Below are 72,089 nucleotides of genomic sequence, written 5' to 3' on the forward strand. Positions count from 1 at the left end.
AGTAATTTTAATGAAGAATTTGTCCTAGGATCAGACTCCTCAGGTTGGAAGGGCCTCAGAGTCCCTAGTCTAGCATCCCCTGACTTAGTCCTGCCATTCACTAAGGGGTTAAATGAGTTAAATCTGCACTTAGATCCCTGTAGAAACACTTACAATTACATTTGACACGATTTTCAGAATGTCCTGTTGGTAGTGTTAGCAGTTATGTTGGAGGAGCAGATGTTTGGCTTGTTAGATCCCTACCTAACAGGTAGCTTGAGACAATGGCAGGTGTCCTCGCAGAAGCAGTGTGGTGCTATAGAATGATGTTGCCTTCCATCCTGAAACACAGCCATATCACAGGCTGAGTTTAATTTTTAAATGCTTACAACACGGTTCCTTGATCTCCTCCCTGACAATAGTCTTCAGCCTCCTGGCTCTACCTCCAACAGGTTAACCTCAGAAAGGTTATAAATTGACATCACTGAGACCCAAAGGCATGGCAAGGAAAACCCTCCCTGGAATACTCCGTTAATAATACCGAACTCTTGCTTAAGGGTTGGATTTCTCTCAAAAACGCTCATTCCAGGAGACTTTACATCACGGAAGGAATTTATTCACCAGCAGTCCTCCTTGCAGGGAGACAGGACAGATGAACGTTGACCGCTCCGCATTCTTGAAATGCGTTCTTCCCTCTTGGTTTTCCTCCTACCTCCCAGGCCTCTTCTGTCCCTTCATTGGTACCTGCCCCTTTGCTTGCCATCTCAGTATTGGCCAGCTCAGATCTCAGCCTGGGGGTCTTTTCTCATCTCCATTTATACTCTTTGGATGAGTTTATTCAGACCCAAATCTTTAACTATTTCCAGTGCACCTATGACTGCCAGGCATGTGTCTTCAGGCCCCTGAGGAGAGACTCATGCATCCTCTGGCTCCCTAACATGTGCACCTGCTGTTGGCAGCACCTGGGGCAAACCCCAGCTAATATCACTTCCCAGCTTCTTTAGATTAAAAGCAATGTCCTGAAGCTGCCCTTCAATGCTGTATATGAGCTGGCCCTTTTCTATGTCTCCAATGTCACCTCCAGCCACCCCCTCTCTCACTTCTGTTGTGTTAACTCTCCAGCTCTTTCCTCCATAGGGCCTTGGTGCTCATTACCACCACTGCTGGAATGTTCTACCCCAGGACTTCAAATGCCAGGCTCCTTCTTATCATTCTGACTCACCTAAATGTCACCTTGCTAAGAAGTCTTCCCTGCCCTTCCCATCTCCACTCACCGACTTCCTATCTCACGGCCCTGTTCAGTATCTTCACAGCATTCCCCACTGTCTGAAATGAGCTTGTTTGTGTATTTGCTCACTAGTTTATCCACTGCCTCTTCCTCTAAACTAGCCTCTGGGAGTGCACAGATCTCACCTGTCTCATTCAACACCCTATCCCCAGTACCAGAAACAGGACCTGCATGTAGACAAAGCTGAATATATGTTTGTGAAGGAATTAATAAAATCATCTGAAGAGAGTACAGAAAAAGCATCACAAAGGGAGGAAGACACGGAAGACCAACCTCCCTCACTTCCCAATGTCCCTAGGGACCAGCTTTGTTCTACAACATGCATGGAGGACACAGGTGCAGACTGTGAAAGGCCAGGAACTAGAGACCTCCAGTGCAGCCACAGAGCCCACAGCCATAAGAGTACCCTCCAAAGAATCAGCAAAGACAGGTGTAGGCCCAGCTGGGGCAAATGAAGATTTAGAAGAATCGTGCCATTTCTTCACATGACCAGAGGCCATGGACTCTGGGAAGAGAGAGTTTGCAGTGTTCCCTGTGCCTTGCACATGCACATTCCCGCCTGAATACTTGCCTCTCCTTCCTCAGCAGGCTGTTTCCGCTCTTCTGCTACAGGCTGATAAATGACCACTCAAAGATCTCAAGAACTAATCCCTAGGACCTATTAATGTTATTTTTACAGAAAAAAAAAAAGTCTTTGCAGATGAGATTAAGGATCTTAAAAAAGGGTAGATGATCCTGGATGTTGCAGGTGGGCCCTAAGTACAATCACGTGTTCTTACACAAAAGACACAGAGGGAGACTTTACACAAACCAAAGAGGAGAAGGCAATGTGAAGGCCGGGGCCAAGAGTGGAGCCACAAGCCAAGGAATGCCAGCAACCAGCGGACACCAGAAGAGGCAAGAAATGGATTCTTTCCTGGAGCCTCCAGAGGAAACATGGCCCGGCCAACACCTTGATTTCAGCCCCACAAAACTGATTTCAGACTGCTGGCCTCCATAATTGTGAGAATAAATTTCTGTTGTTTAAAGCCACCAAGGGGTTAGTAACTAGTGAAAGCAGCCACAGAAAATGAATACAGATTGTTAATATGCAGCTGAATACCTCCTCCTCTGAGTATCACCCTCATACTGCCCTGCCCCCTAGGCTAGGCAGGGGCCCTGCTACAAGGCTCCCGGCGTATTAGGGTTAATCCATGTACCTGCCGTCCTCATCAAGTGGTTAATTCTCTGGGGACAAGGGTTGTGTCCTCTCACCACTCAGTCACTGAGCGCATAAGACCCAGTAGGTACTTAATTAACATTGAATGCAACTAAATTAAACCCCTACAGTTGTCCAACAAAGAAGTGGACTGGCACAGGAAGTAGTGGGCTCCTCTTTGCTGAGGAACCAGGCCAGCACTGGTTGTCCATCTCTGTGAATAAAAACAAAACAAAACAAAAAACCCCAAAGTGAAATTCTTTATGTACCAATGTAAAAAGAAATCTAAAATACGTTAAGTGAAAGAAGTGGCATGTGGAGCAATATACCTAGAATGCTTCATTTTGTACAGAAACTGGGTGAAAGGAAAGAAGAATCTCTATCAATATTTGCTTTCTTGAGACACTCTGAGAGGGTACCACAGACCCCATAACAGTGGTAACGGAGTAGAGGGAAATGCACTAATGCGGTATGGGGAAGGGTTGTCACCGTAGCACTTTTCACATTTTTATACTAAATAAAATTAATTTTTAAGAGCTCTCCAGGTAATTCTAGTGAGCACTTTTAGGAAGCAATGATTTGGGGCAAATGTGGAAATGGTCCTTTATGACGTCCATTCTGGTTGGTGGATGATAGCAGGGAACTGATGTTTTCATCTTCATCTAATCAATACCCCAGGATGAAGTTCATGCTAAAATATGACCGGACTTACCAAAGGCCTATATAAATTCCTGGCCAGTGTGTCTAAGATAGCTAACCAGGAGAAGCACCGCCTGAGCCTCACGTCACAGCTAGCTGGTGCCAGAACCAGGAGAGGTCCACACAGAAAACCTCAAGGAGGAACCCTGGGTCTCTGCGCTGGCCAGCATGGGCTTTCCGGTATTCTAACGAAAATCCCTATTCCCATCTAGTGTCACAGGCATCTCTCCCAGGTGATTACTGAATATCCACTTCCTCCCGGAGACAAAGACACATCATCCCATCACTGTTTCTGTCACTGTCTTGTGTGAGTCTTCCTCTCCCACCCACCCTATCCTCCATGCCTTCCTGTCCCCATCCCAGCTCCAAGCCACAAAGAGATACCCAGTCACAGAGCTGGCCACCTGGGACTTGGACTGAGCAAATTACATGTTTAAAAAAAAAAAAGTCAGAATGAAGCCCTAAGGGTTCAATCTTTCCTTACCATTGTTAGAGCAGATGGGGAAGGACTGCCTCATGAAAGCCAGATTAGTCTGCTCTGGGATCAGCAGGGCTGGGTGGGGAAGGATCTGGGCCGGAAGGGGCCAGGAGGAGGAATGGGCAGGATGGAGGTAGGGAAAGGCACACAATGGTTATGGACTCCTCCAAGGTGGGAGGTGGTCACCTGAGGTACAGCTCCCTCGAATTGTTGCTTTCATTTGCTCCAGCCCAGCTTCACCTGCACCCATATGCAAGGACCCCATGTGCTAACACATGGACACACTCACACACACAAGCACACACTAACAAAGCACTCACTAGCACAAACACACGTCCATGAGCCAACAAGCACATCAAACACACAGGGAAGCAACGTTCAGGCCCAGAAGTCAGTTTTGTTCCAGGTTATTCTCGTCCTAGTCTGCCACTAGCTATACAACTTCAAGTAGATCACTCCTCTTTAGCCCAAATCACTATCTGGACTAGTATCCTCATCTGTCATTAAATTTTCCAATATTGGCTTCATGATGCTTCCACAACCCAACTGCTTCTCATCACCTCCACTGATATGCCCCCAGTCAAGCTACCCTCCCCCTTGCCTGGATTACTACAACAGACACCTAACTGATCTCCTTGCTCCACGCTTTGCCTCTTATAGTCTATTTACTCACCAGCCAGAGACATCCTTTTAAATCCTAGCCAGATCATGCCACCCTTAGCTCAGAACCCTGCAATGACTCCTGTCTCACTGAGAACAGAAGCCAGAGTCCTTGCAAAGACCTGCAAGATCCTTTATGGTGCTCCACTATCAGCCCCCATCATCTGTCTGATCATCTCCTACCTGCCACTCTTCCCAACCCCACCAGCCTGTTCCAGCCCCTCTTCTCCTTGCTATACCTCAAACTTGCCAGGCCAGGATCCATCTCAGGGCCTTTGCACATGCTGCTCACCCCCCAGGAATGAATGTTCTTCCCTCAGATATCCACACAGCTATTACTTCACCTGTTCCACATCTCTGCTGAAATGCCACCTTCCCAGTGGAACCTTCACTGACAACCCTATTTAAAATACCATGCCTTTTCCCCTCTGAGACACTATCAAGCCTTCTTACCTGCTTGATTTTCTTTACACAGTTATCACCGTGTAACATAATATATATTTTACCATCTGGTTTATTTATTATGTGCTCCTCATCTCAAACCAGTGTGTAAGTCCCATGAGGCCAGGGATTTTAATGTTTTATTCAATGTTACATCTCTCCTCCCTTTCACAGGGCCTGGAATGTGTAAGGTGCTCCAAAAATGTTTTTTGACTATTAAATTGGTAGGGGAGGGGAGAGAAGTGATAGGAATTGCAGCAAATTATCATTCAAATCTCTGTCAGTGCATCCTATGAGTCTCTAAGCCCAAGACCTGCCAAAGGGCAGCTCTGGCCACCTGCCAGGCACCCACACCAGCTCCTCTCAATTGTGGGCCACAGTCTGAGAATGCCTCTGCTGCCCAAAGCCCTGTCTGTCTCTGAACTTGGGAGGCTCTGGACAGGAAAGAAGAGAGATAATTCCTGCCATCCAAGAGCTGATCCTCATACCTGTGTTACACACCGAACCAAAACCTCCAGAAGACCAGGTTGGTAAGTCTGACAGGAATAAACACAAGGCAAACAGATCAGAAAAGTGATCCATCACTAACCAATACAGAGGTGAGATTAGAGTTGGGTCTTCTAGCGAAAAGGATCTGGTTCTTCTGCAGAGAAAATTGGTGCACAGGGAACCACTAGCCCAAAGTCAAATGCTTTGCATTTGGCATCTATCTTTTCTAGGATGGAGCCAAGGCATATGAGGTATGGTTTCCATGCAGTTCAGCAGCCACTTCTGATAATAACCGACATAATAATGGCGCTGTTTCACAATTCTGTAGGCTTCTTCTTTATTTTCGTATTTGTTACTGTGTTTGCTTTCGCAATATTTTTCTACTACAAACAGAAAAGGAGATATTACCTGTGTTCTATAGATGGAGAAAAAGAGACAAAGTCAGGCTTTGCAACTAACTTGCATCACAGACTGGGGTTGGGTCCCACTTCTGGCCCCAGCAAGAGCCAGTCAGTAAAATATATATTATGCTAGACGGTGATAACAGCACTGACTAACCATCCATTCATAAAGGGCCAGAACCACTTCCCAGCCTGATAGGCCCCTCTGAAGCCAAGAACTGGCCTCTAAGACTTAAGGTGGGCTGCTAGTTGCTGAGCATTGCATTGCCACCAGGGTTCACAGCAGACATGATGCGTAAACCTAGATAGTGCAACAGTCTCCCTGTTCAAGAAGCCCCACCCCTGCGACATCACCATGGCTGCGCAAAGAGGTGGAGTCGCAGTCCCCAGAACTCCCACGAAAATACACATTTGGGCAATACAGACTAAGCCACCATACAGTAGTTACCGTATGATATGTGATTCAAGGCAGTGCTACCTTGAATCTAAGGAGGCAAATCCAAAATGGGAAATTCTCAGTGAGTAGTTTGTAGGGAAAGGTATGATGAACACAGAGATGCACCACCCAGATCCCCTTTCAAGAAGGACTGGTGATGCTGCTGCCAGGAACACGGTCAGAGGTCAGCCTTCTGCTGTCAACCCCTCCAGGATCACCTTGGCTACAGAGAGCCACCGGGCCCCAAGTCACATCCTTCCAAGGGCAGCCCACATCTAATGACAGATGAAGATAGGAGTGTAAAGGCCAGGCTATTTCCACCTAATATGAAACAACTCCGATGAGCCATTTTAGCCCCAGAGCTCACCCTGGGATCAGCCAGGCTACAGCTGGCATGCATCACAGACCAACTTCTATGCAACAGGAGCTCTACCAGTGAGCTCCTTTCTGAAACTAACAGTGTCATAGATGGAGTGATGTGGCCCTCAGAACAACCTCACAATGGCTCCAGCTGCTGGGTCTGCCCGAGCCTGACTTTTCCCCATGACCAACCTCAGAGGTACCTGTTACCATGGCTCCTTAGTCTATGTCCCTTCTCCATCCTGCTCCCCCTCTCTTAGTGGGGGCACACTCATCCTTTGTTTTGTAAGTTGCCCTCAAGAAGCAGAAGATATTGTTTACCAGCACAATTCATTGGAATCCATTGTTCCCACTGCAGAGCCAGTTAGACAAAGAAAGGGCAGGGTAATAATTATCTACGACCAGATGGCAGCCAGCAGCCAACCCAGAAGGAATTAGATTTCCCATCCAGACCCTATTGGTGCCCTCGGAAACATCTCACCCTTCCCCTCTGACTCCCCAGCGTGCCTCAAGATAACTTTTGCTCACTAAGAAGTCCCCCATGATAGGAGGGAATTGGGTAGAAAAAAAAAAAAAAAAAAGCCACCTCAGCATCAAAAGACTTGGCTTCCAGTTATCCATCACTCTGTTGGGTATAGGACCAGAAGCAGCTCACTTCCTTTCTCTTGTTCAGTTTCTTCATTTGTAAAAGAAAATAACTGATTCCTGTTTCACTAAGGATGCTCTCAGTTGCAAGTAGCCAAATCCTCAATTTAAGTTGGCTTAAGTCATAAGGAAAACTGTCATTTTACTCAGCAAGGTCAAAGGTGGAGACCCCAGGTTCAGCTCAATGATGCTGCTGAGGCCCTAGTGTCTTTCCCTTGCTCAACTCTGTCCTCCTCTTGTCAGATATAATTTAATTTAATATCTTTCCCCTCGTGTTCACAAGCTGGCTTCCAGGGACAGTAGAGCTGGGTGCTTTCTCATTCCCACACAGCAGGAGCTGGAAAAAGGAATCTTCCCCTGGTGCAACTGCAGTCCTTTCCTTCAATCTGATTGGGTCAACTTGCCCATCTCTGGACCCATTACCACAGCCAAGAGGATGCCAGGCTGATTAGCCAGGAGTCACAGGGATCCTCCTCTGAAGCTGGAGATGGTGTCAACAGGGCCCATTTGAAAGAAGGAGTAGAGAGAATGGAGACTCTACACTTCTCCTGTATATCACACACAATAGTGTGTGGTTTGTGTGCAGATTTACCATCTGACACCTCCAGGTGATGTGCAGAATAAAGTTGTGAAACCCATCTCTCATTGCAAGGTATTATAAACAGCAAAATGAGAAGAGCTTAATAAAAACCAGAGTTATATTGGACATATGCCATACTTATTGTGGTTTTCTTCTGGGGCACTTGAATCTTCATTCCTATGGACCTGACAGGGGATTTTCTTGGTTCCTGCCTTTCAGGGACTTTGTGTGATTTGCCCAGAGCAGACACTGTTGACTACCCACTCCACCAAAAAAACAACAAAAAAAAGAATTTCCTCTAACCCTGCACATATATACACATCTACTTTTTGTGGTTGACAGTTTCCATTTTGTTTTGGTGTCACTCTCTACCAGGCCATATATTCAGGACAGGTGGCCCTTCTCCCCAGACCACCAGGGAATCAATCATAGGTCTAGACCAATCACAGTTGTCTCAATCCCTTTGACAATGATTAGTTTAGGGAAAACATGTGATCCAATCTTGGGCAGTAGGACCTGAGAAAATGTCAGCTGAGAAACTTCAGCTAATAAAGAAGCAAATGGGAGGAAACATCTTTTTTCTGGAAGTCACTTAATGTATATGTGATGTCTGGTACCACAGCAGTCATCTGTAGCCATGGGGGAACCTGGTAAGGTGGGTAAGTCAAAGAGATTGCAAAGGCTGAGATGGCATTGAGCTGCTGTACTACACACCTCTGGAACTGCCATAACTCTGGATACCTTGTTCCCCAAGCTAAAAAAACAAACAAACAAACAAACAAAAAACTCATTAGGTGTTAAGTTTAATTTAGTTTATTTTCATTTACTTGCAGTTACTTGCAGCAAAAAGCTCCCTAGTGATAAAAAACTTGATTTGGGTGTCAGGCTCCCTGGTCCTAAGTTGTGTGATATTCTCAGTCACACCACACATTAGCTGCCTCAAATGGAGTCCCAAAGAAAACCCTAAAACACACAAAGGGTTAACTCATAAAAGAAGTTATGAGGCCCAGTTTGGCCCATGTATCATATCATGGGGTATTAGCAAGAAGAAATAGATTGATCATTTTACCAAGTTGGGGAAAGCATAAATTGAAAATCAAGGGGAAAGAAATGGATTCACTCAAGAGAAGCCTCTGCTTTTGCCAGATAAGAGTTGAGTTCTCAGCCCAAGGAAGCTAAAAGAAGGGCAAGATCGTTCCATGCAAGTGTGGACACTAGGAATCCTCTGACCAAATACTACTGGCCTCATCTACAGGCATGTCACCTCTCACACTAAGAATGAGAGTCAGGGGACACAGGTTTTAGTCCCAGCCTTACCACTACTTTTCTTTTTTTTCTTTGAGATAGAGTCTTGCTCTGTAACCCAGGCTGAAGTGCAGTTGTGCAATCTCAGCTCATTGTAACCTCCACCTCCTGGGTTCAAGCAATTCTCCTGCCTCAGCCTCCCTAGTAGCTGGGATTATAGGCAGGCAGGCATCACCATACCCAGCTAATTTTTGTATTTTTAGTAGAGATGGGGTTTCACCATGTTGACTAGGCTGGTCTCAACCTCCTGTCCTCAGGTGATCTGCCTGCCTCAGCCTCCAAAAGTGCTGGGATTACAGGTATGAGCCACCGCAACTGGCCCCAACCTTACCACTACTTAAACTGTTGTCCAGAAGCAAGCCATTAACTACCTTGGGACTCAGTTGTCTCACCAACAAAGGAGTTTAGTAATCCACCCCAGAGTATCCGCAGGGCTGTTTTGAGATCACATTAGTGGATTACAAAAACAGCTCTCTCCCCACATTTTTTAATGTGTGCAATGTATCGGGCAGTGTTCTCAGCATCCATATCTTTGTTAACTCACTGAATCCTGACAACAACCCTATAATGTAGGACTATCATTATCCCCACTTTACAGGAGGAGACTGAGGCATAGAAAAACTAAGTAACTTGCCCAAGATCACAGAGCTAAGTGGTAAAACTAAGACTGGAAACTCAGGTAGAGGCTGTGATCTATGGCATGATGTCGTATGATACAATCACCATATTAAAAAATCCCCAAGAAAGGAAGGTCACCCATGACCCTCAATGGCAATAAATCATTGCTCCCATGGTAGCTTGCTTGTCAAGGGGAGAGGTCAGCTGATGATTCTCTCTAGTAACAAGCCCCTGGGATGCTGCATCTTCAGAGGATTCAACTGTCACAGGTTTCTCTGCCATTCTTCCTCTGCCCATCCCTTCTCAGAGGCCAAGGAAACCAGGATCAAGTCTCAGGCCCCTTCCCTGAAACCAGGGTCCACCCCTGGGTTTTCAGATTCTCCCTCCCTCCTCCCACATGTCTTAGCCCATGTTGCTTCCTCTTTACCTTTAGCCTAAAGTATGAGTGGGAGGGAAGCAAGGATGATGGAAGTAGGGTTCGTTCTAAATAAATGATGTTCTCAAAAGCTGAGAACTAGCAATTAGACATCCCAGGCAAGTTGCCTGAAAGACATCCACCAAGGTCTAATGTTCCTAGAAAAAAGTGCAAGGTACATTCTGGACCATTTAACACTCTAGCTTCTAAGGAAACAAAAAGATGGAATCACCTAATAAGGACTGGTTTTGTAGACACTGATCAAGTGCCTCACGTCTTCATTCTCTGGATTCCTGCTCTGTAGGCCAAATCCAACCCCTGGAACTTTCCGGGCCCAGCAGGCTGTAATGAGCCCAACTGAACTTAGTGAGCTTGTCATTATTCATCTCTGCTACAGCCAAAAAGAGGAGCACTGCATGGCAAAAATTTTACACAAACACACATGTATACTACCTAAGTAGTAAGTATTTCTTGACTCAAGTGTTGCCAAAATCAATCAATCCATAGAACAGAAACCCTCCCGGAAGCCTCTGACAGGAATAAGATAAGAAAAGGGCAATGGCTTCCCCACCCCCAAAAAGGGGGATGCAGTTGGAAATGTTCCATGTTCCTGGGCTCAGATTACCAACCCTAATTTATCATCAACCTCATATATTCTTATATAAGTAGTAATACAGATCACCCCAGCCAATTAATCAATCTGTAATTAGGAACTGACAAGAACATTTACTACCATCAGGCATAATTTATATGATTACAGATGATTAAATAAAATGTAATTGAGTGAACAGGCAATTTGTTAAGCACATCTAGACGCAGTCATATCACCTAGGGCTGGGAGCACCCTGACTCCCCTCCGACAGTGGGTCAGGAAGCACAGTCCTGGGAGCGGAGCCCTCGGGGTGGCTCAAGGTAGAGTAAGATGATTCAGACTTCCAAGGGGGCCCAGGTTTGGGGTGTGGTGGGAAACCAAGCCATACAGATTTGCGGGGGGCACTTGAGTGCCCAAATGTTTTCTACAAAATACCTGGATTTTCAGAACTCCTCAGACAACAAGGAAGAAAGAAGGAACATTTAAATGACATGCCTGGAGCAAAACTATGCACAGTATTTTCCTTCTGGTCCCCTGGCCCCAAAACTACACCCACTGCTTACATGGAAGGACTCCTTCCTTTCTTTCTAGGAGCATTTCTAGCCATGAAGGGAGACTTATTTAAAGACAAACTTTATTCTTGCCAGGAAATGCCCTCACTGCTGAATGGAAAATTTTCAATAATATCAAGCACTAAATTCTGCCTTTCCTATTTTATTGCTTCTCTTCAGATTTTATCTCTCAGTTTTATCCCTTCTCCTCTATTCCAGAGGAGAACAGATTAAAGTTAAACTTAACATATATTTTTTGGGTGCCAGCTATGCATGAGGTACTGTGCTGAGTGCCATCACATTAAGCTTGCCAGATCTAGCAAATAAAAATACAGGATGCCCAGTTAAATTTGAATTTCATATAAACAATATGTACTTTTTTTAGTATTAATATGTCTCAAACAATGCAACCTTACGCCACATTTGTTAGCTCATAATGTTCTCAAAACTACTCCATGAAGTGTAATTTGTTTCCATCAAGGAAACTCACTTCAGAACCTCGTCTCTTGCTGCTGTCCCCACTAGGGAATCCCTGTCTAATCTCCTTTGCCTGGCTAACCCTTCTCATCCACTGAAATTCGAGGTGAGCTTCACCTTTATCAGGAAGCCATTCCCCACCCTTTCTGGTCCCTTAGCCACCTATTCATATTTCTATCACAGCATTTGGACCACTGTTTAATAATTACCTTTTCCATACCCCCCCCCCACACGAGTGGGGCCCCTCAACACCTGCCTGAGCTGCATTCACCTTTATGACCTCTTTCCTAGCCCCATGTCAGGGGTACAGTAGCCCCTACATGCATTCTAAGACCTGCTCAGGCTTACACAGATGGCAAGTGATAGCACCTGCTTTCAATCCTGGTTCCACCAGACCCCAAAACATATTTCATTAGCACTACTCTATCTGCTTCTTTACATAAAATATGTGACCCTTGCCTGTGAGAAATTTTCAGTCCGATTAAAGAAACAATGAGTCTACAAAAAATAAAGTATGTAACAGAAGATGGAAATGATGAGTGTCTACCCCAGTGCATAACATGCTATGCGAGAACCAGGGTAGGTTAGTTTTTGACTGAGGGAGCTAGTGAAAAAAATAATCTTGACCCCTATCTCACACCATACGCAGAAATTAATTTGAGATGGATCATTGAACTAAATACAACAAGTTGAAACGAAGTTTCGGGAAGAAAGCATAGAAAAATCTCTTCTCTGGTGGACAGTCAGGTTTCTTAGACATAGCACAGAAAGCAATAACTATCAAATTTAAAAATTGACAAATTGGAACTTATCAAAATTTATTATTTCTGCTTACCAAGAATACCATTAAAAAAGAATAGGCAAATCACACTCTGAAAGAAAATATTCATCAAACACATGTCTGATGAAAAGCTGGCATCCAGAATATACAATCACTCCTACAACTCAATAAGATGACAAACAATCAAATTAAAATGGGACTGTAAGGCCTACATACCATTTGATTTCATTTGTATGACATTCTGGAAAAGGCACAACTTTAGGGACAGAAAATAGATCAGTGGTTACAAGGGGGAAGGGGTGAGTATAGACTATAAAGGGTGCAAGGACACTGTTGCAGTGACAGAAATGTCCTATATCTTGATTGTGGTAATTACATGACTATAGATATTTGTAAAATTCATAGAAAATATACCTACAAGAGATGATTTTTTACTGTATGTAGATTATGCCTCATTAAACTTGACTTTCAAAAACAGGCAAAAGATTTCAACAGATACTTCACAAAAGAAGGTATACAAATGGCTAATAAGCACGTGAAGAAATTATCAACATCATTTAGTCATCAGGGAAACAAATTAAAGCCGCAATATGATACTACTTATATACTCACCAGAACAGTTAGAATTAAAGACTGACAACACAATGTTGACAATGATATGGAACAACCAAAACTCTCATCATTGGTGAGAATGTAGGATGGTACAACCACTTTGGAAAACAGTTTGGCAGTTAAAAAATAAAACACAAACCTATCACATGCCCCAGAAATTCACTCCCAGATACCTACTCAAGAGAAAAGGAAATATGTCCACAAAAAGACTTGTACAAGAATTTATTCATAGTAGTCAAAAACTAGAAAGAGTCCAGATGTCCACCAAGAGGAGAATGAAGAGCCAACTGTGCTGTAGTCATACAAGGAAAAAAACAACAACAAAGGAAAAACAAGTGACACTTAACACAAAAAATCATTGATGCATGCAACAACATGGATTAATCTCAATAACGTTATACAGATGAAAATAAAAAGATCTTAATAAAAGAATGAAGTTCCAGAACACACAAAACTAATCTAATCCATGGAGGAAAAATAATCAGAAAAACCGTTGTCTGTGGTTGGCCTGGCAGTTGCTGGAGGCAGTGCAGGAAGTGGTCTGAGAACACTTTCTGGGTTAGTAGCAATGTTATAGCTCTCAATAGGGGTTTGGAATACCCAGTTGTAAGCATTGGTAACAGTCTTAAGATGATACATTTAAGATTTGTGCATTTTATTGTATATAAATTCTACCTAAAAACAAATAAGTGACATGCATGCTGAAATGGTTAGAAGTATACTGAAGTCCGAAACTTGCTTTGAAATACACTCGCCAAGAAAGTATGAATTAATGAATGGATAGGCCAGGTGTAGTGGCTTACACCTGTAATCTCAAGGTTTTGGGAGGCCTAGGCAGGAAGACTGCTTGAGGCCAGGAGTTCTAGACCAGCCTGGGCAACATAGTGAGACCGTTTCTACAAAAGAAAAACAAAAATAGCCAGGTGTCATAGTGCCTGCCTTTAGTTCCCACTACTTGGGAGACTGCGGCAGAGGGATTGCTTGAGCCCAGGAGTCTGAGGCTGTAATCAGCCATGATCATGCCACTGCACTCCAGCATGGGTGACAGAGAGATGCTGCCTTTAAAAAAAAAGAAAAATAGATAGATGTAATACACATGTAAGTCAAATAAAATACTAACTGTAGCATGTAGATGGTGAAGAACAGGAATCAACTAGTATCCATCCTTTCCATTTTTTTATGTGCTCAAAAACTGTCATAATCAAATGTTAGGGAGAAAATTATAAATGAAGTAAAGAGGGACATCCTGTCAGAAGAATAACAGGAACAAAGGCACAGAGGCTACAAGTTGCCAGACGCATTTAGTTTAAAAAAAAAAAAAAAAAAAGGAATAGTTCAATTGGGTGGGAATAATACCACTAATGATAATAATAAGCATTGGGTATCTATGTACCAAATATTGTGCTAAATGCTGGGGACACATTGAAGAAGAGGACAGACTCTTGCTCTGACCTGGGGAAGAGAGGCAATTTAGCAGGCAATGACAACCAAATGTGGTAAGTACTGTCATGGGGGCATCTGGAGGATGGCTTTATGAGGAGGTCATAGAAAAGTAGAGGGACCTCTTCTATTGCAAAGCCACAGATGACCAAGAAAGACAATTTGGTAACTTCTTACCAAACAGTGCAAACAGGGCTTTCTACGCAAAGCCTTGGAGAGAGAGACTCAGAGACATGTTCTAGGTTTTCAGAGGGAAAATAGCAAGAAATGAGGCTAGAGGGGTAGAGGTATATAGGAGGCAAATTACGGAGGGCCTTAAAAGCTATGTACAGGAATTCAAAACTTTACTGCAAAGAATTGGAGATCAACTGAATGCCTTTGAGCAGAGTAGTGACAGAATAGCAACATGATAGATTTGATATTCTGTTTTGGTGTGGAGAATGGATTCGAGGAAGAGAGACAATAGGTAAGAACAGAGGACTGGTGGAGGAAAGGAGAGATGATTGTTGTTGGACATCAACAACAGCATCCGGGATGCACTAGGAAGGTAGAATCAGCAATGATTTGGAGGAGAAAAAGAAGTAACAACTATAATAAATCTATAATAAAAGGACAAACTATGAAACAAAAAGCAGTAACTCCTACAACTCAACAAAAAGACAATCTAATTTCAAAGTGGGCAATTTGGGCTGACATTCCTTCAAAGAAGATATACAAATAGCCAATAAGCTCTTGAAAAGATGCTCCATGTTAATCATTGGGAAAATGCAAATTGTATTTATCTGTCAGGGGTAGCATAATAAAATGTCACAAACTGGGTGTCTTATACACCAGAAATGTATTTTCTCACAGTTCTGGAAGCTGAATTCTGAGATCAGGGTGCAGCAGGGCTGGGCTCTGGTGAGGGCCCTCTTCCTGGCTCATAGATGGCTATATTTTCTGTGTACATGGCCTTTCCTCCAGGCATGCATGGAGAGAGAAAAAAATGAGCTCTCTGATATCCCTTCTTATAAGGACATTAAATCCTAGCGGAGCAGGGCCTCACCCTTACAGCCTCACTTAGCCTTAATCATTTCCTTAGAGGTCCTATTTCCAAATGCAACCACACAGAGGGTTAGGGTTTGGGGGGTCACAGGCAGTGGGGAAGTGGGGTGCAATGCTCACAAACATTCAGTAAGACACCAATTCATACCTACTAAGATAGCTGGATTTTTTTTTTAGTGGAAAATAACAAGTATTGGCAAAGATGTGGAGAAATGGGAATCTTCAAGCAATGCTGATGGGAATACGAAATGGTGCAACCACTATGAAAAGCAGTTTGGTGGGTCCTCAAAAGGCTAAACATAGAATTACCATATGACCCAGCAATCCTACCCCTAGGTATACACCAGAAGGAATTGAGAGCAGATAATGGAGCAGATGTTTGTATACCACTATTCACTGCAGCGTTACTCACGATAACCCAAGTGTCCAACATGTGAGTGGTTAAGCAAAATACGATAGATACATACAATGGAATATTCTTCAGCATAAAACAAGAATGATGATGCATGCTACAATATGAATAAACCTTAAATTATGCTAAGTGAAATAAGCCAGACACAAAAAAAACAAATGTTGTATGACTCCATTTATAAGACACCTAGAATAGGCAAATTAGTAGAGACAGAAAATAGATGAAAGTTTTTGAGGAGCAGGAGGAAAAGGAGAATGAGGAGTTATTTAATATGTACAAAGTTTCTGTTTGGGGTAAAGAAAAACTTTTGGAAATAGATGGTGATGTGCACATAACATTGTGAACATAATGCCACTGGACTGTACACTTAAAATAATGACAATGAAAATTTATTAATGGGTAAAATGGTGAATTTTGTGGCATGTAAGTAATATACAGTATATTATAATACATTTTAAATATAGATATATATTTAATATATTATATAAATATATAACTGTAAAGTATATATATTTAATATATGACTTGTGTTATGATTTGTTGCATGAATGTGAAAGTATAAATCACATATATGATATAATTTGTGTGTGTGCGTGTATATATACATATGTGGACACACATACGTATATACACACATATATTTACCACAATGAAAAACTCCCATATTGAAGTTCTATCCCACAGACTTTAGAATGTGACTGTTTGGAGATGGATCTTTAAAGAGGTGATTCAGGTAAAATGAGGTCCTATGGGTGGGCCCTGATCCAACAGGCCTGGTATCCCCGTATCCTGTGATTAGGACACTGACATTCACAGAGAGATGAGCACATGAGAACACAGGAAGAAGATGGCTGTCCACAAGCCAAGGAGAAAGAAAGGCCTCAGGAGAAACCAACCCTGACCTTAAACTTCTGGCTTCCAGAACTATAAGAAAATTAATTTCTATTGTATAAGCCACTCAGTCTGTGGTATTTTGTTATGGCTGCTCTGGCAAACAAATATAACCATACCCTGCATTTGTTCTTGTGGGGACCCCTTTGGGTTCAACTTCCAGACCTAGAATCAGACCACTCACCATCTCACTGAGACCACTCACCATCTCACTGAGACCTCCTCAGTTCAAATCACCACCATCCATCATTGCCTCCTAAGAGATCTATACTCCCAACAGTTTGGCTGCCAACAGACACCAAAAAGAGCCCTTGGAACCCACAGGATATCCTGTCAACCACCAAAGACTTTACACTGCCTCTTTCATGGACCAAAGTCTACCCAGCCCTGCAGGGTCTGGCCACTAGGAGCCTCTCAACCTCCATTTCTCTCCTTGCACTGTTGACTGCAGCCACAGTGACCTCCTGAGAGTTTCTGGAAGATGTGAGGAAGACTGAGGCTTTCTTCTGCCCCAGTGCTTCCCAAAGCTCATCCAGAACCAGTGGCATCAACATCCCTGTGTTTACATAGCCCTTCATGGGATAATAATGGTGCTCAAAGTGGAAAATGGCTGTCCCACACATTCTTCTGCCCATGGTTGTATTTTTTGGGATCTCCATAGCTAAACTCCACCATTTTCTTCTGGGATTTGACCCAACCTCTCCTTCTGAGAAAGGCATAGCCCTGCATCCTCTTTTAAATGTTGGCATGATCTTGCCCCCCAACTCTTTGCTTCCTGTCACCACTACAAGGGAAATTTTTGTGATATGCATATTTTACCACATTTTTAAAAAAATTATGTATTATACCAACATCCATTGAATTAAACACCTTAAATGAGTGGATTGCATGGTATGTGAATTATATCTCAGTAAAGCTGTTAAAAATAGATTATGAAACAAAAATATCAAGAAGCAGTGCTGGAGAAAAAAGACAGTCATTGAAATTAACCCAAGAATCAGGATAATTCTAAACAGGACACTGTCAAATAAAGAATTAGTGAACTGAAAAGTTGCACTAAGGTATTCACCCAACATAAAACAATAAATATAATTTTAGTGTGAAAAAAGAGGAGTTCCAAACACAGATAATTAATGGTGAAGGGGAAAATGTTCAGAGATAGTGGTTTACAAAGCCTCCCTGATTGAAGAAAGATATTGGCCTTCAGGTAAGTAAATACAAAGCAGGATAAATAAAAACAAATTCATTCACCATATACATTGTAGCGAATCTACAAACCATCAAGGAAAAAGAAAATCTTAAAAGCTATCAGAAAACAAAAACTGATTACTGAAAAAGAAGTGACAATTAGACTAAGAGCAGACTTCTCATTAGCAAGAAGAGATACCAGAGGGCATTAGAGTAATAGAAACAAGTCCAAACATATCAATAATAAATGACACAAATAGTAGGAAAACATTTTCGTCGATTGGTCCAAAAGCACACAACACCATACCATATATTATTTACATGTATATAATAAAAGTATGAAACCATGGACTTAAAGGATACATGCCTAATTCAATGTTTGCCTGCCTCTGGGGAAGAAGAAAGGAAGGTGATGGGCTGGGGGTGGTAAGGACAGAACAAATAATAATAGAGATTAGCAAATATTAAAACTTCTTCATTCTGGTGTTGGACACATTGTTTTATTCGCCTCCACTGTATTTTTTTTTTTTTAATAAAAGAAATGGCAGAGACTTAAGCGGGTTGTTCACTTGTGGATGAGAAGAAACCAGTACAGGGAGAGGAGAAAGTGAGGGTGTGCAGAAAGAGGGAGATGGGCAGTGGGGAACAAATGAATGAGGCCCTGAAAAGCAAGAGGCTGAGTTGTGCACATTTGATGGGCTGGATGTGTCTTCCACTGGAGGAGGATGGGTGCAGACACATGGATAAGTGCGCAGATTTGCTGGTCATTGGTGTGGTCCTGTTGGATTCCACCATGTGCTGTGCAGCAGAGCGCATTTTCAACCTGACCTTCTGCTGTCGGCAAAGCAGAAGATGAACCCCATCCACATGCTCCTAATGCCACTCTGCTTATATTTATGGAGAGGTCCTGGACATACTGGTGTAGCCTAGATTTCATAGAATCATAGAATTAGATTGTGAAAAAATGATTCACCCTCACTTTTACATCATGAGAAAACAGAAGTTCTGCAAGGGAAAGGAATTGCTCCAAAGGCACACTGCTGACTAGTGGCCAGGACTTCTGAAGAAGTAATCGGCTACAGTGTCCCAGAACTTTCACTTCAGCAAAGTGTGGCTCCCCTATTTTGAGTCTTAGCTTGACTTATAATTTTGTGAAATTGTCGGCCCTACTTCTCTTGAGGATTATTTTCATAATAGTATAAGACAGTGCAGATGAAAGCACTTAGGAACTATAAACCTCCGCGACATAGCCAGTGTTTGGGTCTGGTTGGCCACACCAAAAAATAGTCTCATTACCTTGTCTTTGGCCTAACACGCCCTTCCCCAGCTTGGTCATACATCTTATTCACCAGATTTGGCTTTGACTTAACATCTTATTCACCAAAAAGGCTTTGACTCTTTCCAAGTTCTTCCCTTTTGAGAATATGTAAAAGGATATTTTACCTGCCCTGAGTATGCTTGCTGAGAAAACCAGACACTTCATTTGAAAGCAAAATTTGCATCTGATTTCTTTATAACAGGCACAGAGTTACTATGTCTGTCCAATGAATGAAAAGTAACTCAGAACTGACAAGAAGGCTGGGCTTGCTTCCTATGTTCTCTGGATCACAGCTGTGTGCTCTTACAGAGATGGTTTAAGTTTATTAATTAACAGCCCCCCTCTTTTCCTACTATATCCAGGGTGGCAGGTTTCTAAGAGCATTTGAGAGATTTATTTTTATCCTTCGAACGGATAAAATACATTAATGAAACCACTGGAGACTTCAGGGACTGGGTTCCACCCACAGAAGACAAGCGTGAGTGACCGTTGATTATTAAGTGTCCTCTTAGCAAAGGAACATCATCAGACTGGCCTGATTGGCATTTAAGCATGCTGAAAGTCAGGGGAGGACCACATATGCATTATGTATAAAGAAACATCCCAGCTTTGTTACACAGAACAATGAAATCACTTTGCAAAAACGTGTAGACCTCCCCCTCCCCCACTCGACTACCAGCTGGTCCAGTCCTTGAACATAGAGCACCATGTTATGATGGCTCCAACAATTTGGGTCAGCACGATGTTTAAACTCTTAAGTGGAATCACTAATCTCCATTAATCTGACTGTAAAGATGAAACATAATGCTTAATACAAAAGCATAAGAGTTGGTAATGCATGTTCCTGACAGGCTGCCTTAATACACACCAACTCCTTTCCAAAGGGCAGGGTCTTTGGGATTGCATATGACCATTCAAAATCTATTCCTGAACCTTCCTGGAAATCTCTTCATGCACAGGGACAAGGACCCAAGGGGAACATCCACCATGATGCTCACAAAGACATTCCTTCCATGGGACTTCTGGCCTCCACTCCTCACGAGCCCCTCTTTCTAATCAGCTGTGCAACAGTGACTAGGTACTTCATTTGGGACTTGGCAGAGCTGTGACTTTGTCACTGGCACCCATGGCCATAGGCTGAGTGGACCAATAGGCATGGTAAGCCCTTCACACCTATGTGGCACTCACCCCAAAGGGAGAGCACCCAGCTGATCCATGAGGGAAACATCATGGAGCCCTCTTCCTGGCTGGGGACACTTCGGGACTTTGAAAAGTAATAGAGTGGCTCCCTATCTCTGTGAACCCAGCTACAGAATAAGTGCTGCTCATTTTCCTCATCTCACCTCATCGCTACTTCTTCCTCTGGGCCAGTGTTTCTCAAACCATGGTCCCTGGAACCACTTGCAGGTGAGGAGAACCACTGAAGATGGGGTTACACGTCCACATTCCTGGGCCCCTCACCCTGACCTACTGACTCAGAATCTCTCAGGAGGAGATTGGGGGAAACCCTCCTTCATAGGCTCTAGCAGTGAGCATTCAGCACAGAATGTTATAATCACAATCTAAATTTTGCAAAGCTGTTACAGGAACTCAGGTGAAAAATGGTCATACCTAGATAACCCCGCCCCAGCACAGTGGTTTTGGACTAGAAATTCCCATAGTGTGGTTCCCAAGCAAGTTCTTAAAGGAAAAATTACGTGTCAAGTGAAATGTGGATGCAGACCCAGGTCAGAAGAGGTTGTGACTTCTGTTTTTGGTAGCCACTGTGTTCATAGTCTCCCTCTTGTCTTACCATGATGATAATAGCTAAAACTTACTGAGTGCTTAGAGTGTGCAGTGCCCTTCTAAGGGCTTCATGTGTATTAGCTCACTGAATTCTCATAAGAGTTCTATGAGTAGGACTTTATTAGTCCTCGTCGGGGGAAAGAAGAGCATTTAATCAGGCTATGGAGGATTGGTGGGAATATTTCAAACTCCTCACTCACATATTAATTCAACTGCCATCAGGAAGGATCCCCATTGCCTTTTCATGTCTATAATCTCCACTGCTAATTTACCAAAAAATGAGAACAATATTTGGACTAGAGTTGGTTGCTACTGGCACCATAAATTATAAGACTGACTCTGTATGGGTCCTCGAATTTTAATTAATCATTGAGGACTCTCATTCTACCCCCAAAGAATGACTCCTTTCATAGAATTTCAAGAGGCTGGCTGCCCACTCTATTCACAGGTAAATCTGCCTCTGCTCTGAGTTTTCCGATGAACCTAAGCTGTATCAGGAGCCAGAAAAATCGAGGCTCAATCTATGAACATTGCAACCCATATTACCTGGACTCTGTTCCTGCAGAATTCATACTTTATGGAGGCCACTGTCTTTAACTGCCTGGGACTTTTCCCAAACTCCAGATGCCAGCCTACGCTTCCGATGATAGACTCTAGCCTCAGAAGCTTTGGGATTGACTAGTGATGACTCTACCCCCTTGGCCACAGTGGGAACAGCAGACACAGTGACCAGTGATAAGACTGTGGCCCAAAGAAGAGTCAATCAGAATTCCTCCTGAAGGTTTTCCTGGCAAGAAAGACTAAAAAGTTGTGAGTCTGGGGCTCTGTATGAACACTTTTTCTTTTTCTGCCTCATGGAGAAATCTGTCCACATTAAAGAGTGAAGACAAGCAAGAATGAGAGGGTCAGAGACAGAGGATAAAAGGCAGAGAGAAATTGGCTGCCAACTTTGGAGGACCTGTAGCCAACTCCGGAGGACCTGTAGCCAACTCCAGCCCTGCCTTTCCTATAGTTAGGCTACAGGGACTAATAAACTTCCCCTTTAATATTTAAACTAGTTCAACATGAGTTTCTTACCACCCCACAACTTCCAGCTCATTAGATACATCTCATCTCTCCACTTAATTTGGTGTCCCATAAACACAAGCATGAAAATAACTTGGATTTGTATTGGCATTGGGTGTTTAATCATTCATGTATGTGGCCATCCTGTTATCTTTCTACCATGTGACAAGCACTTTGTCAAGGCACTGAGGGTAAAGGGGTAAACAAAGCAGTCATAGTTTTTGACCTCATGAAGCTTACAGTCCAAATAATTACACAGCTAAATATTTGAAATATAGTTTCAACAAATGCTACAGAATATGGTGATGAGAGGAATCCATGCTACTGGAGAATGAGAGTGAAAGGAGGGAAGTCTCCTCTTAGCATTTGGCATCTATCTTGAAGTCCGAAAGATAAGTGGGAGTCATCCAGGCAATAACAGGATGAATGAACCTCCCAGAGGGAAGAGTCTGTGTGAAGGCTGTGGGTCTTAAAAGAAGCATTGAAGGAACAGAAGAGAGTGGTGTGGCTGGAATGGACTGGGGTGAAATTGATACCAAAGGGAAGATAGGGACAAGACTGTCATGGTCTGATGACCCATGTACCCAGTCTTGGCCAACAGACAGCCATAATTAAGAGAGGGATGTAAGTGACTTTACATTTTTAAGAGAATAGCTCTGGCTGCTGTATGGGTTGAGGGTGGTGCACAAACTAGAGGAGACAATGGTGGGTGTGGCAGGAAGAGTAAGAAGGTAACTGTCTTCATTTGGGCAAGAGATGAGATGGCTTAGACTAGGCTGCTCAGTGGAGGGAATAGATTTGAGAGTTACTTAAAAGATAGAACAGAATGTGTTATTGATTCACTACAATGGATTGGGGGATGATTCCAGTTTCCAGCATAAGCACCTGAGTAGTTTGTGATGCCATGACTGACTTGAGAATGCTAGAGAAGGACTAGGTTTGGAGGGGGAGATTCTATGTTCAATATGGGAAAGTTTCATTTTAAGATGCCTGGGAGATATCAAATGGAAACAGCAAGTAAATAAATGCATTACTTCACTTGAAACAACAGACTGATGTGTCCTTTTTTCTATACCCATTTTACAGGTGAGGAAAATGGGTACAATAATTTAATGTGACTACTAGGAGTAGCATTAAATTTCCTACATCCTAGTACAAGTGTTTTCAGTGAACCATGCTGAATCCTACTACACTTGACTGATTAAACTAGTCAAAAATAATGTTATATAATAGAAGACTTTGGTATAAGAGGCACAATGTCAATTCAAAGTTGCATTCTGTGAAATCAGTGTTACCTTGTCTAACATTTGGTATCAGTTTAATAACTTAACAAGATATAGAATCCATCCTTATACTTCATACAACTGACAGTCAACCTTCCATTGAGAAAATAGTCCAATTCTTCTGTGGTTTAAGTTTCATCTGTGCTCAGCATTTGTATCAAACATTGAAACAATTATTGGTAAAAACTGTCAAAATACATTCATTCTAACTTTGAAGAGGAAACTATTTCTCACATTGGTTGTTTTACCAACAATACCTACCAGCTATATATCCAGATGAAAGAGACAAGTGGAGTTTTGTTTAAAAAAAAAATCAATAGATTGGCTCTGATGGAAGTCATTAATGCAAACTGTTTAGCAACAGAGGCTGATTTTTCATTCCTGGTTGGCATTCCATAAAGAAAAAAAAGTTGCACTGAGTTTCTGAACAAATCCATGATTAAGAATCATATCCATCTTGTCTGTAGACTGTGCCCTGCTCCACTGATTCAAAAGAAAGGATGTGTTTAGTTTTAAGGGGAAGCAACCTGGCTGTGCACAGGAGAGGCAGTCTGGGTTGGACCCAGATGTAGTGGGAACCACTGAATTCCTGAGCAGTAGTAGGAGATATTAAAGTGATATTTGCAAAAATATTCCGCCAGATACTGCATTTGGTTGTCTGACACAGCCCTAAAGTCGAATTGCTAGTTGGAAGAAGAGTACCTTGGGGATAGTGACAGTTGTTATCCATCTTCATGGCATCCCTCCCCACCACAACCTGTAATTTGGTGGCTTGTGCACAGGAAAGGCTTGTTAGAAGCATGTGGGATGTGGGCAGTAAGGGCTGGAGGCTGAGAAGGGTATTGTGGAAGACGCCGACTTCTTTGTCCTGATCTACCATTATAAAACATAGTAGGGTTTTTCTAGCTCCATGAAGACAGCTTTTATAGATTTCTTACTTCATGCAGGGGAGATCGCCTTGATTTCATTTGTAAATGGAACTTGTCAACTGAAAATCCCAAATGGTACTTGTGGAGAGGAAACAGGTTTGAATTTCTGGGTTGGTCTCAGATAATGAGACTGGGGTTTCCCACCACACAGAAACCATGAGATGTTTCCCAGGACTCTGTTCTTAACTTGGCTTTGTTTCTATTAACACAGTCTTGCCATGCTTGGGACTGAGCAGGCTTTCAAGCCTGTACCACTTCTGAAGGAATCAGTGGGGGTATTCCCTGGATCTACCTGGAGAAGTCACATCACACTGGTACAGGGGTACCATGAAAAGACTTCATGGACCTGGACGCAGGGTATCTGGTGCCCAGTGCTAACTCTGCCACTGCCTCAGTATTTTACCTTGGACAAGTTGCTTCAACTCTCCGTGCCTCAGTTTCCTCATCTGGAAGGAGTGCAGACTGGCCTAGAAAATCTCCAAGGTCCATTCCAGAAGCATAACAGTGCAGATCATTTACCAGTTAAAAAGCAGTCCCCCCACTCACTTTCCATTAGGGGTTCTATATTAAATGTCACAGACAGAAGTAAGAGAAAGACGTCTCTCCAGAAATTAAAATGCACTCTTAGATAGGTGGGGAGAGGTGGGGCTGCTTGCAGGAACCCCTGGGCCATAGTCAACCATCTTCACCTGCATTTAACTCAAGTCTGAAAGGATGTGAGGCAGGTTCTGAGGAAGCAGTTGGTCACAGCTCACCAAGCCATGTGATTCCCTCGTGGCCTTCTCAAGGTTGAGTTAAGGATTCTCCAGGTAAGGAATTCTCCTAAGAGCCTCTGCTTAAGTTTTTAAAAAGTTTCCCCTGTGGAAGCCATGCTCCGGGAAATGGAGTCAGAAGGGGAGTTCAGCTGACTATGAAGGGACTTTGTTCTGTCCAGCCTCCATGTCCCCCTTGAATCCCATGCCCACATGGACACTCCCCCAAGAACAGGAGTCCCCAAAGGACAGAGGCTCCTTTTGTTTAAAAAAAAAAAAAAAAGTCCTGTTTTCTGGGCCATTAATCATGGCTGTAAGAGCGTTTATTAATGCCCTGTCAATTGTTCAGAGTGAAGGCAGCCTGTTAGCTGTCCTCCCTCCCCGTTTGCTGTGTGCAAACACTGGTGATTAAGCACCAGATTTAACATCCTCATGAATATTTAAGAGCCTGTTTTTGAAAGTTTCCTGTCCTTTTACACTAATAGCCCCATTAAAACCTGTTTACAAGCCAGTCAAGAGAGTAACTGCATGCACTTAAAACATGAGAGTGCTCCCCCAAGAGGGGCACCAGGACCACGTGAGGATCAATACCCTGCTTAAAGTAAGACTGTCTGCCCACCCCCAGTGGAGCCCAGCCCCACTGGAACCACCAGAAGGAGCTGGAAAGGACCCAACTTGTTAATTAGGCTCATGAAGGGGGTTGTAGGGGAGCAAACCCTTGCTACTGGGCTCCCCGCTGCCCCATGTAGGGTGACCCCAGCTCAGAGACTTCATAGAAGTTACCCAAATGATATCAAGAGCACACAGCCCGGGGCCAGTGCAGGAAAGAAAGTTTGTCTTTGTGCTTCTCACCTCCTGGCAATTGCTCCCCTTAGACCACCTTAACCCTGGACCTGGCTTCTGTGCCACAGCCCATCACATGAGTCTCCTCAAGGAGTTAAGGGCTAAAGGAAGTTCCTTAAGGAAGTGTAATGAGACCTCCCTCACTAGACCTGAGAATTCCCAAAAGCTCGAAGGCTCCAAAGAAATGAGAGGTGAATTTGTTAGGGAGATATTGGAAATTCAGTGGAGAGTTCTTTTTCTGCACAGAAGAGGCTGATTCCTCCATCGGCACTGAGGCTGCTTCCCTGCAACTGGAGAAGACAACAGAAGCATGGAAAACCACTGCTTTCAAATCAGTTGGACAATATCCTAATGTCTCTTTCTCAGTTATGTGCAAAGGAATCACCAGGCAGGAGAAACAAGGGTAGGGGGCTGTATTAGTCCGTTCTCACACTGCTATAAAGAAATACCTGAGACTGGGGAATTTATAAAGAAAACAGGTTTAATTGGCTTACAGCTCTGCAGGCTCTATAGGTTGCATGGCTTGGGGAGGGGGCCTCAGGAAACTTTCAATCACGGTGGGAGGTGAAAGGGAAGCAGGCACATCTAACATGTCTGGAGCAGGAGGAAGAGAGAAGGGGGAGGTGCTACACACTTTCAAACAACCAAATCTATGAGAGGTCACTCACTATCACAACTGCAGCAAGGGGGAAATCCACGCCCATGATCTAATCAACTCCCACAAGTCCCCTCCTCCAACATTGGGGATTACAATTCAATGTGGGCAGGAACACAAATCCAAATCATATCAAGGACCCTTCTGGTGGTTCCAGTGTCACAGAGGAAGGGCACAGCCAGGTTGCCAGGTACAATCTACTTCCTTTCTCAGCCCCAGCAAGCAGCACTCCAAGGATGGGCAGATGTGTGGCGGGACCTCCCTGCCTCCAGCATGGGAAAACTCTCAATCACTCTATCTCCTTCCCCATGCATGGCCTGTATGTATGTTTAAGGAGATGAAGCACCACCATTTTTAGAGTAAGAAGGCATGCCCTAAACTTGACCATTTAAGTCTCACCGTATTTTGCAAAGTTCACCATATGGACCACTTCATGTTCCAGTAGTGTTACTGGGTCCCTCAAAATATAGTCAACGACTGCTCTACTTTTTACGTGACATATTTCCTGGCCCAGAGATGAATTTTCCTCTTATAATGGAATTCAAGCATAGTGATATAGTATATACTTATATATAACAATATTACTATAGCAATACTCACTGATCTGAAACATAGTAATCTAGTAATATCACCTCTCCAGAAATTCTACAAACACCAGAAGTTATTGCAAAAGGCATCTGAGCATCCAAAATATCACAAGATCTATGCACTAAAATTTACATGTTTTTCTCATCAGGCCTGTATTGCAACAGATTACTGATATTAATATGATTCCAATAAGCCTGGTTCTCTAGTCAAGTAAAAAGAGGAGTGAGAAGCTAGAGACATACTGACAATAAAAAGTTAGCTTCTAGAAAGTGAGCGAGAGAAAAAAAAAAAAAAAACTCTGAAAAGCAAGTCCAAAGGTCCCAACAGCCCAGCAGTTTGAGGTCATTTATTCCAAGGGAAAATAGATTTGCCCACTTCAGCATGCCCTGGGTTGTTCATAAAAAAGTAATAAGCCATAATGTCTCACGTGTAATGAAGTAGGAAAGAATGCAACAATTCTTTTCAAAGTTCATCAATAAAAGTTAAAACCGTCATAGTTTGGGCGCTTACAGAGCTAAGACTTCCACTACACAGGAAGTTTATCTCCAGAATAGCTCATTTATCCTTTGCCCCTCTTTTCCACTATATTCATATTTATTTCATGTTTCCACCAGAGTATTCAGAAGAATCAGGACAAATTTATAAACCAGGAAGGCAGGTTGCTACACCAAAGCTGGTTTCATTCCTTTGCAGCCGGTGTTGTGTTGGAGCTGACTCACATAAGTTTGGGAGAGCTGAGTGTTCATGTATTAGTCAATTTTCACACTACTATAAACAACTGTTCAAGATTGGGTAATTTTTAAAGGAAAGAGGTTTAATTGACTCACAGTTCTGCATGGCTGGTGAGGCCTCAGGAAACTTACAATCATGGCACAAGGCAAAGGAGAAGCAAGCACCTTCTTCACAAAGCAGCAGGAAAGAGAGAGAGAGAACAGGGGAAACCGCCACTTATAAAACAATCAGATCTCAGGAGAATTCTTTCACAATCACGAGAACATCATGGTGAAACCGCCCCCATGATCCAATCACCTCCCACCAGATCCCTCCCCCAACACGTGGAGATTATAATTCGGATTACAATTTGAGATAAGATTTGGTTTGGACACAGCCAAACCATATCAGTTCAATTTTCAGGAATTTCATGAGTGATTGTTAAACACTGCCCTTATTAGACTTTATAAGACATTGTAAGCTAAATTATGTAAACTTACAATCAAATAAGTTACACTAAAAACAAAAGTAATAAACACTCAAAACTCATCACTTCCTAATCATTTTAGCAGACATTGCTGTTGTCTGTGCCCTTGCAGTTACTTAATGCCAAGTGCATCTGTTTGGTGAAGGTGCCTCTGATAGGTGGCCCTCTACTGCCCTGCTCCCACTACTTCACATCTGGTGGCAGCACTTTGGCAGCTTAAAATTGGCCATATGCTACAAATAGGGCTTTTACCCACACCCCACCACACCCCAGGTGATTGTTAAAGATTTGCCAGCACGCCACTGTTTGTAGTTTTTTCTCAACAACACCTCAGGTTGTTGAGGCTTAAAGTGTGGATTCTTGGGTACGCAGGTGAAAGTTGCTGTGTGCAGAGAAGTGGAAAGGGCAAGGAGAGGTAGGAGATGAACAGGATTTGTTTTCATGACGCTGCTGATCAAAACAGGATGTAGCAAAGGAACCAGCCAAAAGCAGTTAGGACTGGGAATTATAATACAGTTGCATGCTGCAAAACACTCCCACCAGCACCATGACAGTTGATAAATGCCATGGCAACACCCGGAAGTTACCTTATATGGTTTAAAAAGGGAGGAACCATCAGTTCTGGAAATTCCCCACACCTTTTGTAGAAAATCTGTGAATAACCCACCCCTTATTAAGCATATAATTAGGAGCAGCTGTAAATAGACCTAGCCAGCAACGCACAAGTGCTACTCTGCCTATGGGACAGCCCTGCTCTGTTTGTGGAGTAGCCATTTTGCTATACATTATTGCTCTGAAAACTTGCTTTAACTGTCGGCTCACTCTTGAATTCCTTCCTGAGCAAAGCTAAGAACCCTCTTGAGCTAAGCCCCAATGTGGGGTTTCACCTGCATCAAAGGGACTGGTTTTCAGAAAGCCTGGGTGCCCATCCTGCTCTCCTTCCAGCTGTGTGACCTCAGGCAAGTGTCTTCCTCTCTCTGGGCCTCCATTTTCTCATGTATAAAATGGGAGGATTAGACTAAACAATCTGTAAGGTCCATTCTGGTTATAACACTATCTGATTCTATGACTCTTCTTTTACTTTCAAGTCAGACAGGCATGGTGGTACTATATTTTGGCCCATGGTAGACTGGAGGAAAGGAGTTCAGATATCCAGCACTTCCTCTTCTTTTTCAAATACTTCCCAAAATAATGTAATAGCAACTGTGGTAAAGCAATCAAAAGGGACCCAAAACAGGTTGAATCAGAGAATAGAACATGAGATGCCCATTTGCTTTCATTCTTTCTTCTGCCTGCAACTGGCCAGTAGCACCAGTAAGCCATTTCTGATATTCATTCTGTAAATAACAAAAGCTTCAAGAAATCTTTTTATTAGTGCTCAATATTATGATCCAGAGACTTAAAGGGTGATGCCCTGGAAAATAAAACGGCCCTGAAGTTACAAGGCCTGGATTTGGGTCCTTGATGTCCTAATTCACTTTTACTCCTTATGTGAGCTTGAGCAAGTTATTTAACATCTCCGAGACCCAGTTTCCAGTTAAACATGAACAATTTCTAGTAGGATGGACTAGTGCAGGCTTTGTGGAGAGCCCTAGGTGGCACTTATTCAAATTAAGTGTCGATTTTATGACCCAGCCACCATGCTCTTTAGTCTGCATCCCAGAGAAATTCCCACCCAGGCCCATCAGCGGTCACATTTCATCAGCAGCCATATTTTGTCAGCGGTTCATGTTTGAAACTATTTGTGTGCAGAGTTGGAGGCCATCAAGGCTTCCACTAGGGGGTGAAGATGAGTAAACCATGATTGACAAACACCGTGGAGTATTATGCAGCATTTAAAGGCAATGGAGTAGATACACATAGCAATATGGATCACTTCTAAAAACAGAGCAGAATGAAAAAAGTTCAAACCAGAATGAGATTTAGAGAATATTACAATTTATGCAAACGAAACTGCATACACACCAAATATTCACTTTAAAAATATGCATACAAATAACAAGATAAACATTGGACATATTTAGAATGACTGCCTATGTGGAGGAAAAAATGTGAGTGGGAGATGGCAATAAAAGAGAACGGATCGATTGGTTAATTATTAAAACAAGAGAGGAGCCAAGCACAAACAATAGACGCTAGTATTCCATGCACTAAGCAGTAGGATTTGCTCATCCCTCTAATCCTAAGTCCAACAAAAATTAATGAAAAGTTGCTGGGAGCAGTGGCTCAGGCCTGTAATCCCAGCACTTTGGGAGGCCGAGGCGGGCAGATCACCTGAGGTCAGGAGTTAGAGACCAGCCTGGCCAACATGGTGAAACCCCATCTCTACTAAAAAAACATAAAAATTAGCTGGGCATGGTGGCACATGACTGTAATCCCAGCTACTTGGAGGCTGAGGCAGGAGGATCGCTTGATCTTGGAAAGTGGAGGTTGCAGTGAGCCCAAATCACACCACTGCACTCTAGTCTGGGCGACAGAACAAGATTTTGTCTCAAAAAAAAAAAAATGAAAAGTATAATCATGCCTTACCTACCCCACACAGTTATGGTGAGGGTCAAATGGATAACGTATGTGAAAATTATCTGTGCATCATAAAATTCAGATATGTTATTATCTTTATGTTTACAGCACAGCTGGGAAAAGGTCAAGAGAGACTGCAGAGAATATTTAAGAATGTGGCAAGATGCCTTGTCTTTTTGTCTTGATAAGTTTAACAGGGAAGTTTAAATGTCCCTCAATCAGAGATGCCTCTGTAAAATAGAAATCTTTAAATAAAAATTATGGTCGTTCTCGATTCTTCTTCTGAGTAACATATTTGTGGTAGACACTGTCAGTTGCCTAGTCGCAGCCATTCTCCCTGCTTCCTAGGGGTACAGCACCCCACAGTTGTTCAGGTGGCAACATGTCTCTATCCCCAGAGGATCAAATGTGATTGGTCCAAGACAGGCATGGTAACACCATTTCTAATGACCAGTGATTGTTTTAGATGGGAGCACGTGACCCAGTTCTGGTAAGAGATATAAGGGGAAGTTTGCTTGGAGGAGGGTCTCCTCGAAGAATGATTTTTTTCCTGTTAAAAAAAGGAGACGGCGATAAGAATGAAGGCTTCCATTTCTTCCTACCTTAATCCTCAGTATGTAAGGATTTTCTGTTTAGAACTGAGGCAGCTAGTTGTGACCATGAGGCAATAAGTTTAAGAATCAAAAGACAACAAGCTAGGGTCACATAGAAAGAGCCTAGTTCCTGGATGACACTACTGAGCCCCAACACCAAAGCTAAAACAGTCCAGCTCCTGGTTATGTGAGCTCATTAAATGTCTTTATTACTTCAGACACTGTTAGTCAGATGTTACTTGCAGCCACACACATCTTAGCTGATATGACATGTAACCCAGCATTCCCTTGAAAGATCTCTTTTCTTGTGTATATCCTGCAGGAAAGATCATCCCCTTGCTAGTTTGTGATTTTCCCAAACGTTGTATCTGAAAGACTGTCACGGAGCAGAAAACTGTGGTTTAAAGCAGGTGGAACCTGTCCATATTTTGAGTGAGCCAAGGAAGCCGGCATAGGTGAAATAATCCAGGCATCTGTTTAGGATGTCAAGGATTCTGAAAAGCTGCCACATACCAAATTTCACCTCTGAAGTCAGTGGTGGTGAGAAGTTTCTGGTAAGGAGTGGTCAAACCAAACGTGTGAGCTGGAGAGAAGACTTGACGTAAAACAACAGAATGGCTATGTGTGGCTTGTGTGTGTGTTGTCCCACTGGACCAAGGGTAAAATTAAGGGGGCCAATTTTAGCTTGATACCTCTAATCAGAGTTGCCCTACCCCCAGGACAGTTTACACTGTGCTGCTATGAGCTTCTAGGACCTGGATGTGTCCAAATCAAAGCATACCTCCATTGAGTAGCAGGCCTCTAAGGTCCCATCCAAGCTCCAAATTCTAAAATTATGTAATCCTCTGGATTAAATGCAAATTATCTTCAGGGTCATAATTTAGTGAATACAGGTAAGGACAGAGGCCCTTGACGGAAATAACCATGCAAAGTGGAGAATCTGAGGTCATCAAAGATTCTCTTCCAACTCCATTTTTGGAGAATAAAGGGATATGGTCATTTTCTCAAAAAATTGAAAATAGAATTGCCATATGATCCAGTAATTCCACTTCTGAGTATATGCTCAAAAGAATTGAAAGCAGGGTCTCAAAAAGATATTTGTACACCCATGTTTATAACAGTATTATTCACAATAGTCAAAAGAGGGAGGCAATCCAAATGTTCATCAATGGATAAATGGATAAGCAAAAAGTGGTATATACATACAATAGAATATTACTGAGCCTTAAAATGGAAGAAAGTCCTGATGCATGCTACAACATGTGTGATCCTTAAGGATATTGTGTTAAGTGAAGCAAACCATTGATTCTATCCATATGAGGGATCAAGAGGAGTCAAACTCAGAGACAAAAAGTAGAATGGTGTTGCCAGGGACTAAGGGGAGGGAGAAATGGTAAGTGGTAGTTGAATAGATATAAAGTTTCCGTTTTGCAAGATGAAAAGAGTTCTGGGTCAGCACGGTGGCTCATGCCTGTAATCCCAGCACTTTGGGAGGTCGAGGCAGGTGGATCATCTGAGGTCAGGAGTTCAAGAGTAGCCTGGCCAACATGGCGAAACCCCATCTCTACTAAAAGTACAAAAATTAGCCAGGCATGGTGGCATGTGCCTGTAGTCCCAGCTACTCGGGAGGCTGAGGCAGAAGAATCCATTAAACCCAGAAAGCGGAGGCTACAATGAGCCAAGACAGCACCATTGCACTGCAGCCTGGGCGACAGAGCGAGACTTCATCTCTAAAAAAAAAAACAAAGAAAGAAAGAAAAAGAAAAGAGTTCTGGAGACTGGTCGCACAACAACATGGAGTTACTTAAAGCTACTGAAATGTACACTTCAAAGGGTTGAGATGATAAATTTTATGTTACATGTATTTTACCACAACATTTTTTAAAGGAATATGGTTGTAAAGTATTTTCTAGCACTCAGATCCAACAGATCTTTTGGCCACAGTCCTGGGGGCAAGGACTTCCTCCCCTACCCTAGAGAAAAGGCAAGCCTGTTCTCAGTGACACAAAGGAGGAGGAGGAAGCAGGTGCAGCCACTGCTTGGAATCTCTGCCCAGCAGCTGGCATTGCTTTAGAGACGTCATCATGCCCTCCCACAAATGACGGCCCTGACTCTAGCTGTAGTCATTTCTCCATCTAAATAAAGAATCCTAAAAAGTGGGACCAAATTAAGAGATGCCTTTGACGTCATCCATTCTGACCCGTCTGTTCTAAGACCCAGAGGGAAAAGTGATTTTGCCTAGATCACGCTCTGCATTAGTGACAGGCAAGACTAGAACCATGACAGCCTCAAGAACCAGCCCTTCTACTCACAGGTACCTTGGTAGAAGTATTATTTAGCATTGCTAAAGAACTTCATATTTGTAAAGTGCTTTATGCTCATCTATTATTCATGCACTAATGAGAATACTTAGATTGTGCCTTTTCTCCTAGGAGCTCAGAGCACTTTGTAAATGTTAACTCATTCACCCCCTATGTCCCAATGGGAGAGACAGAAATCCTCAGCCCTTGGCTCTGCACTTGGTAAAGAGTGGGCCCAGCAAAGGCAACAGGCGGGATGGGAGGCAGGCTCAGAATGAACTGTTCCAAGTTCCCGTTCCCTCACTGTCTCCTGTCTAACTACACAATGTCCCTGGGACTGATATAAAAGCTCTAGGAACCAAAGAGATATTTCTGTGAAGCTAATGGCATGTATGGCACCAGAAGAAAGGGGCTTAAGTTCTAGGGAGGGGGAGAAGAAAGCAAGTAAAGTTAGAAGGAATGTTTTCTAGCAATATCATAACAGCCAACATTTACTGAACGTTCATGATGCAGCAGACCCACAAATTCTGCATCATCTTATTGAATCCTTATCCAACCCCATGACTGAAGAGTGATCATCTCCCTTTTGCATATGAGAAAACTGAGGCTTGGGAAGGTTAAGAAGCTTTCTCAAGGCCACACCTAGACAATATCAGCACCATGCCCAGAACACAGATCTAACTCCAGAGCCTGTGCTCTAAAGCTGCATGGGGAACTGCTTCTCCCCAGAGTTAAGGAATAATCGTAGCAGAAACCACCATTAAGTTATGTTAGAAAATCCCATTCTTGGAAAAAGTTACTCACCGAAGTCAGTAAGGAGGCAAAAGGATAAAGGAATCCTCCCCTCAAGAGGACTTTCACACTCTTTCCTCTGGCATCCCATCATCTGTGACTTCCTTCTAACACATCATTGGTCATGTCATAACATACCATACACTTACCGGATGCCTCTCCTCCACCAGACACAAGCTCCATGTCTTCATCATTTTGCATCCCTAGTGCTGACATCATACCTGCTACTTAGCAGGTGCCAAGTATGTATTTGTGGGAAAGGATGGGAACAAGGCAAGGCTTTGAGACAGACTTTAATACACATATGGCCCAACTGTCAACAATTTTATAATTCTACACTTAAAGCAATTGACAGAGGTCATAAATTTCACTTTTAAATTTTGCTCTGTACCCCTCATTCCCCACAAATAGGGAACAATCAATCAATAAGTGATAATTGAGTATCTGTGGCATTACAGGGTTGTGGGGTGTACTGAACATACCCATAAGGTGATCTTTACCCTCCCAGAATTTACATTCCAGTTAGGGGCATGATGGTAACATACAGAAGCAATTAAAGAATGACACAGGGTAAGTTTGCAAGCTAATCAGGGTTTTAGACTGGGAATTCTGGGGAGTTTGGGACTAGGGAAGGCTTAATGAAGAAAGTGACATCTCAGCAAGCATAGCTGGGCACAAAAAAAGACATTCCTGCCGAGAGCATACATGGAACCAGTAAGGGCTATGAGCATAGTGTGTGGCCAGGACAGGAAGAGAATGAGCCTGTCAGAAGTGGGCACATTACATAGGCAATTCTTTGCCAGTCACAGACATTCCCTCGACTCCTTGAAAATCAGCCATTGGCATGGGATGTGCAACAAGCTATTCAACATTAACCCTAGTTCCAAGGAAACATTTTTTTATGTCTTTGTTCATTAATAAAAGAGAAGGGTTGTTTAAACCAACATGTGCTCCTCTAATGAATACGGACTCACCAAGGTTCACAACCGGAGTTGGAAAACCTGGAAGTCAATAAAGAAGCAATATGTTCTAACAATATTAAAACTTCCTGGTACTGCAGTAATTAGAATTTCAAACACTAATAAAAGACTGTACAGTTAATTAGCAGCAGTCGTAAAAGTCTAAGAACAAATATACTATGTATTAAATACAACAACTAATGTAATTGTTATACACCGATTGAAAAATTAAAGAGCGAGAGGTTAGAAAGGGAAAGTGCTTGCCACAAGAGTGGCAACACTGTTTCTCTTGGTCTTTGTGGCCACAACTCCTTATTATAGTCATATTAGTATTACACAGTCTTTACTGTTAATATCAGAATGTTTTATTTCTCATTAATAGATTCCACTTCCTTAAGAAGCCAGGAAATTTGGCATACCCTAACTAAGCTACAATCTGAACTACACATTATTTTCTCATTCTGGAGACAAAACTCATAGGTAAAGACACATAGACACGTGTGTACACACACACACACACACACACACACACACACACACCTGGTAGCTGATTTTATACAGGCATGAAGCTAATAGCCACTTTTCTAGTCAATAGCACCTTTCTAGACTTTGGGAACATCCCTCCCCAAATCACCCAAAATGATCTCGCTCACTAAGCTTACAACACTCCATCTTCAGGACTCCTTTATGAGAAGTCTCCTGGAGGAACACAAAACCTCCCATACAATAGTCTTACCAAAAAATCCAGTTTGAATCTGATCACACTTCTAGATTTAATGACCAGTTTATAGGGAATAGAGCAGTCAGAAGAAACAAGATAAACAACACCACAGGAACGCAGATAGAAAAACTCAAACTGTGAACAATTCTATAGGACAAATAACCCAGTTTTTTCAAAGAATAAATCTCAAGGATAAAAAGAGATGGGACAGGAAACTATAGATTGAAAGTTAAAAGACTTCAGTAAGCATGCCCTTTGTTATTTACACAAAGGAGTTGAAAACATGCCCACACAAAAACCTGCACACAGATGTTCATAGCAGCTTTATGCATAATTGGCAAAACTTGGAAGCAACCAAGATGTCCCTGAATAGGTGAATGGATAAACTGTGCTACATCCAGAAAATGGAATATTATTCAGTGCTAAAAAGAAATGAGCCATCGAGCCATAAAAGGAATGAAGAAAACTTAAATGCATATTACTAAGTGAAAGAAGCCAGTCTGAAAAGGCTCCATACTGTATTATTCCAACTACACAGCATTCTGAAAAAGGCAAAACTATAGAGACAATAAAAACTACCCCATATGATACTATAATGCTGAATACACTCATTTGTTCAAATTCATAAAATGTATAACACCAAGAGTGAACCCTAATGTAAACTATGGTCTTTGGGTGACAATGACGTGTCGATGTAGGTTCATCAGTTGTAGCAAATGGACCACTATGATCAGAGCTGATAATAACACGGGAGGCTATGTATGTGTGGGGTCAGGGAGTACATAGCAACTCTCTATACCTTCCTCTCAATTTTGCTGTGAACCCAAAACTGCTCTGAAAAGGAAAGTCCACTTTTATTAAATTAAGACAAATAATTCCAATGTAACATGTGGGCCTTATTCAAATACTATTCAGACATATATATGGAAAACTTAAACACTGATGGACTGAATATTTGAGGATATTAAAGAATTGTTATTCCATGTTTTAGGCATAATACAGATATTGTGGTTATGTTTCTTCTAAAGACTCCCTATATTTTTGAGATTTTTCCTGAAATAATTACAAAATAGGTCCATGTTTGTATTTGCTTCAAAAAGCCAGTGAGGGTGGGAGACTAGAGCTATACATAATAAAATAATATTGTTCTTGGCTAGGCACAGTGGCTCACACCTGTAATCCCAACACTTTGGGAGGCCAAGGCAGGAGGATTGCTGGAGTCCAGGAGTTTGAAACCAGCCTGGACAACATGGCGAGACTCTGTCTCTACAAAAAAATTTTAAAATTAGCCAAGTGTGGTGGCACACACTTGTGGTCCCAGCTGTTTAGGAGGCTTCAGCCTAGGAGTTTGAGGCTGCAGTGTGCCATGATTGTGCCACTGTACTCCAGCCTGGGCAACAGAGCAAGACCTTGTCTCTCAAAAAAAAAAAAAAAAAAAAAAAAAAAACTGTCCTTGAGTTGGTAAATCTTGAAGTTTGGCAATGGGTACGTGGGAATCCATTACATTATTCTTCACTTCTGTATGTGTTTGAAAGTTAATGTAATAGAAAGGATTTTTTATCTTTAAAAAGGAAAGGTTCTTGGCTGTCATCTTCAACTGTATTCACTTTGGCCTGAAGTATTTTGTCAAACTTGCCCTGTCACCTCTTGGGTGGGAGATAAGGGAAGATCATGTCCTCCTCTTCTCAAACCCTCCAGTGGCTCCCATCTCACTCAACATCAAAGCCAAGGTCGTGGCAGTGAGCAGCTTCTAAGGACACCAGGCCAGCTTCTAGTGAGGGCCTCTGCTGTTGCAGTTCTCTCTGCCTGGAACATCTTGCCCCAGGTACTCTCACAGCCTGAGCATTCTCCTCTTCCAGCCTGCTCAGAGGTTGCCTTCTGAGTGGGGCCTTGCCTGGCAATAATTTTGAAAATTGCAAACCCACCCACATTCAACCCCAACCCCTAGGTTCATCACTCCTTTTCTCCTTCATTTTTTTTCATGGAATGTATCACCACTGAACCAACTATAGACACGCTCTACTTATTTTTTTTATTGTCTCCCTCCCCCAGATAGAATGTCAATTCCATGAAGATAGGCTTTGTTTGCTTACTACTGACATAGAGTAGATGCTCTATAAATATGTGTAAAATGAATGAAGACAACTTTGGTAGCAAGAGATTATCAAGCCAAGCTCCCAGATGCCAACAAGAGGATCTGCTTGCGAGAGCTGCCCTAGTGGGCTACCCTGATGGAACCTCTAAGAAGGAAGCTCCTGAGGCAAGAGAGAGCTCCCAAATGCACATTGCCTCCTTTACAGCACTGCTCTGGGCAGCCTGCCTGCACACTTCCCTCCTAACCTCTCCTCTCCCCAGCATGGGAGCTTATTCCAGTCTTGTTTTCCTGCTCAGTTTGTCACAAGAGCAAATTCTCTTGTTCCCTAGCTCTGGGAAGAGATGATATAAGATATAAAGCAAAGGAAAGAGATGCCACGCTTTTTCCGAAATTTTTGTGCCTCCTTTCCTCCCTCTCAACGCACTGTCTTCTCTAGTCAAGCTGGCTCAGGGCTCCCATCTCCTACTTCTCAAGGCAATCTTCCCCTACCTAATATGGCCTTCTCCTCCATCTCACCCTCTGGTCCTCAAGTTATGCCACCGAATGACCACACAGATCCACATGCTTCTCCCTTCTCTGCTGTCCGGTTGCTTTGGTTCTTCACATTTTAGCACTTAACTTTTCCACATTGGTGTGTTACTCTTCTCTCCAGACTATACTAAAAGGCAATAGACTTTCCTTGCTTTATTTCTTCTGGATCCCCCATGGACCTTGGCTCCACGTCAGCCACAGGCTAACAGGTCAACAGCACCACTGCCAACCCAGTTGCTCAAAAAGGAGACTTGGACTTGCTCCTTAACTCCAACCTCCCAAATCAGTCCCCAAGTCTTCTTGATGCTCATTCCCAATTATTTCTCCTACTGTCTCTCAACCCCCACTGTCAGCCTAAACTCAGGCCACTGTTGAGCTCACCTAACTAGTCTCCTTGCCTTCTGGCTTATACCCTTCCAATCTATTCTGCACCAAGAACGAAGGCAGTCTTTCTCTCATAAAATTTGGATCGTGCCACTCCTCTGCTTAAATTATCCGGATGGCTCATCACTGTCCTCCAAATAGTATTTGGTCTCCTTACATGCCTTCCAAGGCCCTTGTGATCTGCACCCTGCCTTCTTCTCAACCCCATCTGCCTACCCTCACTAAGCTTCAGCCAGACTGAACCTCTTTCATTTCTTTCCAATGGGCTGTGCTCTCTCTCCTACAAGCCTTCCTCCTGGAAGCCTTTCTCTTTGTCTGAAAGACCCACCCACCCCTATTATCAACTTCTGCCCTTGGCTCACACACCATTTCTTCCTGGGAGGCTCCTCCTGGTCTGGGTTCCGTATTCCTCTTCTATGCTAAGCACTAGGCCTTCCCCTTTTCATTCTGAGTTTGAATTTTCTGCGTTCTGAGGGCCTCCTCCCCACAGACTGTAAGCTCTGTGAGGGCAAGGAGTGTGGTGTCCTAGAATAGCCCCTAGACCTAGCACAATGCCTAGGGCCCAACTCCAGAAGTATTTGTCAAATGAATAAAGGAAAAATGCCTGTAATCTCAGAACTTTGGGAGGCCGAGGTGGGAGGATCACTCCAGGTACGGAGTTCGAGACCAGTCTGGCCAAAAATGTGAAACCCCATCTCCACTAAAATACCAAAATCAGCCAGTCATGGTGCTGCACACCTGTAATCCCAGACACTCAGGAGGCTGAGGCAGGAGAATTGCTTGAACCTGGAAGGAGGAGGTTGCAGTGAGCCGAGATTGCACCACTGCATACCAGCCTGGGTGACAGAGTGAGATTCCATCTAAAAAAAAAAAAAAAAAATCAAAACACCTAATGATCTGCGAGCCCAACAAAGTGGGACTCACAAGAATGTGGTTGGGGGGCCAGGGCAGGGGCAACAATACGAATGCTGATTTAGTTAAAGTCCTGCCTAACAGAGAAAGGTGGAAATCTATGATTTGATTTCTTAAGCTGCAACCCTAAAGCTAGGAATACCTTGCTAAACATGGCAGTTAAGGGTTGCCCAGGATAGTGCGCTGTAGTGTCACGCACGTCCGTGTGAAGAGACCACCAAACATGCTTTGTTTGAGCAATAAAGATTTTTAATCACCTGGGTGCAGGCAGGCTGAATCTGAAAAGAGAGTCAGCAGAGGGTGGTGTGATTATCATTAGTTCTTGTACGTTTGGGATAGGCGGTAGAGTTAGGAGCAATATTTTGTGGGCAGGGGGTGGATCTTACAAAGTTCATTCTCAAGGGTGAGGAGAATATTACAAAGTACCTTCTTAAGGGCAGGGGAGGATATTACAAAATACCTTCTCAAGCGTGGGGAGGGTGTATTGTCACAAAGTCAATTGATCAGTTAGGGTGGGGCAGGAACAAATCACAATGGTGGAATGTCATAAATTAAGGCAGGAACTGGCTATTTTCACCTCTTTTGTGAATCTTCAGTTGCTTCAGGCCATCTGGATGTATACCTGCAGGTCACAGGGGATATGATGGCTTAGCTTGGGCTCAGAGGCCTGACAGTAGGGGCTGGGGGAGTACCAGCTTGGGAGTCAGGACCACTGGCTGCTGGTTAATTTCTGTAACCGTTTGGCTGTGTGATTTGAGTTTCTATTTCTTCTTCTGTGAAATGTACCATTGGAAAGGTAATTTCTGCATCCTCAGCTTTAACATGCTTTGAATGTATGGCCAAATCAGAAAGACAAAGGATTTAGATGTCACAAATAGATTTCAGTTAAGAGAAGATATTTCCTATGTCTCGGTTAAATTCTCCCAGGAACACACTCTGAGACTAAAGAGTTGAATGCAAATACTTTATTTGGGCAATGATTTCAGTAAGCACCAGAAGGGAAGTGGGAACAAAAGATAGGGAAGGGAAGGAAGTCAGCAATGAGGGAACTATTGATCAGGTGACCACTGTGGGCATCTGAAGCTCAGTCATGCTGGCAGATAGTATGGAACATGCCACAGAGTGGTCTTATCAAGGGGCAGGTAGGCAGGACATGTATACACCTACTTTCACCAACCATTGGCTGGTAGCTACTCCCCAGAGCATGAAGTCCCTAACACTTCCTGCAAGGAGATTCATAAGTGCTTGCAGTCAGAAGTCATGGGTATGTACTGGAACAGTCAGTGACAAGAGAATATGGGCAGAGCATCAACAGCTTCAGGGACCACCTAGGGACTTAAACTGGGCACATCCCTACCTCTTGCTTTTCGTTCTACTATTTGCAAGCAAGTCAAGTGCAAACAAAATCAGGTTCAAAGTTTGGCAACAGCTCAAATTATTCATTGTGATTTTTATTGCTGCACCTATGTTCATTTGTGCATTCTTATTTATAAAAGGCAAAAAAAAAAAAAGTGCTAATTCAGCACTGCCTTGGTAGGATGGCCTTGAAAGCTGCTGTAGAAATCTCCTGCGTGCTCAGAGCAGCAGTTTCAAATCTTTGTCGCCTGAAGAACATTCATCATGTTTCCAGGCCCTGCTTTTTCTTTTACAGCTTCGGGGAAAGACTCGAATTCCAACCAATTAGATGTACACAACGTCAGCTGTTTTGAATCTACCTACATGCAAATGAGACCCTCAGGAGCTGGTTCTTTAGGATGAAGAAAGGGGTGTAAGTATTGCCGTGAATTTTTTTAACCAATGCAGGCATCGTTTTCAAAAACAAAGACTCTGATTTTTCCCTGAAAGTAGTCCTGGAAAAACACCCAGAAACTGAAATGGAATTTCACTGAATTTTTTATTGCCCTCTCCCTACCTTTTTTTTAACTATTGAATTCAGTTCAACAGCTGGCTTTTTGGTTGTAATTTTTCCTGCTATAGTGATTATTTGTCTTCATGACTCAGATGACCACACTGGCTGGGTTTTTTGTTTGTTTGTTTGTTTGATTGTTTTTTCACTCATGAGTGCATCATTTGGGCACTATGTAGACAGAGCTTGAGGCAGTTGGGTGCAGAGACAGATAACTGCACCAGAAGCAAATCTGCAGATTCTGTCTGGGGCTCACCTCAGTTTCAAATGCAGGTGACTAAATGACATCTGCCTGCCTCTCCCTCTTCCTTCCTCAACAAGGAAGGGGCCTCACTGCGTGCACACAGTCATGGGCTTCAGCCAACTCCGTATAGTGCAGCATTCAAATGAAACTCATCAGAACACTTGGAAATGACAGAGTGAACACCAGGAGCTTGTTTCTAACGATATTTTCGAGCACCGAGGATTTCACTCTAAGCCATGTTTGTCTTTTTTTTCAAATTGCTAGAAAGGACATTAATAACATTATCTTTCCCCCAAAATGAGGTAAGAAACTCATCAAAGAATGGCTGATATACTGGGATAAAGACTCTAGGCTCCTCCCTCATTTTCCTGCCGTTAAAGGGCCAAACCAATGGGCCATCTCTAACATTCTGAGAAGTCAGAAATTTCTGGGCAAAATGACCCACATTGTTCAAAAACAGAAACATTGAACAGCAAGTTTTTTTGCTTGTTTGTTTGTTTGTTTTCCTTAACTACTACTCTCACTTAACAATGGGCAATGGAAACAGAGAAATCCAAGATAAAATAAAATTCAGACTCTTCTAAAACTTTACCTTAATAATACACCAGTGCTGTACCCTCTCACTCCATTTTTCTTTGTCATCAATAAGGGACAGGATGACATGATGGAAAGAACATTGTAAGTCAATGGGTCTGAGTTCAAGTTCCACCTCTCTGTGGTATTGGGTGAGTCGTTTTGCCTCTCCTGGTCTCAGATTCCTCATTTCCAATTCCTGCCCTTTCCACTTCAACTATAAAAAACTGACATGGTTTAAGCTGAACAGAGACCTTAGCAATTCCCAATGCAATCTGAGAAATGGCTGCTTTCACTGACCCACCAGAGGTGGAAAAGGCGTACGAGGTAATTAGCATGCAGGGGTGACCCCAGACTACTGCTAAACAAAGTAGACTAAAAAATAAGACTCCTCATTAGACGATTTAGGTAAGCTAAGATTGGGAGAGAGAGCAGGCAGGGACTGGGATGGCCTCTTACTCAGAACGTGAATATTTTTCCCTTATTATTTACCTATCTGAGATCCAAAGCGGTGAGCAAATGACTCTTGTAAAAGGCTCTTGTCAGCCTTCTCTTTCTGGGAGTATGGCAGACAAAACACCCTAAAGAGTCCTTTTCATGAAAATATCTAAAATACTGGGGAAAAAATGAAATGTATATTTATAAAAGCATTGTCAAACTAGCACAATTATTTAAAACACACACACACACACACACACACACACACACACACACACAGGTAAAAGATAAAGTGAAAGCAAGAATTCTGGGGCTGAATGACTGCCAAGGCTGGCTTTTCCCTGAGGGTCTCTTCTGAAATCCGAAGGCCCTGAGGTTCTACTATAGGGCTGCACTGGAGATAAGGTAAGGAGTTTATTAGGGAACCTTGACATAAAAGTAATGTCACAAAGAGCTACACCCTCTGTAAAAGAGCAAATGATAAAGAAATCTGCTGCTCAGAAACAGTCAACAAGAAAACTTGTCTATTTCAGCCTTAGCTTTGGGTGGGAAAAAAATTCTATCTATAAGCTGACCTTTGCACAGGATTGTGGTTGAATTCATGCTACTTACATGGTCCAATAAATTTGCAAGCTTAGACTTTAACCTAAAATGATCCTGGAAACATGGATGAATCTTCAAAACATTATGCTAAGTGAAAGAAGCCAGACATAAAGGACTACATATTGTATGATTTTGTTTATGTGAAATATTCAGAATTGACAAATCCATAGAGGAAGAAAGTAGACTAATTATTGCATTGGGCTAAGGGGTAAGAATACTGACTAACTGTAAACAAGGAAAGGGATCTTTGGAGAATTTGTTTATTAAGTTTTAAAACTGGATGGTAATAGTTGTACAATACTGTAAACTTACCAAAACTCATTGAATTGTATGTTTAAAATGGGTAAGTTTTATGGTATATGCAGAATACCTCAGTAAAGGTGTTTTATAAGCTGGTCTTGGGTTATTGCTGGAAAACTAACTAGCAGAAGGAATGCAAGTCCTCTCAGGAGGAATATAACTTCACAAAGAATTCCCATAGACAAAGTTACACATAAAATGAGCAGCTCACAGTCAAAAATCACAAAACACACAAGAAATCAAGACATTATGAGTGAGAACTAGCAGAAACGTAGTCCAGCAAAGGCTTCAAATAATGGAATTAGTTCACATAAAATAACTACATTACTAACTATATGAATTGTAACTATGAACTAAAAGTTATACTTGGAAATATGTGCAAGCAACTAAAGGGTCTAAATACAACCATTATATTTAGAAGAATCCGAGAGATATTCCAGAAATAAAATGTACATATAATAACTGAAACTGAAATTTTAATTGATTGCTCTAAATGGTAAATCAAATATAGCTGAGGATGGAATTAGAAAACTGGAAGGTATAGCTAAAGAAATTAATGAGAAGTCGGGGCAAAAAAAAAGTTTACAAGATATGTAAGATAGATTGAAGCAGCCTTCCACATGACTAATCAGAATTTCTGAAAGAGACAATAAAGAGAATATGAAATAAATCATATTTGAAGAGATAATGACTGAGAATTTTCACAACCATTGAAAAGCATCAATCCTCAAAATCAGGAAGCCCAAAGCAATATTAACCAAGATTTTAAAATCTAGATACTTCATGGTATAGCTGGAAAACACCAAAGACAAACAGAATATATTGAAAATAGCCAGGAAGAAGAAAGAGTGGCAGTTAGAATGATGGCAATTTCTCAGTGCAACAATGAGAGATCACAGCAGACTAATAGTATCAATATGCTGAGAGGAGATAATACTCAATTTAGCATTCTACTAGCCAGAAAAACAATCTTTCAAAAATTAAGTGAAACTAAAATAATTTTTAGACAAAGTAAGGAAAAGGAAGAAAAAGCTTGACCACATTACCAACAAATTCCTCATTAAATGAAATTCCAAAGAATATACTTCAAACGGACAGAAAATAATTCCCAAAGACAAAAAGGAATTATAAATAATATTGATAAATAAGTGAATAAGTGATAGACAAAAGATATTGACACATGTATGAGTAAATATAAATATATGACCATCCTGAGCAATCTAGTAAGGCCCCATCTCTACAAAAAATTTAAAAATTCCCTGGGCATACTGGTGCATGCCTGTAGTCCCAGCATCTTGGGAAGTTGGGGTGAGAGGATTGCTTGAGCCCTGGAGGCAGAAGTTGCAGTGAGCTGAGATCATACCACTGCATTCCAGCCTGGGTGGCAGAGCAAGACCCTGACTCAATAAAATAAAATAAATGTATGAATAAATGTGTGAGTATATATAAATAAGCACTTACTATATAAACAATATTAATAATATACAACTTGTATGACTTTTAAAAAGGCTAAAATACACAGAACTAAATATAAAGCAACATAGCTGACAAGTTGGGCAAGAGGTGATCAGAGTTAAACCACTGTAAAATCATTGCAGTGTTCAGGAGGATAATAATATTAGGCTATGTTAAGTTAATTGGGCAATTAAAAATGACCTAGGTAACCATAAAAGAAGTATAAAGGATATAAATGATAAACTAAAAGAAGTGTGAAATAAAATGAGAACATTAGTTTAAAAAAAAAAAAAAATTCCAGGCCGGTCCCGGTGGCTCATGTCTGTATTCCTAGCACTTTGGGAGGCCGAGACAGACAGATCACTTGAGGTCAGGAGTTTGAGACCAGCCTGGCCAACATGGTGAAACCGCATCTCTGCCAAAAATAAAAAAATTAGCCGAGCATAGTGGCACATGCCTGTAATCCCAGCTACTCGGGAAGCTGAGGCAAGAGAATTGCTTGAACATGGGAGGCAGAGGTTGCAGTGAGCCGAGATTGTGCCACTGCACTCCCCTAGCATGGGTGACAGTGTGAGACTCTGTCTCAAAATAAATAAATAAATAAATATCCAAAAGAAAGAGGGGAAGAAAGAAAAAAACAGGGGACCTGGAGCAAGATGGCCAAATAGGAACAGCTCCAGTCTCTAGCTCCCAGCGCAAGTGACACAGAAGATGGGTGATTTCTGCATTTTAAACTAAGGTGCAGACCGACATCCCACAATTCACACGGTGGGGTATACCGCTGAGACGAAGCTTCCAGAGCAAGAATCAGACAGGAACACTTGCTGTTCAGCAATATTCTATCTTCTGCAGCCTCCGCTGCTGATACCCAGGCAAACAGGGTCTGGAGTGGACCTCAAGCAATCTCAAACAGACCTGCAGCTGAGGGTCCTGACTGTTAGAAGGAAAACTAACAAACAGAAAGGACACCCACACCAAAACCCCATCAGTACATTACCATCATCAAAGACCAAAGGCAGATAAAACCACAAAGATGGGGAAAAAGCAGGGCAGAAAAGCTGGAAATTCAAAAAATAAGAGCACATCTCCCCCTCCAAAGGAACGCAGCTCATCACCAGCAATGGATCAAAGTTGTACAGAGAATGACTTTGACGAGTAGAGAGAAGACGGCTTCAGTCCATCAAATTTCTCAGAGCTAAAGAAGGAATTATGTACCCAGCACAAAGAAAATCAAAATCTTGAAAAAAGAATGGAAGAATGGATAACTAGAATAATCAATGCAGAAAAGGCCATAAACGAACTGACAGAGATAAAAACCATGACATGAGAAATACGTGACAAATGCACAAGCTTCAGTAACCGACTCGATCAACTGGAAGAAAGAGTATCAGCGATTGAGGATCAAATGAATGAAATGAAGTGAGAAGAGAAGTCTAAAGAAAAAAGAGGAAAAAGAAGTGAACAAAGCCTTCAGGAAGTATGGGATTATGTGAAAAGACCAAATCTATGTCTGATTGGTGTGCCTGAAGTGAGGGGGAAAATGGAACCAAGTTGGAAAACACTCTTCAGGATATCATCCAAGAGAACTTCCTCAACCTAGTAAGGCAGGCCAACATTCAAATTCAGGAAATACAAAGAACGCCACAAAGATACTCCTCAAGAAGAGCAACTCCAAGACACATAATTGCCAGATTCACCAAAGCTGAAATGAAGGAAAAAATGTTAAGGGCAGCCAGAGAGACAGGTCGGGTTACCCACAAAGGGAAGCCCATCAGACTAAGAGCAGATCTCTCGGCAGAAACTCTACAAGCCAGAAGAGAGTGGGGGCCAATATCCAACATTCTTAAAGAAAAGAATTTTCAACCCAGAATTTCATATCCAGCCAAACTAAGTTTCATAAGTGAAGGAGAAATAAAATCCTTTACAGACAAGCAAATGCTTAGAGATTTTGTCACCACCAGGCCTGCCCTACAAGAGGCCCTGAAGGAAGCACTAAACATGTAGAGGAACAACCAGTACCAGCCATTGCAAAAACATGCCAAAATGTAAAGACCATCGAGGCTAGGAAGAAACTGCATCAACTAACGAGCAAAATAATGAGCTAATATCACAGTGACAGGATCAAGTTCACACATAACAATAGTAACCTTAAATGTAAATATGCTAAATGCTCCAATTAAAAGACACAGATTGGCCAATTGGATAAAGAGTCAAGACCCATCAGTTTGCTGTATTCAGGAGACCCATCTCACATACAGAGACACACATAGGCTCAAAATAAAGGGATGGAAGAAGATCTACCAAGCAAATGGAGAACAAAAAAAAGCAGGGGTAGCAATTCTAGTCTCTGATAAAACAGACTTTAAACCATCAAAGATCAAAAGAGACAAAGAAGGCCATTACATAACAGTAAAGGGATCAATTCAACAGGAAGAGCTAACTATCCTAAATATATATGCACCCAATACAGGAGCACCCAGATTCATAAAGCAAGTCCTTAAAGGCTTACAAAGAGACTTAGACTCCCATGCAAAAATAAAGGGAGACTTCAACACCCCACTGTCAACATTAGACAGATCAACGAGACAGAAAGTTAACAAGGATATCCAGGAATTGAACTCAACTCTGCACCAAGCAGACCTAATAGACATCTATACAACTCTCCACCCCAAATCAACAGAATATACATCCTTCTCAGCACCACATCACACTTATTCCAAAACTGACCACATAGTTGGAAGTAAAGCACTCCTCAGCAAATGTAAAAGAACAGAAATTATAACAAACTGTCTCTCAGACCACAGTGCAATCAAACGAGAACTCAGGACTAAGAAAATCAATCAAAACCACTCAACTACATGGAAACTGAATAACCTGCTCCTGAATGACTACTGGGTACATAACGAAATGAAGGCAGAAATAAAGATGTTCTTTGAAACCAATGAAAACAAAGAGATAACATACCAAAATCTCTGGGACACATTTAAAGCAGTGTATAGAGGAAAATTTATAGCACTAAATGCCCACAAGAGAAAGCAGGAAAGATCTAAAATTGACACTCTAACATCACAATTAAAAGAACTAGAGAAGTAAGAGCAAACACATTCAAAAGCTAGCAGAAGGCAAGAAATAACTAAGATCAGAGCAGAACTGAAGGAGATAGAGACACAAAAAACCCTCCAAAAAATCAATGAATCCAGGAGCTGGTTTTTTGAAAAGATCAACAAAATTGACAGACCGCTAGCAAGTCTATTAAAGAAGAAAAGAGAGAAGAATCAAAAAGACGCAATAAAAAATGATAAAGGGGATATCACCACCGACCCCACATAAATACAAACTACCATCAGAGAATACTATAAACACCTCTACGCAAATAAACTAGAAAATCTAGAAGAAATGGATAATTTCCTGGACACTTACACTCTCCCAAGACTAAACCAGGAAGAAGTTGAATCCCTGAATAGACCAATAGCAGGCTCTGAAATTGAGGCAATAATTAATAGCCTAACAACCAAAAAAAGTCCAGGAGCAGACGGATTCACAGCTGAATTCTACCAGAGGTACAAGGAGGAGCTGGTACCATTCCTTCTGAAACTATTCCAATCAATAGAAAAAGAGGGAATCCTCCCTAACTCATTTCATGAGGCCGACATCATCCTGATACCCAAGCCTGGCAGAGACACAACAAAAAAAGAGAATTTTAGACCAATATCCCTGATGAACATTGATGCAAAAATCCTCAATAAAATACTGGCAAACCGAATCCAGTGGCACATCAAAAAGCTTATCCACCATGATCAAGTGGGCTTCATCCCTGGGATGCAAGGCTGGTTCAACATACGCAAATCAATAAATGTAATCCAGCATATAAACATAACCAAAGACAAAAACCACATGATTATCTCAATAGATGCAGAAAAGGCCTTTGACAAAATTCAACAGCCCTTCATGCTAAAAACTCTCAATAAATTCGGTACTGATGGAACATATCTCAAAATAATAAGAGCTATTTATGACAAACCCACAGCCAATATCATACTGAATAGGCAAAAACTGGAAGCATTCCCTTTGAAAACTGGCACAAGACAGGGATGCCCTCTCTCACCACTCCTATTCAACACAGTGTTGGAAGTTCTGGCTAGGGCAATCAGGCAAGAGAAAGAAATAAAGAATATTCAGTTAGGAAAAGAAGAAGTCAAATTGTCCCTGTTTGCAGATGACATGATTGTATATTTAGAAAACCCCATCATCTCAGCCAAAATCTCCTTAAGCTGATAAGCAACTTCAGCAAAGTATCAGGATACAAAATTAATGTGCAAAAATCACAAGCATTCTTATACACCAGTAACAGACAAACAGAGAGCCAAATCAGGAATGAACTTCCATTCACAATTGCTTCAAAGAGAATAAAATACCTAGGAATCCAACTTACAAGGAATCTAAAGGACCTCTTCAAGGAGAACTACAAACCACTGCTTAGTGAAATCAAAGAGGACACAAAGAAGTGGAAGAACATATCATGCTCATGGATAGGAAGAATCAATATCATGAAAATGGCCATACTGCCCAAGGTAATTTATAGATTCAATGCCATCCCCATCAAGCTACCAATGACTTTCTTCACAGAATTGGAAAAAAACTGCTTTAAAGTTCATATGGAACCACAAAAGAGCCCGCATTGCCAAGACAATCCTAAGTCAAAAGAACAAAGCTGGAGGCATCACGCTACCTGACTTCAAACTATACTACAAGGCTACAGTAACCAAAACAGCATGGTACTGGTACCAAAACAGAGATATAGACCAATGGAACAGAACAGAGTCCTCAGAAATAATACCACACATCTACAGCCATCTGATCTTTGACAAACATGAGAAAAACAAGAAATGGGGAAAGGATTCCCTATTTAATAAATGGTGCTGGGAAAATTGGCTAGCCATAAGTAGAAAGCTGAAACTGGATCCTTTCCTTACTCCTTATATGAAAATTAATTCAAGATGGATTAGAGACTTAAATGTTAGGCCTAAAACCATAAAAACCCTAGAAGAAAACCTAGGTAATACTATTCAGGACATAGGCATGGGCAAGGACTTCATGTCTAAAACACCAAAAGCAATGGCAACAAAAGCCAAAATTGACAAATGGAATCTAATTAAACTAAAGAGCTTCTGCACAGCAAAAGAAACTACCATCAGAGTGAACAGGCAACCTACAGAATGGGAGAAAATTTTTGCAATCTACTCATCTGACAAAGGGCTAATATCCAGAACCTACAAAGAACTCAAACAAATCTACAAGAAAAAAACAAACAACCCCATCAAAAAGTGGGCAAAGGATATGAACAGACATTTCTCAAAAGAAGACATTCATACAGCCAACAGACACATGAAAAAATGCTCATCATCACTCACCATCAGGGAAATGCAAATCAAAACCACAATGAGATACCATCTCACACCAGTAAGAATGGCAATCATTAAAAAGTCAGGAAACAACAGGTGCTGGAGAGGATGTGGAGAAATAGGAACACTTTTACACTGTTGATGGGATTGTAAACTAGTTCAACCATTGTGGAAAACAGTATGACGATTCCTCAAGGATCTAGAACTAGAAATACATATGACCCAGCCATCCCATTACTGGGTATATACCCAAAGGATTATAAATCATGCTGCTATAAAGACACATGCACACGTATGTTTATTGCAGCACTATTCACAATAGCAAAGACTTGGAATCAACCCAAATGTCCATCAGTGACAGACTGGATTAAGAAAATGTGGCACATATACATCATGGAATACTATGCAGCCATAAAAAAGGATGAGTTTGTGTCCTTTGTAGGGACATGGATGTAGCTGGAAACCATCATTCTCAGCAAACTATCGCAAGAACAGAAAACCAAACACCGCATATTCTCACTCATAGGTGGGAATTGAACATTGAGATCACTTGGACTCGGGAAGGGGAACATCACACACCAGGGCCTATTATGGGGAGGGGGAAGGGGGGAGGGATGGCATTGGGAGTTATACCTGATGTAAATGATGAGTTGATGAGTGCTGACGAGTTGAAGGGTGCAGCACACCAACATGGCACAGGTATACATATGTAACAAACCTGCATGTTGTGCACATGTACCCTAGAACTTAAAGTATAATAATAATAATAAAAGAAAAAACAGAAAAGTAGAACAAATGACACAAAATAAAATGATAGAAATAAATTAAAATGTATCACTAATGAAAATAAATCCATATCTATAAATCAAATTATATGGTTAAAAACACATTGTTAACTTTTTCAGTCAGTATAGGGCAAGTTATGCTGAGGTTAAAAATAAGCGATCCCAGGGCGAGGCATGGTGGCCCACATCCATAATCCCAGCACTTTGGGCGGCCAAGGTGGGAGGATCACTTGAACTCAGGAGTTCAAGACCAGCCTGGACAATACAGGGAGACTCATCTCTACTGAAAATCTTGGCCGGGTGCGGCAGTGCGCACCTATGGTCCCAGCTACTGGGGAGACTGATCACTTGATCACTTGGGAGTGATCACTTGAACCTGAGCTGTGATTGTGCCACTGCACTCCAGTCTGCACAACAGAGGGAGACCCTGTCTCAAACAAACAAGCAAACAAAAAGTGATTCCAAAATCTTAGAAGCTTACAACAACAGAGATCTCTGTTTCAGTTATTTAAAGCTTCAAATAAAACACCCTAAATCTTAATAACTTAAAATAACAATTTATTGTTGCTCAGGATGTTGTGGTTTGGTTGGGCAGTTCCACACATGCTCCTGCAGCTGCATTCACCTGCTGGTTCAGTAGGAACTGCAAAGACAAACCGCGCCTCACTGTGTTAGGGAAGGCTAGAAGTCTAAAATCTCTGTTTCTACGAAGTTTCACATCTTTCAGTGGTCTAACCCAAGCTTCTTTGCTTGGCAGCTGGGTCTCAAGAGAGTAAAAGTGGAAGCTGCAAAATATCTTGAGGGCTAGACTCCAGAACTCATTCAACATCACTTCTACTACAATCTTATGATAGTGTGAATCATTTCAAAGTAATTCACAGGCCAAGCCCAGGTTCAAGGGAGTGGGAAATAGACTACATCTCTTGATGGGAAGGGCAGACATGGCATGGGCAATCAACCCCCATTTACCTTCTCAGTCATGCAATGTGTTCACTGCAGGTCAGCTCCATGTTGTTTTCACTCCAAAACCCAGGCTGATAAAGAGATCTCAAAATATTTTTAGTGTCATAGCAAAGGGATCATGATGAAGCATGTGCTGGCCCTGAAAGCTTCCAGCCAGAAGTGCTCTTTGCTCATAATTCATTGGCCAAAGCAAATTACATGGCAAAGCCTGTCTTATAATGCCCTGGGACTATAAGGGTACCTAAAAAGAGAGTGTTATAGAAATCCTACTGAAGTGTGAACTGCTAGGGTGAGGAGAGAGGAGGAAATCACAAAATATTTGGATGATATACAATGTTAAGAATTAGCTTCCAAGAAAATTTTAGAGAATATTTTATGTTATGCTAACAAGGTTCACTGACATTAACAGTTATACAATATTATAGAGCCCATGCTCAAGAGGCGAAGCTGTTAGGAAGAGTTTCAAGGGAGTTAGACCACTTCTGTGTTCAATATACATACCAAGTCCCCCACTGTCATCTAAAGATTTCTTCTCTGGTTATAAAACTACCACTAGAATCATAAAAATTTTCATCAAGTCCAACCTACTCCACACACAAAGACAACTTATCACAGGTACAGGGAAATGTTAGGATATATATCTTGAAATAAGTCAAACTGTCAGCAGGCCTTCACTGACCATTCTTTACATGCTCATCTCTTTGCTATGTGCTGTAGTGAATGTCAAGTATAAAATAACCTCAAAGGTCAGGAAAATATTTTAAATAAAACAAAGACCAACATAAGATAACTATGGTCTTTCCCTGTTCTCCAAGAGGCAGACAATGGCTGCTGAGATATTTGTACTTCAGTTGGCAGTTTAAAATACAGTTAAGGCATAGGAAGCAATCGCAAGAAAAGCAGTAGGTAAATAAAAAGGAGGTGGTAGAAAGTTCAGGTGCTGGAAGAGATCAGAGGAAGGAAAAATCACTAAGGACTGAAATAAACATATTCAAGGAGGGGAAACTAGGGCTAAACCTCAAATGATAACACAAGATTATTCTTAAAGAAGAGACAGAAAATTTTTACAAAACATGAGAACATGGACAAAGCCACCTTCCCATGAGGTTCCCAAAGAACATGATTATAGAAGAACAGAAGAAAATGTTCCACAGAGTCAAAATTTACCACTACCTCAGTATAGACCCCAAATCCCAACATTAAAAGGGCTAGGCCAGGTGACCCACTCTTTGTCCTAAATTGGTCAGGCTTCCAACTAAAGTAAGCTGGGAAGCCTCCTGCTCAGTTCCACCTTTGCCAATGCCCATACACAAATGCCAAATCTTACTACTCTATATTCCTAATGACAAGAGATAAAGCAATGCCCACCAACCCAGCACTGACCTGTTACAATACAGCATCTTCCGCTAGCAAATGTGGTCCTATCAGCTTCCTAAAGTCCAACCAATTAGATTAGCATTCATGTTTCTTAATAGGAGAGAAGTATGAGGATGAACTCCTGAGCACTAGGTACCAACGGGGCCATACATCATTAAGCGCAACCAGAGCCATAGGGAGTTTCCACTGAAAGATGAATCAGGGCCGGCAGCAAAAAGGGACAGATGAGTCTCCGACTTCAGCAGTTCTTTATGGTAGGTGAAATGATTGCTAATGTTTTCACTTTGCCTATGCATTAGTCTTCTCCACGTTTCTTTCTCATTTCTTTCTATGCTGCTGTGAAAAGACTCATTTCAACAAATTTCTGAACCAGGAAATGTGGAATCCATAAAATGTTGGTTTGGTGTTTGATTTGGGGGTTTCTTAGTATCACATGCGTTCTACAGGCACCACAAGAATCCCCCAACTCTCACAAAGTAACAGTGCAACACAAAGACCTTAAACACAAAGAAGGCTTGTCTTCTCTGTGCCCCAATATTGCTTTTATTATGAATCACACAAGTTAGACTTTATTGCATCTTGTTCTGTTATGCTACTATTAATCTTGCGTCCCCAAGTAGAATGTAAGGGGCCTTGCTGGCACTGTGCATGCACCCCCATAGTGCCTTACCCAGTGCTGGGCAGGGTTAGAAATAGAAACTAAGGCAGCAGCCCTTCCTTCCAGGGTCTTGCAGCAGTGAACTAGCTTGACTTTCAAATAAGTTCACACCATACAATATAGTAACAGGAGAGTGTTCACAAATCTGGCCTTTTCTGGATATTAAATACATTTCTGCTGCTGGACTAGCCAAATAAATACAGAATGTATGTCATCCAAAAAGCAGGACAGATAAGTACTCGATTTAGAGTTAATAATGTGCTATTAAAACTACATATGTCAAATTATTTCATGTATAATGCAAACATATGATCTATCACAATTAAGATGATCTTGAAATGTCTAAGGGCCAAGCTCGATTAGGGCTCTAAAATATTTTGGTTTCTGCCATAACCTTCCTGGAATGGCTTAGCAAGTCCAAGAATCCCCTACTGTTTGCTTTAGTAAATCCCATTTTTCAAGGGTTAAAAGAGTGATGTGATTTAATCTTGATGATAAACATTTGCATTGGCCTAAAAACAGAGATAAACAGGGGAATTGCTCCTGGAAGGCTTCTGTTAAAATGTTCACAGAGTTTAACATGATAGAAACCATCAACCAACAGGTTTATTGATGCCCAGCAGGGCTAGAGCCTGTCTTCTTCCTTGCACACAGCTCTGGGTGCAGTTCAAGCCCCACACACACCTAGAGGGAAAGGTGAGACCTTTCAGGATGGACCAGGTCAAATACACATTCCAACAGCACCTAATTTAGAGCTTCACTTAAACTGTATGTGTCAGTAGGGTCCAGACATTTGTCTTCTTTGACCTTGCTTCCCACTCCCTTCCAAGGGAGAACACAACTACATGTCTGTGGTTCATTGCTCTCCATTCTGTATTTCCTCTGGACCATGTAGCTGAGTCCCAGCAGTAGGGTGGCCCTCACTCTTTGGTGTGCCTGAGTCTGCCTCCCCAGGTGAACTGGGTATGTGTGATTTTAAGAAACTTCAGGATGCTGACTTCCATGAAGTCTAGGTTAGTGGCTTCTGGGAGGTCAAGGGGAGATGCAATCTGCTACCATAGCCAGAACCTACTTTCCCCACCCCCACCCCAGCCTCTGGGTTCTAACTGTATGATTGCAATAAAGAAGTCACTGAGGCCAGATGTGGTGGCTCATGCCTGTAATTCTAGCACTTTAGTAAGCTGAGGCAGGAGGACCCCTTGAGCTCAAAAGTTTGAGACCAGTCTGGACAACATGGTGAAACGTTGTCTCTACCAAAAATACAAAAATTAGCTGGGCATGGTGGCACACACCTGTGGTCCCAGCTACTTGGGGAGGCTGAGATGGGAGGATCACTGGAGCCCAGGAAGTCAAAGTTACAGTGAGTCATGATTGTGCCACTGCACTCCAGCCTGGGTGACAGAGTGAGACCCTGTATCAATCAATCAATCAACCAATGAAAGAAGTCACTGAGATCTTGATGCAAAGAAAAGGAAAACAAGGGGTCTGGTATGAGTTTGGCCCAATCCTAATGGCCTGGAGCAAGTTACCTTTCTCTACGGTGATGTTTCTCAAAATACGCTCCCCGAATACCAGTTTCAGAATCACCTGCCAGAGATCTGGGTCCCACGCCAAGCTGGCTGAAGGAATCAAAGTGTCTAGCAGTGGGGCCACATTCTCATGTTTGAGGACCATGGTCTAAAGACTCTGAGTTTGTTATCCATCAAATGAAGTAACACAGGCCATAGCTACTTAATGAAGTTATTGTAAGGACCAAAATGGTATAGTGTATGTAAAGTAGTATACGGTCTGGTTTATCAATTAAGAGCATATTTGGGATCCAAACAGACCTGAACTTGAAACCAGATTTTGCCACTTACCAGCTGTGTGATCTTGAGAAAAGTACATCCTCTCTGAGCCCCTGTTTTCATAAGCTGTAAAATGTGGACAGTAATACCTAACTCATGGAAGCCACACGAGGACTAAATGAAAGGTTACATGAAAAATGCTTAACCCATTCCTGGCACAAGGTAAGTATTCCAGTCATGAACACATTTTTCCTCCTTCCCAGAAAAATACTTCAAACATGAGTCAGAGTATACTCCCTGCTTTACTACTACGGTGAGACTTACAATGCTTTTCCTACAGAACTTCCCAACTTGGTCTTAAGTTTTGTCTTTCATAAGTAATTGCCCAGGCTCTTCCAGTCTCTGTTAAGACAGGCTTATAAACTGTTACTATCTTGCTTATCTGGGACTAATAAATTGGCATCTTGGCTTTCTGTGCCTTTCCAAATATTTGATTCTCTTATACTTCCCCCCACCCCACATCGCTCAATTTACAATCCTAAACTATGGGATAATAGCTCCATCTCCATAGTAACTATTCAAGAAAGCGAAAAATATTTTTACCATATTAACGGAGAGTTTGTATCTAAGGGTATATCTTCACAGCAACTGGTCCTAAAAGAAATAAAAGGAAGGCAAGTTGCAGGAAACCAAAAGATTGGCTTAAGCTGACCCTGGGAAATCCCTGGCAGCTGTATCCCCCAAAATCGACCTCCTTCAGCCCTGGTCTCAATATCCCATGCCAGGAAAGAAGGGCATAGGGGCTATCTGGGGTGAAGTTTGGATTAAAGTTCCTGACAAACAAGGCCACCTCCTTGTCCCAGGGCCAATTCTAAAGGTTCCATCTGATACTGTGGGGACGCTATCTTCCCCTAGCAGTCAACTCTTAGTAATCCAAAAATGTATTTATTTATCCTACTGTCAACAGGAATAAATTATATTCTACCTCCCGGTCCTTGCATTAGGGGATAAAAAGTGAAGGAAGACAATCTATTTCAGTTGTAATTAACATCGGGCCCGAGGGACCTTTCTGAAATGTCTGCCCTGGCAACATTTCCCCCAGCGTGGATAAAAACGCCTTCATGGAATGAGAGCCTTGGAGATCCCCGCAGACATCTAACTGGATTCCAAACACGGAAACCCTGAGCAAGAGATGAGTTTCCTGCGAGACTGTCAACTTGCACGCATTTCCGATCCCACCGCTGCCCCCTTCATTTTAGGCCTCCCCTATCGCCTGGGGCAGGGGCCCGATTTTCTTACTTTCACCATACCGCGCTGGAGAGAGGCCCGCACCAGGCAGGCTCCAGGCGGCCAATCTCGTGGCTCGAGAAGGCGCTGTTGCCACAGGGCCCAGTCGCCCGAGGAGGAGGCCAGCGCAGACCCTGGAGAAAGCAACAGGAAGCAACACATACGAAACCCTGGGCTAACTCTTCGGTCCAGGACCCGGGTCCGCGCACTTTGCGCCACACCCGCCAGGAAGCTCCCTCGCCCCCGCCCTCTGCCCCCCTCCCGCTGATCCGCCGCGAATTATGGAGTGAGTGCAGGGACCCAGTTCTGGAGTGCCAGGGGTTCTCCGGAACGGACCCCGGGGAACCCGAAACCCGGCATGGCCCTCCACCTCGGTGCACCCAATCTGATCCCGCAGCATTCCCTGCCTCTAGGCTGAGAGAGGGAAGAGGGGGAGGGTAGACAGAAAGTTAAAGACATCCCTTCCCCCACCCCAGCTAAGGTTTGGAACCGCACACCCGCAAGCCGGAGAAACCCCGACGCGCGCCCCGCACTCCTGCCTGGCGACCCGGCTGGGCTACGGGATCTATTACGCTCCGCGGAGAGGAAATCCCGTCCTTCCACTCGCTTCCTGGAAGAGTTGCTGCTTATGCAAAGGAAGGGAGGAGGGTAGTGTCCGGATGCCAGCAGAAGCAGCCGGCAACCCCGAGCAGGACCTCCGGGATGAAGCCATAGCAAACGGCCCCCTGCATCTCCTAGAGGTCCTGGGGCCCAGCCTAGGGGTCCCCGGCAATTACCTTCCCCGCCCACCTTCCGGAGGCGGAGCCCGGCCCGCGCAGCCCTGATGGAGAAGTTTCCTGCCGCTCCTAGGGGGCGCCATGAGCCGCGGCTAGCGCCCTTTTCTTCCTCCCAGCGAAGAAAGATTTCCCCAGAGCGGCGGCACTAAAGGGGCGCAAGGTCCTTTTCTTAACCAAAACCTCGCTCCGTAGCACTCGCGCTTCCCTTCTCCTTGGAAACTCCATGCTTGAGCTTGGGGACATACAAGCTCCTAACCAAGCCTTCGGACGCTCGCAACACGCGGGAACTTTCTTCCTAGATCCCGCCAAGTTAGGGGTGGGAGGAAGCGCACCGGTCGAGTTTGACCTGCTTGCGCTGTCTCCCTCGATTATGAAATTGAAAGACTAAGCGTGATTTCCTCTGCAACGCTGTCTCCATTTCTTGTCCTGACAGAGGGTTGGTCTCAACTGACATAGTTACAGATGTGGCCTTAATCCCAGCCCCGCTCCCAAGCAGAGGAGAAGAGTGAGAAAGAGGGAAAAGCAGAGGTCTGATCTCTCCCTTCAGATATTCATCTCTCTAGCCAACAGTTTTCTTCTCCCCACACCTCCCCACCACGCGAAAAATTAGTCTCATTTGTACAGAAGCTTCTCCCGGGTACAGGGTCCGGGAGCGTGCAAAGGGTAGCCGGAGCTGAGAGCTAAGGCTGAACCTAGATTTTTCATGAGACTGTGGCAAAATGAAAGAAGAACCAGGGACGGAGGGTGGATACATGCCATACCGGGCGACTGGATCTGGCCTTAGGGGAGAGAAGCTTATTTAACCCGGAGATTTGCTTCTCAACTGTGGCCCGGCCCCACACCACCGCCACCCCACCCAACAGGGTTGCAAACCACATTTCAAGCCCGAGGGACTCAAGCCCGGAAAGGTCATCCCGGGAGCTTGGACCTGCAAAGCCCAGTGTGTCTGGGAAAGGGGGTCTAAAGTCTTGTTAGACTAGAACGACGCCACTGGGTCACAAACCTGACTCGCTCACGCGCAAGGCGAGGGCCGGCGGCGGTCTGCACGCGTGTGGACTTCGTGCACAGTCGGTCTGCGGTGCCTTCCACCCGCCAGCACGGGGCTGTTCTCTTAATGAATTACTAATGAGTTAAAATTGGGCAGCAGGCTTAATTAAAGCGTAGAGGCAATGTGTTTACCACATTGTAATTGAACTCATTAGGGCTATGGCTTTTTGTTTTTTAAGCAGCCGCCTTCCTTCTCTGCGTCGAATAATCTATGGGAAGCGTTTATTAGAGAAGGAGGGAGCAGGGCAGAAACAGTCCATCAATTCTTCAATGAAAAAGACAGGACGAGGATGGGGAGGGGGATGCAACGCCTCCATTCCGCCGATGTCTTGGTGGAGCCAAGGCTAAACCGAGGCTTCCTAAGAAGTTTCAAGGGTAGGATGACCCAGTGAGGATTGCCGGCACTTGGAAAGTTGCCAAGGAAGGAGCTAGGCCGGAGCCTGAAAGGCAAACTTTGTAATACCACACAGGTCTACCGAACTCGGTCTTCATCCCCTTCTGGAACGCTGGGCTCCAACTGGAACCCCTGGCCCGCGCTTTCACGGACACCCAGTCTGACACTTCGTTATGAGATGGATTCGACTAACTTTATTTATTTATTTATTTATTTATTTATTTATTTATTTATTTATTTTAAAGGAGCCTATGTTCAGCCCTAAAGCTTTCCTTCCTGGGGATGCTGAGAAGGGCTCAGTCTTCTGCATCCAATCTTCCCAGCTCCCCTCCTGGAGATGCACAATAGGTTCTCATCTCACCTCAGGTGGTCGTTCCCCAGGAGAGTATGGAAAGGGTGCCCCCTCCTAGTGGACTGCCGGTGGGCGGCACAGGAGAAGCGCACCTGCGCGTCCTGGGACAATCCTTATCGTAGGGAGTTCAAGCTGCCGGCTGGGGCTGCGCGCCCCCAGGGTGGATTGCTCCCTCCTGCCCCTGGCCTTACTCCAATTACTTGGCCTTCAGCCCTCGTCTCATTTATGTCCTCCTTCGACCACTGGGCATGGAGGGGTGAAGGGTGGGGTGATGGGGCTGGGGCTGACGCTGCGGTCCTCGCCCTGCCCTTCCCTGCCTGACCAACAGGCGGCGTCAGAGACCCAGGTCTGAGGTGGGGAGCGAGGGGGTGCGGATCTGAGCAAGCTAAGCCGAGAAGGAGGGCGCGAAGAAACCGACCCTCACCCTAAACTTACAAACTTGCCCAGGAGGAGAGTAGGAAGAGCTGAGCGGCTGCAGGAACCGCCGAAAAGGGGAGGGCTGGGACAGGACAGGGTCGCGGCAAAGGACCGGATCGCGAGCAGGAACGCAGAGGACCGCGGGCGGCGGGAGGCGGCGGCTGATCAGCGCGGGGGAGGCGGCAGGCGCCGCGGGAGGCAGAGCGCCTAGCAGCCGCGGAGCGTGAGGCAGGAGGGAGGACCGCGAGCAGGGGGCCGGAGACCGCGCGGGCGGCGCGGACAGGTAAGTGGCTTCGTCCTCCGCCCTCGGCCTCCCTTCCTTTGGAGAATACGGGGACCAAGGGGACTCCAGGAATTTCTAGCCCCCAGCACAGCCCCGCAGCTGACCTCAACCTCCTCTGTCCCCTCCGCTTCAAACGCACACCCATTCCCAAGTCCCCATTCCTCACCATTTGTAAATTTTGTCGGTCTCCTATCCTGTCCATCCCCCCACCCCATCCCACCTATCTCCGCCTGACCCGGGAGGTTGAGGTAAATTGTCTCTAATTTGTTGCTAAAAGATTAATTGCAGAAGGTGGGTCGATTTGATTAAGGCAATTAATCTTTGGTTACAGCGTTCTGGTGTCACTTGTGGGCGGGGGGGGGGAAGAATCTGAAGAGAGCTAGGGAGAGAAGGCAAACGAGACTTTTTGGAGACGCTATGGAAAGCGGCTCCCTCGCCTAGGACAGCATCCAGATCTTTGCCCCTGAACCCCCGCAGCCCGCAGCCCCCGAGCTCACGCCGGCGGTTTCAGCACTGCCAAGCTCGGACAGCGACTCCCGCGGGTGAGCCTAGTAACTTCCCGGTCCTGGGAGGTGAAGGAATGTAGGCAGCCTCAGGAGCTGACCGGGACGAGGGGTGCACCCCTAGCTCCCGTCTCCGGCCCAACCACTGGGCTTCCCTTTCCCCACTGCTTGAAAACAGGATCCGGCCAAATAGACTCCCCGAAGACCCCAATTCTCAAACCGCCGTAGGGGTGGGAAAGAGAGAAACCCCCCAAACGTCTCCTAGAAAAGTTCCCAACGCTGGAGTTTTCTCTTTTCATGAATAATTAACGCTGCTCATAAATAACTGATGGAGGCAGTGGAGAAGGGAAGAGGGAGGAGGCGAGCGAAAGCCAGAGCGGCCAAAGAGAGATCGAAGAGTTTGTTAAAGGACCATTAAGGACGGCTTGCTGGGAACGGCATTCCTCCTAGATCACGCAGAGCTGTTCCACCCTGGCAAGGGGTAAAAGCAGAGAGGGGAGGCGCCCAAGAGAGCGAAGATTGTGCTGACCAAGCCCGGGGCACCCTTTCTAGACCCAGTCTTGTACTCTCACCATCCTCTCACACCAACCCAGGGCTCTTCCCAGAGCCACCTGAGACCTTCGGTCATCACCTATCCCCATGTCTACGCCCAAAGTGCAGAAGTTCTAGGCCCGATAATAGAGGTCCAGGGCTGAATTTGGATTTTGAGCTCTGACCGTGCTGCTTAGGACTGTGGCAAGACTTGCCCAGTTCCAACTAATTTGCATGCACCTCCCCAAAGCTCTCCTCACCCCATCGCAGACCATACCATTTCATTCTTTTCACACTGGCCCAAAGTCTTGAGACTTCAGTTTCCAGCGTGTTCATTCCCACCTGCTCACATCAGAACCCTCAAGAACACAGTCTTTACAGTGCTCCCCCAAAAACTGCTTCGCTCTCTCCCATTGCCCTTCCACCATCTCCAATTCCGGACTTCGTCTAAAGGTCTGGAGCATCCTGAACTCACATCTTGTATCCATCCCAGCTCTGCACTGGGACTCATGAGCAGGGATCTCAGAACTTGGAAGAAAGTCCAAGAAGAAACCCTTGCTCCTAGGCTGCAGGCCTATGCCAGGGCCTTTTGGCTCCTCTAGGAAACACTGGCCTCTCACCAAATAGACAGCCTCAGATGGCTAGTACATGTTTTTAGAGTGAAACTCCTGAGAGTCCCTTGGCCAAGCAGCCAACGCAGTCCTTCACAGGGGCTCATGGAGGCCATCCCACAGCAAAGCCATGTCTTTTCCTAGTGCAACCGGGCATAGAGCAGTATCTTCCCAGGGCATCGGCCCAGGGAAGAAGATACTGTAGACTGCACCAACCACCACTAGCTGTGAGATGAGGTTCTGACTTAGGAGGTAGGAAGGAGCCTCTCTCTGAGCTTGACCATTGGTCAACAGCATCCACCACATACACTTCCAAAATGACCATCTCCTGACCTCTGGGTGTACCAAAGGTCAGACTAACTTCTGATATTTCTGGGCTAGGAGCTGAGAGTAGCTTCCAAAGAGAAAAATTTGTGGCCAACCCTCATAGAATCTACGCTTAGAATATTTGTAATGAGAATTTTCTCTTCTCTTTATGTAACATATAAGAAAACACTAAAACCAATTTTATTTTCTCAACTACCTCCTCCCCACCTCAACGCTTCCATACCCTGAGCTCTACCTTTTAAGAACAGGGAAGTTCTGAATGGGAAAAGAAAATGGGGGGAGAAGAGGAAATTCTTAGGGAATTGTCTCTCCACCTCAATAGGGACATACCAACCAAGGAGGATAGTTGTGAAACTAGACAAAGGGGTAGGAGGAAATCAGATGAGGAGGAGGCTAGCCCTGGAGCCATGGGTTGTTTACTTCTCATATAAAATATAACTCCCCCAAGCAGGAAGTTACTGCAAACAAGTATCAATAATGAATGAATCTCCTGTAATAAAATACTTACATAATTAGCACAAGTCAAGTGGCTGCATTATGTTAACCTTTTGCAACTCTGAGCTGGAAAATTTTGCTCCAGAAACCCTCAGAATGCTGTTTTCATTCTCAAGAGAGGGTGAGAACCAAGCGCTCACCCAGCCTTCCACTGTTATGATATGGTTTTCCATTTCTGAACCAGGACGTAAGTACTTCTGAAATATAACAGAAAACTCTCTTTGGTGAATTCAGAACAGTCATTAACATTCAGTTTTAAGTGAATGTTAACAGTAAATAAAGAAATCTCTTGATTGTAATAGTAGTAACAAAGCAATAATTACCCAGTAGGTGGTCATCAGTAATGATAAATGTATCATTATTACTGTGTGAGTCTGGGAACTCAGTTTTGGAAACTACTTCAGACTTTTTAGTAGCATGGCTGGTTACAAAGCATTTCTTAGCCTGCAAAAGCCATATAATTTTATACACAATTTAGGTGAAAATAAATTTAAATCTGTATATTACATTTTTAATTTCAAGTTAGTAATTAAAGTTGGTTCATTATATCTCCTCTGAAACCCTCAGTGCTCATCTCCATGGTTTGTTTGTACAATTTGTTTCTAAGACACCCAAGGTTACACAGTTCTAAAAGATGGAAAATTTAATTATTTGCCAACATTAAGAGTTTGCCGATGATATCATAATGTGTCTTGAAGAAGTTTGGGATGGTATTGCCTTTGGTCTGTTTAGCTGCGCTTTCACTTGGAACCCCTTAAGCTACATGACCGAAAGCCTTTTTTTTACTTAAAAAATTTCTCCCAACATTCTCTCTGCATATTCACTGGTTGCTGTATTTTCAGGGAAAAAAAAAATCAATGACTCAGATTTCTATCACCTTCTTCCCTGGGATTTACTTTGCTAATATCTAATTTTATCTTTTGCTACCACTGAGTTAAAGTGTGCAGGCAGGAGAGAAGCTGAAGGCATTATGCTTATTGGGCAGTCAGAGAACACATGGTAGTTTAATAGTGCATTAGGTAATGGGATCAAGCTTGATGGCAAAGTAGAAATTTTTCAGATGAGTTGAGTGATGGGGGACGGTAAGACAGGGAAGACAGTAGGAAAGGGAAAAAGAAAAAGCCTTTATTTCCTTAGGAAATAAAATCTAATGTTCCTTCCACCAGTGTCAGCTGGGGAGATAGTAAATGTACATCTCTCTCATGACATGTCAACTACAATCTACAACCCCTCCCCCTACGCCCACTCCTTTGCTTCCCCTCCCCAAGCTTTAAAAGGTCCTGCTCTCCACACCCTCTCTGCATCCTCGGTTTTAATTACTTCTTAAACTGGTTGCTTGAAACAAAATAGCCAGTTGTAAAATAAAATAAGCCCTAGGCCTCATTTCTCATACTTAGTGGTAGTTGGAGTCTTCATATGATTAAAGACTCTTTTGCAGAAATCCAACCAATTACTTGCTGTGGTTTCATCTTCCACAATCCTATTTCCTACTCCACTTTCTCCCTCTTCCCTTCTCCTTTTTTCTCCTCTCCCTTCTTTAGGAGTGACAATCAGAAAAGGCAAGCATCTTGCCTTGTTATTCATTATGATAGCAGCATCTTTGAGATGCATCTTTGCCAATTAAAACTCCATGTAGATGCCTTATCCTTTTGTTGTAGCGGCCTAGGTTATTCAGGAGCAGAGACAAAAGCCTGAAGTGATGTGATCTAAATGAGCTCCGGGGTTTTCCAGCTGGGACCACCTCCATTTCAAAGGACCCCCTCCTTCCCTATATAGGGAGGAGGTGGGTGGAGAGGGCGGGTACTTATGTGTACACATGCAGAGAGACAGAGAGAGAGTGAGAAAGAGAAAAGAGAAAAGGGAGAGAGCATAGTGGGCTTATTCCCTGTGCCAGTGTTTCTCTTTGATGCATATTCACAGGTGTGTTCAGGGATTGTGCATCCATGGGTCTGTGTGTAACCTCAGATATTTTGTGTGTCTTTGAATTTTATCTTGTTCAACTAATATTTGCTAAGTGACCACCAAGTTCACCAATTTCACCTTCCATTCTGGATATTATTACTTCATGGAAACGATGTGCACCTGTGTGTGCCTTTCTGTGTTTACAGGTTTGGGAGGACTTATAAGTGTTCTCTGTTACAATAAAGAAAGGCCAATAGCAACTGTTTCAGTTAGTCCCTGTGAACTCAGGGTAAGAAGGGTAAGAATCTTCTCTGCCACTTACCCAAATGCAAGCTTTCTTGTGAGAAAGATTTCCTCTGATTAAGGAAAACCAAGTCTCAGTTTCTCCTCCCACCATCACTATTTCTTTAAAAGGTGCTTGTTTGAAGTGCAAGAACTCACTGATTCCCATAGTCACTGGTGCATGAAGAACTCAAGGGATCACTGGGTCAGGAATACAGGTCCTTCAAAGTATGCTCTGTTTCCTTCCCAATTCCAGTTTAGAATATTTGGTTTGTGCTCTTGTACTTCTCTTGGACTGGGCCCTTGTTTATAAACAATATTTCAGAGAAGATTCAAAGATCAAGTCAGCCCCAGGATGCTCAGAGCCCTTTCTAATTTATCCTGTGACTTCCATCATGAATAAATCTTGAGTTTGCTCCTAGTCCCTGGTTTGCTCCATGCCACAGCTGGAGCAATAAAGGGAAAACCAGGGAGTCTGAGCCGGGCTGCAGAAAGCTTTTTAGGGTAGAAAGTGAGAGCTGAGGGCTATCAGCAATCGTTATCATTATGGCCATTATCATTGCTAATCTTTATTGTCAATCTACTTAAAATGGGTTAAACAAATGCTAGCTGGGGTTCTGGCCAACTGTATATAAAATAAAGACTAGACCAATTAAAGGCCAGATAAAATTTTAACAAAAGGACTAATGTTCCTCCAGAGAACTTGGTTCCCTCTCTGCTCATCACTAAGCTAAAATGCTTTTGATATCTTTTACTCTGGAGCTATTAAAGATTTCTAATGTATCTTGTAACAGGACAGTCCTAGCTCTTGTCCCATTCTCTGAGGAAAATGCTTTTAAAACTACCACGTATTAAATGACTACTGTGTGCCATGCACTTTGCATATATGATCTTATTTAATTCTCACAACACCCCTGTGGGCTACCTATCAATCTCCTCATTTTGCAAATGAAGAAACTGGGGCTTGGGGAGGTGAGGTATCTGAGCAAGATTTCACAGCTAGTCAGTGATTGAGGAGAAATTTGTACCCAGTTTCATCTGATTCTGAATCCCCAGTTCTTTCCAATATACCAGAATTCTTCTGCCCCTTCCAGTACTGCCAGTCTTCCAGTTTCTTTCTGGGCCATATGGGTCATCTTTTGCAGGGCATTTCTTGCCCTATTTGATGCAGAAATGCCAATGCCAGGGACACTTCCATCAGGGAGATGAGAGCAGTAAGATTTCTGCCTAAGACCTGAGAATGGGGTAAGAGGGAGTGGGAGAGAAGGATAGAGGCTGTTTTTCTGACCTGTAACTGTCATGGGTTCCTTAACATCCAAGCTGGGAGTGGGAGGAGAGGGCATATCTGGTGTTTCAGATTGTAATGAATTTTTATCGAGGCTTTTATTTTCCTTGCTGTCAATGCAAGGAAGGGGGTGAGGTTGAGGAAGCTGGATTGCTCAGTCCTTGGAGATGGGGCAGGTGTGGGAGAAGTAGGGGGTGTGGCTCTGTGTTGCCCCTTGCCCGCCTCTTAAGTCTATGAGGCTCTGCTCGAGCCCACCCAGAGCCGAATCTAGGGCTCGATTACAGGCTGGGAGGCTTCCTCCCGACCTTGAACGCAGTAGGATTCGCTGTGCTTTAGAACGATGCATCTCGTCAGCACCGCGGACAGTTCCCATCCCGGGTTTTGTTGTGGTCTCATATCCCGCAGAGTTCACCGCCGGCTCGGAAACCGACTTAGTCCCAAGTGGAGGAAGCTGGGCCCAGGTCCGGCTGAGTGTGGGTTCGCTTCAACCAGTTGTTTAAATTTGTAGCTGGAAGCTCATATGCGCTGCTGTGCTGGCCTCCTGCTCTTGCTTCCAGGCGTCGCCTCTCCAGTTATGAGGAGGCCAGCTCGGTTTGTGGTTTTCCTCTGGGTCCCGCGTCTGGGCTCCTTTACCTGTCCTTGGCCTGGGTGAACCGCAGCCGCTCGGAACGGAGATAGGAGTGGAAATGCTCTCCTCCATGTGGTGATAGATCATGAAAATGGGTGACACCAGTTTAACCAATAAAACAATTTGAATCAATTAGCCGGCTGAGGAGAGTCCCGACGTGTAAAATGCACGTCAGTTCGAAGAGGAAAGCATTGATTAACTCGGGCTCAACCAGCCTCCTCTCGCCGCCGCCGACTCCTCCCTGAGCCTGACAGTGTCCCAGGGGCCAGGACAGGGACTGGCAAGGACTCCACAAAGGATCAGCAGGAGACTTGTTCAAACTGAGGAGAAAACAAAGGGTCACAGAGACAGTGGGTGGCAGAAGGTTACTCGCAGACTCAAAACATACGAACAGGCTGTGATTCTGCAGTCCAGCTCTGGTCTCAAGATTAACTGGGGGCATGTGTGAAGTCTTTGAACAACTGTTATCCACTTTTACCTTCCAAAAAAGTATAATTGGCCTGACCTTTTAAACAGGCACCCTAGACTCACAGTGGAAATAAAATACTGTACTATTCTTAGAATTGTGTAAAATTATTTAACCTAACACTACGCATTTCTCTTTACAATGAAACCTTTTTCTATTAAAGTTACATATCCTGTTTGTCCTGTAGGACGGGGGCACTGGGGAAGAAAGTTACAGGCTTGTATGCAGTAAGCCCAGAAGTAATTTGTAAATGTTTCTGTTTTAAAATTCAGGTAAGGAAGTGGCTACGGTGCCACCCAGATGTGGATTCACTCCTTAGGGTAACCTGGAATGGGAGGGAAGGCAAAGATTCGGCCCATTTCTCTTTTCAAATAAATCTGTTTATGAAGACACTCTTTTTTAGAAGATAGAGATCTGTAAGAGGAAGAGGAGCTTTGTGGGGTAACAACGGGAACTATACAATCAAAACTGAAGACCTTGTAGTGCTCCCTCCCCGGCAGCAACCAGATATTTCCCTGTGGTAGTTAGTGAGGTGATAGGACTTCTCCGTTCTTCCCGCTCTCAGTCCTAAAATCAGTCCCATTTCCAGGGTTCGTTTCCACATGGCTCAAGCTTTCTTTCTGGCAGACTGGGGACCGGGAACATTTCCCTTTGTGGGAGCCCCTGACCCCAGAGAGGAGGCAGAGAAGGGGAGAAGAACCAGTTTAGCCCTGAAACCTTCTAAAGAGCACTGGGCCTTCAGCCTCGGAGAGAAGGGATTTTTGAATGGCAATGGCGCGCTTTTGGCCAATGGGCTGTGTAGGCAGAAAGTGTGAGTTTTCCTTATTTTTAGGATGGGAGGCTTTGGGGTATTGGCGGGGGAGCACTAGGTTGATCTCAGCCCCTTAGGACAAAGCCCAATTTGTGCCTTGAATGTCTTTAGAAACTAGAAGATGGGTGAAAAATTCTTTCATTGTCCGTTGAAACTTATGCCCAAACGTTTCCATTTTCATGGCTCTGTAACTGTGTTTTCAGGATATTAATTTAAAATAGCCACAACTCCTGAGCAACAAGCCCCTCACGTTTTTGTTCAATTTACTTTCCTTGGGTTTATTAACCTTTGATGAAGTGTTAAGATTTCATGTTTTTGCTCTTGTATTTAGGAGTGGTGTGTTGTTGGTGCTATGACACAATCTGGGTGGGCTTTCAGCTTGGTAGAGGTTTTTCCATCATTTCCACAATGCTAAGACTGTTTCACTAGGCAGCAATTGAAAATTCAGCTATGGCAGTAAAGGAAAAACTTAAAGGATTTCCCAACCCCACCCTGAGCCGGCATCCTTCTTAGAACATACTCCAAATGAATGGTTTCTTTCCTTTCTGATAAACTAGCCAGTGGTCGTTTTTAGTCTTAACAGCTGGTCAGTTGGGAGGCACAATATTGACACTTCATTAATATACTAGGGTGTGCCTCATTTAGGGAAACTATGAGGAAATGTTTTCTTATCCTAGTCTTTATTTTAGGGGAGGGGAGCATGCTTCTACGTGTTTTCCTGATTAAATTTATTTATTTCTCCAGGAAAATTGGCAACTTGCTCAAGGACTGATCCATGTTAGGGACCTCCCTGCTTCCCCGCCCCACCCTTTCCTTGTGCAGAGGTAGCCTGTATGGATCTTGTAAAATGGGTTAGAGGACAATTCTGAATGCAGTTTGAAAATCGATGTGCACATGCACATATTGGGGTCCTCACCTAATGGTACACTCCACAAAATAGAGAAGGCTGCAGTGACTCTGCGTTGTGTCCTATAAAGCAAACATATGTGCCAAAGTCGGGGCACTCCAAGTTTTTAGATTGGGCACCCTATGTGGAAACTTCTCTCCGTTTTCTCATTTCATAGCGTTTTAAAGGAGTCACTGAAGGTAATTTATTCTCCGGCTGACTGTGGATTCTGTCTTCAGAGACACAGAGCAGCTTTGCATCGTGTACCAGAGGGATCATTCATGAAGGAGGGTGACTCAGAAATGAGGGGAGGAGACAATAACGGGCAGGGATATAGTTAATTTGGAGGCCTCCCTCTAGAATCCGGGGCCTCCAGGATCCAGGTCCCGGGATGCAGGCAGACTGCTCGCTTTCCACTCCTAAATCAGATCTGCGGCTCCAGCACCATTGCTGCAGTTTACTCAGGGGTTGAGGAGGTTGTTGTCAGTTGCGAGTTGGTTAGGTTGGTAGCTTTCGTGCCTGCTGAGAAACGATCTCTCTATTGCTCACGCTGGCTTTCGCTCTCCCCCTCCCTCCCTGTAACATGCCAGCCCTTTAATGTGGAGTGTCAGGGAGATGGTGACGTCACCCTGCCCGCTGGGTGGCGTCCCCTCGGTCCCACACGAGTTCAGAGACAGAGAAAGGCTCTGTCAGACTGCGCTCCACTTGGGGCTCTCCTGCCCCAGGTTTCCGCGTGCCCACACTTTCTGCGGTGGAGAGGACGCCCCGCCGCAATTCAGGCCATCATTCTCCCCAGGCCGGGGTTAGAGCGCCATTCGCTCGGGCGAGAGCCCAGATCTTAGCGTGGAGCCCGCCGGAGTCCCACCCGCTGGATACGAGGACCTGCTTGGATGCTTCGCCTCCGAGCGCCCTCGGAAGATGGGCCGGCAGCCACACGCCTAAAGACACCCAGAGGTTACCAGGTATTGCCGGAACCGGCCGCCCCGATCCGGCACACAGCTTGCAGTGCACTATTTGAGATCCCCAGCGGTAGGATTTTCCGCGTTAGGTTGAGGGGCAGCAGTGGGCTTCCGTGGTGACTGGTTTGGGAGTCGGGAGAACTAAGTAGGGGGTGGGGGGTCTTTGGCTCTTGGGCAGGATAGGGAAGTTCTCCAGCTTCCTTTCTCAGTTCAACTAACTTTTAATTGTCTCTTCTCCCCTCCCCACCCCTCCAAAAAAATAATGCCCCAGCCTAAACCTTAATTGTGTCTCTGCTCTGACGGGAGTTTCTGGGAGGGCTTGGGGTAAAAGTGAGGGGACGCTTCTGCCTGGTCTACTGCTGCTAAGGCTGCGAGTCCTTAATGCAGAGCCAGTTTCCCGCCCCGGCTGGCCAGTTGCGCGCCTTGCTGGGGAGAGAGAGTTGGAGTTATCCCAGGGTCTTATTAAGCGAATATGAACCTTGTTTGGAAGGGAAATGAGCATCGAAGGGCCACTTGGCGAAGCTAGTGTTGGTTGTATCAGACTCGGCTGTCACTGAGCCTTGAACTGCCATGTAACGCCTTGTCCCCTGGAAATATTGTCTCTGATCCACCCGAAGTGACAATCCAGGCTTTCCTCTCCTTTGATCGCGTCGAGGTTTGTTCAAGATTCCTGGAGGCCGCCGAATGTAATGAGAGCTGAGGATCCAGGGGGCAGCAGGGCAGAGGCTGCTCTATAGATGCCACAGGGGCCCAGAGAGAGGACACGGATAAGAAATTGTGTGAGGGAGTAAGATCGTGTACCCTCTGAAAGCACTGTAATAGGGAACTCGCTGTACGTGGCCAAAAGGGGCCATACTATGGCCTCTGGTGATTTTTTAGGGCAAAGCATAGCCTTGGCCAATGCGCTTGAAATGTAGCTGTGGAAAGATCACTGTTTGTTTCCTAGGGAGTGAGCCACTTTCCTTGTTTTCGCTTAGTGGCATTGTCGCAAAAATTTCTTTCCGCTTCCTTTTTCTGGATTTTCAACTTACTGAATATTTTCCCTCATTGTGGCATTCTGTTGACTGGAGGTGAAGTTAGAAATTTTACCGCAGGCTCAACCTGGGATTTCGACTTTCAACACTCCCAAAGATTACCTAGTCCTCCGATTAGC

At 43.6% G+C, this 72,089-nt stretch overlaps 1 protein-coding gene and 1 long non-coding RNA gene across 3 annotated transcripts in view; one reads left to right on the forward strand and one right to left on the reverse strand.

Annotated features, from left to right (window-relative positions):
• Positions 1 to 30,320: 30,320 nt before the first annotated feature.
• On the reverse strand, positions 30,321 to 58,163 carry LOC144336598 (uncharacterized). 2 transcript variants are annotated; one of them, XR_013408491.1, is made up of 3 exons: positions 57,994 to 58,132; positions 57,298 to 57,348; positions 30,321 to 31,466 (listed from the first exon to the last, which is right to left on the reverse strand). It is a non-coding gene; the product is annotated as an uncharacterized LOC144336598 (long non-coding RNA). The 2 variants fall into 2 exon arrangements; XR_013408492.1 differs by lacking the exon at positions 30,321 to 31,466 and adding an exon at positions 53,475 to 56,820 and having other exon boundaries at positions 57,994 to 58,163.
• A 12,489-nt stretch (positions 58,164 to 70,652) lies between these two features.
• SKOR2 (SKI family transcriptional corepressor 2) overlaps positions 70,653 to 72,089 on the forward strand; it is a 44,425-nt gene continuing 42,988 nt past the window's right edge. The window contains exon 1 of the mRNA XM_015121888.3: positions 70,653 to 70,939. The gene's annotated coding sequence lies outside the window, so the exon portion shown is untranslated. The remainder of the gene's footprint in view (positions 70,940 to 72,089) is intronic.

Source organism: Macaca mulatta, chromosome 18 (assembly GCF_049350105.2).
Source record: "Macaca mulatta isolate MMU2019108-1 chromosome 18, T2T-MMU8v2.0, whole genome shotgun sequence".
Classification (NCBI taxonomy): domain Eukaryota; kingdom Metazoa; phylum Chordata; class Mammalia; order Primates; family Cercopithecidae; genus Macaca; species Macaca mulatta.